General features: G+C 38.9%; 5 protein-coding genes across 6 annotated transcripts; 3 read left to right on the plus strand and 2 right to left on the minus strand.

The window, feature by feature from the left end:
• The first annotated feature begins 9,904 nt into the window (after positions 1 to 9,904).
• On the plus strand, positions 9,905 to 22,112 carry LOC147862115 (uncharacterized). Its single transcript, XM_087322238.1, has 10 exons — positions 9,905 to 9,989; positions 11,753 to 12,039; positions 12,201 to 12,389; positions 13,132 to 13,224; positions 13,296 to 13,478; positions 13,572 to 13,674; positions 13,759 to 13,938; positions 14,018 to 15,027; positions 15,132 to 15,715; positions 21,733 to 22,112. The coding sequence occupies exons 2-10, from the start codon at positions 11,761 to 11,763 to the stop codon at positions 21,845 to 21,847; spliced, it is 2,736 nt and encodes a 911-aa protein (XP_087178364.1). The 5' UTR covers positions 9,905 to 9,989; positions 11,753 to 11,760; the 3' UTR covers positions 21,848 to 22,112.
• A 6,378-nt stretch (positions 22,113 to 28,490) lies between these two features.
• LOC147862116 (vacuolar protein sorting-associated protein 26A-like) lies at positions 28,491 to 36,440 on the plus strand. 2 transcript variants are annotated; one of them, XM_087322877.1, is made up of 12 exons: positions 28,491 to 28,608; positions 29,774 to 29,839; positions 30,235 to 30,309; positions 30,437 to 30,511; positions 30,599 to 30,658; positions 31,118 to 31,159; positions 32,778 to 32,889; positions 33,241 to 33,307; positions 33,396 to 33,440; positions 35,624 to 35,679; positions 35,761 to 35,936; positions 36,023 to 36,440. In XM_087322877.1, exons 4-12 carry the CDS (start codon positions 30,472 to 30,474, stop codon positions 36,193 to 36,195), a joined length of 771 nt encoding a protein of 256 aa, XP_087179003.1. In that variant the 5' UTR covers positions 28,491 to 28,608; positions 29,774 to 29,839; positions 30,235 to 30,309; positions 30,437 to 30,471; the 3' UTR covers positions 36,196 to 36,440. The 2 variants fall into 2 exon arrangements, with proteins under 2 accessions (XP_087179003.1, XP_087179002.1); XM_087322876.1 differs by having other exon boundaries at positions 28,492 to 28,608; positions 30,589 to 30,658.
• Positions 36,441 to 38,370: 1,930 nt separating this feature from the next.
• Positions 38,371 to 42,835, plus strand: LOC147862117 (uncharacterized). Its single transcript, XM_087322911.1, has 4 exons — positions 38,371 to 38,494; positions 39,411 to 39,524; positions 40,094 to 41,783; positions 41,933 to 42,835. The coding sequence occupies exons 1-4, from the start codon at positions 38,414 to 38,416 to the stop codon at positions 42,424 to 42,426; spliced, it is 2,379 nt and encodes a 792-aa protein (XP_087179037.1). The 5' UTR covers positions 38,371 to 38,413; the 3' UTR covers positions 42,427 to 42,835.
• Positions 42,836 to 43,573: 738 nt separating this feature from the next.
• LOC147862118 (pentatricopeptide repeat-containing protein At4g33990-like) lies at positions 43,574 to 46,123 on the minus strand. Its single transcript, XM_087322887.1, has one exon. It carries the CDS (start codon positions 46,119 to 46,121, stop codon positions 44,301 to 44,303), a length of 1,821 nt encoding a protein of 606 aa, XP_087179013.1. The 5' UTR covers positions 46,122 to 46,123; the 3' UTR covers positions 43,574 to 44,300.
• Positions 46,124 to 52,832: 6,709 nt separating this feature from the next.
• LOC147862119 (SNF1-related protein kinase regulatory subunit beta-2-like) lies at positions 52,833 to 56,150 on the minus strand. Its single transcript, XM_087322808.1, has 4 exons — positions 55,966 to 56,150; positions 55,088 to 55,260; positions 54,510 to 54,672; positions 52,833 to 53,332 (listed from the first exon to the last, which is right to left on the minus strand). Exons 1-4 carry the CDS (start codon positions 56,125 to 56,127, stop codon positions 52,985 to 52,987), a joined length of 846 nt encoding a protein of 281 aa, XP_087178934.1. The 5' UTR covers positions 56,128 to 56,150; the 3' UTR covers positions 52,833 to 52,984.
• Positions 56,151 to 72,089: the final 15,939 nt, after the last annotated feature.

Here is a 72,089-nt window from a genome sequence, read left to right on the forward strand (position 1 = left end):
CCACTATGATGCAACCCGCTAGTGACAATTTTTTCGAGCTCCAATGTATCAACTTTTGTCAAATGGAATGGATAACGGGTGCAATCATAGTCTTCGGCGGTATGTTGAAACCAATTTGGAAACCCAAATATTTGGTGCTCGCTCCTTGATTGATCCATTTGAACGCGGGATGTGGGTGCCACGCCGGATTCTTTGTACTTTTCTCTATCATTCTTCATAAGAATGAGAAATATTTTTCAAGAAAGCTTTTTGTTTAACATTAAAGAGTTGCCTTATCTAGGCATGATGAATGATTCCAAAACTATATTTAAATATCTATTTTAATGTGATAATAGATTATTGAAAGCAAGTGATCCTATTGAAAGGCTAGGATATTTTGAGCCATTGAAATAATTACAAACAAATGTGGACAAGAGTACCCATGGTTCCATACTATGTATATGATCCCCATCTTTTGTAGTAAGGAGATAACCAATGATTCCATGAGTAATGCGACTATTCCACATGGTTTGGGGAGCACAACTACAATCACTTCTAACATCATTCAATGTGATATAACATCGAAGAAAGCAATCCAACTAAGCTAATAAGAAGAAGTTGCCTATTATTTGGTTTTTATGTTCGAAAATACATCACAAAAGATTGTCCCACCATATCACAAACTAGTTTTACATCATAACAAATTGATGCTTGATTCTATTACCCCCCTTTTCCTCTCATGTCATATGTGCAAAGTATCGATCATATATTGATAGAGTGCTATTGTCTGCTATCATACTTTCTTCTACATAATGATGCCATGAGAAATGTCAAATATATGAACAATGACATCAACATTTATGAATGAGTGTGACACAAAGAAAGACATGAGGCTTTGTTGCAATTTGTAGAATGCACAATCATATGTGATCCACGCATGTTCAAACAAATAATGCACAACCCTAAATATGATTAAGATATCTAAACGACAATAAAAATAAGGGAAAAGTACCAGGATACCCCTGGAAGTTCGTCTATTTACCAGAATGCCCCTAGAAGTTCCAAATTTACCAAACTACCCCTATGTCCAAAAAATTACACTTTATAAAGTAATTATACACTCAAATCTTTGGTAAATAGGGCTAGTTTGGGTCTATTTCTTCCATCTTTGGTCAACAGGGCTTGTAGATTTGAGTGTATAAATACTTTATAAAGTGCAATTTTTTGGACATAGGGGTAGTTTGGTAAATTTGGAACTTCCAAGGGCATTCTAGTAAATAGACGAACTTCCAGGGGTATCCTGGTACTTTTCCCTAAAAATAAATAGAAAGCATTGTAAACTATGGTTATTCCAATTAGTATGCATCAAAACTTTTCTCCCCTAACAAATCACCTTTGAAAGTAGGTAGATTGAATGGCAACTACTATCCCCTTTTATCACGTACAACCCACCTTCCTCGTTTATGAAATGTTGATATAAACATTGTTTTCTTTGAAAAAGTTGTATGTACATGTATTTAGCATCGTTACGTCTTTATATATAATAACAATAAACGTGATTCGATAAGTTCATATCATGTGATGTTCTTTATCTTCTGTCATAAGTAGTTGATATATGTGGATAATATCGCCAATTAAATATTTGTTAGACGCTTTGGAGTCGTGTTATGGCATATGTGTGTATACACATAAATGCCTATTTATGAAGGAAATTAGTGGACTATCCTTCAATGTATTCAAAGCTTAACAAGTATGTTATGATATCATAGATTTTAGGGAAAAGTACCAAGATACCCCTGGAAGTTCGTCTATTTGCTAGAATGCCCCTAGAAGTTCCAAATTTACCAAACTACCCCTATGTCCAAAAAAATACACTTTATAAAGTAAGTACAAAGGACCCAAAGAATCTCTTAAGTAAAGAAATTTGTGTTTGAAGGGTATTCTGGTAAATAGGGCTTGTAGATTTGAGTGTATAATTACTTTATAAAGTGTATTTTTTTGGACATAAGGGGTAGTTTGGTAAATTTGGAACTTCCAGGGGCATTCTGGTACATAGACGAACTTCCAGGGGTATCCTGGTACTTTTCCCTAGATTTTATATGGTTGAATCTTCATGAGAGTTGAGACTTCCAATAACATGAATCTTAAGATTGATAAATAAGTAAGGAAAACCAGAAGCACGGGATACATTCAGACTATACTTGAACTTAATTAATTTATCAATTGGTCAAAGGTGTTAATTAGAAAATGAAGTCGTTCCACCTCGACACCCTCATACCTCACAAATTTATGTGGTGATAGAAATTAATATCTTGGTATCCTCGCCTGTAAATAAATGCAAGTTATAATTAAGGGCTTAATCTAGATTTTCATGCAATTTAAACCTATGTTCCAAGCTTCTATTGCACTTCGTGTATGGTGTATGTATATAGACATACATATTTATGTGATGGTGCGCTCGCATACAATTTTTATTTATTACAGTAACCACTTGATGTTTTTGTGATCTCACATGCATTGGCGACTTTATATTCCCATGTTCATGAATACACTTTTGTGTTCCCATGTTCAATAAATGCTTTTGGATGGGATGAGGAGGATGAAAATGAAATGCAAAGATGGCTAATAGAAAATAAACATGCCACTTGCTTTAACAAATGGCTTTATGGTTTTAATTGTTTAGGACCTTTTTATGGATTGTGATGGAGACCATTTGATTCATTGCATGGCTAATATATATTATAAAGAATGATGTGATTCCTTAGGGGTAATGTTAAGAATATACCCCATTATAGCATGTGTTAGTATCATCAATACATTTTGTATTTTGGAAACCATCAATACCACCCTTAGCAATAAAATAAAGTGGAGTTATTCTTGTTTACATTAAGAACATATTCTAATTTCTAACTTAACACTACATGGCTGATACTATGCTCGTGTGCAGTGTTATCTCTTGACCTTAATATTATGTCACTAATATTTTGCTTGTATCAAACCCGATACGCATTAATGCCAATATTTTAATGATTAAGTCGGCTAATCACAAAGATAATAAATTGCCTACAATAAACTACACAATTCCGTTAATCTACCGAGTTTCATAATATTTTATCAAGCAATCCAATTCACTAATCAAACTTATCTAAATTAAGACCCGTCCATTCAAATAATCAGAGCAATTTGATAAGAATCAATTGTCTCACCTAAGCATCAACGAAATATCCAATCAATAACCAAGTCCTCATGATTGAACCAAGCAATACATATCAATCTAATAAAGCTATCTAATTGCTAAACATATATATATATATATATATATATATATATTAGCAATTGGATGTGGCACAAAATATTCATAACGTAGAGTAGAGGTAGAGAAGAAACATTAGGGAAATACAAGGTTTGCATAGCTACTTTGTTGACCAATAACAATGTGAATATATCTCAAGGAACCTACGTTTGAGGTATTTTACATGGTTTATTAGCAATAGAACTTGAGTTCCATATACTAGCATGTAACCTTTAACGCACAAGCACATGGACAATATCAATTGTAAGAGTATCAATACGTGTATTTGAGTGCCCCCGAGACAACGCATTGAAACTTTTGCAATGCAAGAGTCATACAAACAATACGTAAGGTGAATGTAACATATAATAAACTTATGAAGAATGACAAAAGCTTTGACACTCAAGACTACTACCTTCGACCCAATATATTCATGTGGTTATTAAGTCCTGAACACACTAATATGTTGGATCGTCATTGGCTTCCACCAATAACATTAAATATATATCAACACAACACAGACGATGCACAATCCCAAGTTGAATCATCATTTTAGCAATGGAATATAGCCAAATAAATGGTTTGTGCTCCATGTTAATAATTTGTGTATTTATGTCTGTGTATTCCAGTCGATGCACGAAATACACCGACTTTTCTTTTTGTGTAGTGTAAACATGTATCTTGCAAGTTTGTGCATGCTTGCCACTCTAAGGACATCCATTGACACACACACATGCATGCATGCACACAAACACACACAACTTTTGTGTGTGAAGATAGATATTAACAATATATTGCCAGACGCCCCCTTTCAATGTTTGAATGCGTTCTTAAATGGAGGGATTTTAAGACCTCGATTGCCCACTCCAAATGCAAAGCGATCATCACTATTGGCCTCTACCTCTTGGTTATTACGTTTGTAGCATGTGTTGATGGCATGGGATGTTATTTGTTAGAGTTGGGGTCATCCTAGTATGTTCTAGGCTCACTTGTGGCAATAATTGAGTTTACCTTTTCACCCTATGCATGCAATTTAGAGCAACAAAGACAAGTGATATTAAAAACAACATAACATAAACACAAAACATGAAGTTCAATTTCTTCCAATATTCTGTACAGTTAGGAAGACATGTGCTTTCAGATACACGAGATGTGGTACCGGTTGCATTTCAATATTGGAATCAACAAGGTATTACTCCCCAATTCCTTGCAAACTTCTGGGTTATATTATGGGCAAGAAAACAACCACGTAAATATATTGCATGTACAATGGTTACTTGTACACCGAGCCTTGCCGGTTGGCACATGGTTGCATAGGATGGGAGTAGCTTCCACTTGTGCACGATGCCATGTACAAATGGAAACTCAAAGACATTGCTTATGGGAATGCACTGAGTCTCAACTTATATGGCAACATCTCCTTAGAATTTTTGCTAACTATTCCCCCCCCATTGGTTTTCACTTGGCACAAAGGTGGTTTGGACATCTCTTGTCCGTGATGGCATTTCATTATGACACCGAATCTATGGACCAAGGATTTTACACTAAATCCGGAAGTGTTCATTCATTACCAGTGTTGTCATTACAGTTTGTAGGAATACGAAAGGAAGTCCAACTAGTATGGGAGATACTGAGTAGTACCATTGTATATCACATTTGGAAGGCTTAGTGATCTCTCATTTTCCATCAGCTTAAAACACCATCGGCTGAATTGGTTTTGAATATTTGGTTAGACATAGTTCATACTTTGAAGGGACAATGGGATGGTATAGTTGGAGATTCTGATGCTAAAATTGCTCAACAACATGAGTTTATCACCATATGGAAAGCTACTCCATTCATGACATCCAATTATGGTACTCCTTATTGGCATTTTCAGCCTCCAAAATGGTTGTTTCCCCCACCAATCACATAGAGTTTAAAATCTTGTAAAAATGTTTACACTATTGACAAGATATCTTATTTAAATAAATAAAAAACATGAATGCATGTCAACATTTGTGATTTGATGTCTAGAGGGCGTCATGTGGTTCCATGCACAATATCCATTTGACACGAGGTACATAATACCTATGTCAATCACATGCATGCGCTTGTGTGACAATAATAGCTAATGTGAAGAGCAAAAGAAGATTGAGAACATGTCCACACAGACCATCTTCATTGTTTACATGGTATAACGATGTGTGTGATAGAGTATAATAGTGTAATGCAAATATAAGATTTGTGCATGAAGCCAACTCATATGGTGCCTTTGTGCAAGCATGCAAATATACGATATTTGTATTGAACATGCACTTTTTGCGGGCATTGTGACAAAACAATTGGACAAGAGTCTTACTATAGTCTCTAGGGCAAGACATGTTGGAATATAAGTTATAACTTGTGCACACACCTAGTTGTGCATCGAACCATCATGACAAAGTCTATTAGAGGCCTATCGTATAGTCTCTAGCTCATCCTTGCAAAATCCTATTGGTCGGGGCACATAGCACAGTAACGCACATACAATTGGTCGCGTATGAAAACAAAACCACTATGTGGGGGAGGCCTTTGTCTTAAATGGGGGAAATATCACTATTATGCCAGGCACAACTTTCTCTGATCATGCTCCTGTTATATTGAGAACCTTTGGGCAATCGAAAAGGGAGTCCATACGATTTAGGATACCCGAAAAAGTAATGTTACATGATAGATGGTATAATCAAGTGACAGATATTTGGCAGAACAAAGATAATATGGATGCTCCCATTACAATCAAAGTGGCTTGTGCTTTGACGGAGATATCACAATATTTTGCGTTAAAATCAAGATCTGAATATATGGAATATCTGGAGAAGGAAAGAAGGATGAGGGCAAGATTGATATCTTTGCAAAGATTGCAACAGGGTCGACCAGAGTGTGCGTGGATAGCTTCACATCTTGAAGAAGCCCGAAAACAAGTTCAACATATGGAAGAATGTCGTAGTCAATTTAGGTATCACAACTCTGCTTCAAGATGGACGCAAATTGGGGATAGATGTACAAAACAATTTTTTAATATTAAAGGCCCCAAAAGAGTCTCTAATGTAACCTGTTGTTTGCGGAATGAAAATGGCGAACTTGAAATGGATCCAAATGTTGTGCGGGTAATTGCCACGAAATTCTACGCTACCCTTTTGTCAGAAGAGCCTATCTCTGAGGAGATAAGCCAGAATAGAATGAAGGTCTGGGCGGAAATTCAACCCAAGGTTACTCAAGCAATGCAAGATTCATTGTTGTCACCTATTACAGAATTGGAGTTGGAACAAGCGCTACACTCTTTATCGGACAATAGTTGTCCTGGAGTGGATGGACTTACACCTAAATTCTACAAGAAATATTGGGGGATACTGAAGAAAGACTTAAAAGATGCTTACCAACATATGTTTGAAAGTGGAGAGATGCCCATGTCGTTATCTGAGGGGCTTATTTATCTTATACCTAAAACAGAAGGAGTTTCAGAAGATATTCGTAAGTGGAGGCCAATCACCCTCTTGAATACTAGTTATAAGCTATTTGCAAAGTTGCTTAGTTCTCGGTTACAAGAGGTATTACCAAAGATAATTCATGTATCGCAAACTGGTTTTATGAGGGAAAGGAGTATTATGGATAATGTTTTTACATTTTGGGAGGCTACTGCAGTAGCGGTAAAAAACAAACAAAATCTAGCCGTGTTGCTTTTAGATTTTGAGAAAGCGTATGATAGGGTTGACTGGAATTTTTTGGAAGGTACTATGCATCACTTGGGCTTCAACACGGCATGGATTAAAGGTGTTTCTTGTCTTTATAGAAATGCACACAGTCAGGTGTTGTTGGCAGGTGGAGTAGGACCTCGTTTTAACATTACTCGATCAGTTCGCCAAGGATGTCCACTTGCACCATTTTTGTTCCTTCTGTTTGCGGAAGCAATGCATGCATTTATATCATCACAATCTATAGGCTTGCGTGGTTTGGCAATGCCAATGCATGGACAAGATATATTGGACTCGGAATTTGCAGATGACACTGCATTATATGTGGATGGGACTCTAACGAATTTGCAACAAGTACAAGGGGCTTTGTCACAGTTTTGTATAGCGTCTGGAGCTAAGTTAAATTGGGAGAAAACTGTTGCATTTTGGGTAAGCAAGGAGCCGCCGCCTTGTTGGGCACCGCATCATACTTTCCAATGGACTCAAAAGAGGAGTTGCGGTTCGATATCTTGGAGTGCAGGTTGGGATTGATTTGGTTCCAGAATTACATGCTGCACCATTACTATTAACTTTGAGGAAAAAATTATTCTTGTGGAGTCATGCTAAACTATCTTTGGCCGGTAGAGTGATAGTTGCCAACCATGTGCTACTATCTACGGTGTGGTATATAGCCTCATCTTGGATCTTTTCAAAATCGTGCATTGGACAAATTCGAAGGCTGGTTAGGAATTTTATATGGGCTGGGGAAGATAAGAGTCATGTAAGAGCGAAGGTGGCTTGGAGTACATTGATAACCCCAAAACAATACGGTGGTTTGGGGATTATAGATCCATTAGACCAATGCATGGCCTTGTTAGCAAAACTAATAATTCGTGGCCTTTTACCAGGACATGCTCCTTGGAAGCAATTACTTATGCAAAGATTGTATAGTTGTGCTCCGTCGATGGGTGGATTATGGGCTGATAGCATAAGGTGGATTTTTATACCAGACAAGAAACATGTTATGTCTAGGAATTGGGAAGACAAATTTTTTAATGGTCTTCTACGAGCATGGGAGCATGTACATAAAGGGTTGGAACATGGTGTACCAACATGTGAGGAGGAATACTTGAGACAAAACTTAGTGTGGAATCCGAATGTGCGTTTGCCATCAGGGCACATGTTGGGGTCCCGAACGCGATTGGATTGGGCCAAGCTCGATGTAGGGCCAGGAGCGTCCGTTGATGCATGGAAATCATTTCATACTCTGAATATAAAAGACAGATCAGAATTCTTGTCTTCCTTGAGAGGGGGGCTGATTATGTGGGACCAAGTGCAGTCAGTTTTGGGGCACTCTGACGTTACGATATGGTCCTTTAACCCTCCCAAGTGGGAAGGAGCATTTACGAGGCTTCAAGTGCTAGTGGGGGTAAGGGGACATTTGTCTTGCGGACGATGTCAAGACTATGAGGTGGAGGAAGATGGCAGTATAAGTAGTGCAACGATACAAACAGAGATCTTGCAATATGCTACATTTTCTAAAATAAGGGTCCTTGCTTATGACGGATCAAAGTGGCTCATCGACCCACAAGTTGAGGCGGTCAAGGAGCATTGGAAACTGAGAGTTTTTGAAAAGAAACCTTTGATAAGGTTGCAATGGGATCCGGGAGAATTTTGGTGGAAAGATCCGTTTGATCGTATGGGAAAAAGGTATGGTTTTTTTCAGTATTCAGTTAAGATGGGACGACACATTTTGGCAGCTCAACGTAGGACTACACCACGAGCTAGTCAATTTTGGAACCACCAAGGGATCACATCGGAATTCCTAACAAAGTTTTGGGGAACATTATGGAAAATGAAGCAAGATATGAAAATAAATGTCTTCCAATGGTTAGTAATACATAGAGCATTGCCAATTGGCCAATGGTTGCAACAATCAGCTGCACCGACCGCATGCATCTATTGTTGTTGTCAGATGGAGACATTGAAACATTGCTTGTGGGAATGTCATGCTGCACAGCAAGTTTGGAGGCGAGTGTTCCGAGTTCTTGCCTTTATGTTTAGGGATTGCAGTTTTTCGTGGGGTATGGTAGTATGGGCCACAGTGGCACAAGTGGTGTGGCCATATGATGCATGCCCAAATGACACGATTATTAGAATTCAAAGAGGAAGGATAATGGCGGTGCAACAAAGTCAAATGGAGGCTCCTTACATGTTCAAGACAATGCAAGAGGTATGGGAGCTACTATGCACCACCACAATGTGGTTTATTTGGACTGCTAGGTGTTCTAAGGTGTTTGGTAATACTACTATTCATCCAGTGGAAAGTACACGGAATGTCTGGATGGAGATGGTACATACCTTGAAAGGACAGTATGAGGATATTAAAGGTGAGACAGATGTTGCAGTGTTGCAACGTCTCGAATTTATTGTCTATTGGAAGAAGACCCCTTTTCTCACAATACAAAATTCAAGACCTAAATGGTGCTTAGCGCCACCAGTCTGGTTGTTCCCACCACCAATCACATAACTTGGTTAAGGAGTGGTGGAGTGTTGAGGGATGGGACCTAAGGAAGAATGCACCAGATCAATGGTAGCTTGATGGTAGGTCAATTTTTTGTAATGTTGTTCATAACTAATGAAAGGATATTTTTCCGGAAAAAAAAAAAAACCACCAATGCAGTAGGAGGTTGATACACACATGCCCACATACATATCCACATCACATCACATGCCCACATGCCCACATGCTTGCATACATACATACATACATACATACATACATACATACATACATACATACATACAATCCATCCATCCATCCATCCATCCATCCATCTATCCATCCATCCATAGCTCTCACAAAAACAGATATAACAGCAGCTGTCTCCTTTCTCTAACATATATATGTTGTGTACAAATTCTCTTTCTCTCTCTCTCTCTCTCTCTCTCTACCCTCTGTTTAGCTGCGTGGCCGGACTTCTCTGCAAATATCAGAGACAACCAGAAGAAACATAAAATCATCGGTAAATCTTTCTTTCTTCTTCTTCTTCTGCCCCCCTCTCTCTGTACACTATATAACAACAATGGGGTTGAATTTTTTGTCATTTTTTCTTTGGCCTGTGTTTTGCAAAAATAATTTTCTTCTCTCTTGAAAATACTCTACAATGGGGTTGAATTTATGATGCAACTTTTAGTATTCTCGTGTTTTGTAAAATAAAAAGTTTTCTTCTCTCCAGACAATACTCTACAATGGGTAAAATTCCTCATCATATTTATTTATTTATTGTACGTGTTTGTGAAGAATCTCTTTTTCTCTGTTGAAAATAATCTATAAAGGATGATGTTTATGACATTTTTTTATGTGTGATTGTGTTTGTAAAAATCTCTTCCTCTCTGTTGCAAATAATCTATAATGGGTTGAATTTAAGATCATTTTTTTGGGTTTGTTTTGCAAAAATCTCTTCTTCTCCCCCTACAATATTCTGTAATGGATGGAATCTCCGATCATTTTTAAGCCAAAACTGGGCCAGAAGTTTGACATGAAGGACATGGAAGAGATGAAACACATCCTATTTTCCTCTCCTTAGAAAATAATTAACGATGGGTGAATTGTTTGATAATTTCTGCGTGCTTGTCAGTTTATATATGTTATGTCAATGCAGTGAATCTAGTCTGAATATGTACATTTTGTCATGCTGCTTCTTTTGTTGAATCTCTTCTGTTTTTCCACCTAGGGAATCTTACATTTCTTTTGGTTCTTTATTATTCCTGAAACTAGTTGGGAAAGACAAGAAAATCATGTCTAAGTTCTTTTTTCTCCTTAAGGGCAATCTACAATGCGTGAAATAGATGATATATATTTTTTGATTTTTTGTGTTAAAGTGCGATGAAATTTGGTGTGAGTCTGAACTTTTAATTTGCTTTCTCTTATTCTCCTTCTTTCTCTCTATGTCATCCTTGCTTTTGTTTTGTTTTCTTTCCATGCCATACTACCTCACGAAAATTGCTTTGGTCTTCTATTTTTCTTTGCGAGAGAACAACGTAGAAGAATGTGATCTTCTGAAAGCCTTCCATTTTATCTTCAGAAATCAATGACTGAATTTTGTCCATTAATGTCTGTCCTTGTGTTAATGTCATGAAATGGGAGTAAAATCTATGTTGTCTTGCTTGCTTGCCCTTTCAATGAGATACTTTTGTTCTATTTTTTCTGGACAAATTTTGTCCATGTAGCGATAACTGCTTCCTCTTTCTAAAATTGTCTTTCTTTCCAAACTATAGGACAAGTATAAGAACATCATATTCTGAATGAATTCCGTTCCATGTTTAGAAATGTATGAGTGAAAATTTTATCACTTATTTAAAGCTCTTGCTAATGGAGTGAAATTAGTGAGAGTTTGTGCAATGGTTTTTTTTTTTAATCACATGGAATAAACATTAGGCATGGAGGCTTTTTTATGTATGTCATCCTGCTTTTTTGTGTTGTTTCTAGCTCTTTTTCTCATGCTTAAACAATCCCAACCTTATGATGCATTGCTTATTGTTTCTTTATCTCTGTTACTTGTGGAGAGAACAATGTTGATGAATGGGTTTAGGGTCTTCTGAATCGCTTCCGTTTGATATTTGCTTTTAGCTTTCTTTCTAGGCTAAACCTCAAAAAAGCTGATTCTTGGTTTTTTATGTGTAGATATCTAAACCAATAGAATGTACTCTTAGTATCACCCCCCTGGAAAGTATTTTTTGCAGAGGTGATCTTCTTGAATGTATCCATTTTATTTGATAATTTTAGTGTGGGTTATGCACCAGATAGTTAGATACTGCTGCAATTTACGATCACAATCAGGTTTTCGAAAAGAGTCTTGCATGGGCGAATATGTGTTTAATGGTCTCTCACCCGAGGCCACCCAGGCTATTTCATCTTTCATTTCCTCAAAGTATGATGAATTATGGATGGAGGTTGAGGACAAAACTGACAAAATTTTAAGCCAAATTCAGCCTTCAAGAGCATCCGAGGAATGTAGAAAGGTCGTGATCGATTATGTGGAAGGGCTTATTGAAAGAGAGTTTGACTGCAAGGTAACATCCCCCCATTCTATACGATTTATAGGCACAAATGTTACTGCTATTTGACTCCATTATTGAACATGACTAATATCCAATTGATTTTTTTGTAATATATTTTGCTCAATTTTATGGCGCTAGTTTTTTATGGTATCGTTATAAACCATATGTTTTAGGTCTTCCCCTTTGGTTCTGTGCCGCTGAAAACTTACCTTCCTGACGGTGACATAGACCTTACAGCTATAACTGGGTTTCGCCTGCTCAACAACACTTGGGCTACTGATGTTTCTGCGGTGTTAGAACGTGAAGAGCGAAATGGAAACTCAGAATTTCATGTCAAAGAAGTGAAATGCATCTATGCCGAGGTATTTATCTTTATAATACTCGAGCAAGACCTACAAGTTTTTTACGTAAGATTTACATTTATATTCATTTGATATTTTCATCCAATTGGGTATTGATTGTATATCGTACACTCAAGTTTGTTGTTAAAATTTCTATACATATATAGCTGACGCTCGAACCATTGCTGTGTTAGGTCTGTGCCATGTTTTAAGGGGTTTATGATGGATGAGGGTGTTCAGCCCTTTTTTTGTGTACAAACATTGCATTACCCATAATTCCGTAGCTTTTGCATATACGGAAATCAATAAAAAACAAGAATATCCACAAATGATCATACTAGCAAGAGTTGTGCTTAGGCATCTTTCTATGTAAATACGTCGAGAGTTAAATATGTTCCTGCAATTCACGGTCATCTGTAAGGTATTTAATTGGAAACCTCATGGTAACAATAAAGAACAATTCTTTCCTGTGTGCATTCAGTCTTGTTTTAGATTGTCTCATAACTACATTGCACCATTCACTCAGGTGCTTGCTCCAAATGTGGGCCTTGTGCTAAGATGGTGACACTGTAAAGTGCATTGACCCTTCTCAGAGATTAACATAGGCTCCCCTTTCTTCTTGATTTTTTCAAATTGGTTTATGTTGGATGCTTTGAATCCATCTTTTCTGTATGTCATTTCATTGATTTCATTTTGTGTATCACTGAATCTATGGCAGGATATTCATGTGACCCTTGATTTCTAAAGAGAAATTGCTGCACAGGTGCCTGTTGTAAAATGCTTGGTGGAAAATATAATTGTTGACATATCTTTCAATCAGCTAGGGGGGTTGAGCACACTATGCTTCTTGGAAGAGGTAATCAGTGAGGCCCTATGTGGATGTAAGTTTTTCATGGGAAGGTGTTACAAATGCTCCATTTTCGTCAGGTCGACAGACTGATAGGTAGAGATCACCTGTTCAAAAGAAGTATTATTCTTGTTAAGGGTTGGTGCTTTTATGAAAGCCGTATTCTAGGGGCACATCATGGTCTACTGTCTACCTATGCCTTGGAGGTCCTAGTTTTATATGTTTTCCATGTATTCAATCAGTCACTACGGGGTCCCCTGGAGGTGCATATGACCTATATTTATCTTATTTGAGCATTATCTATCACCCGTCAGTGAGTAACTCAATAACAGTTTGAATTTGGTTGGTACGTCTAGGTACTTTTCCGATTTCTTCAAATTTTCAGCAAGTTTGATTGGAATCAATATTGCCTTAGCCTCTGGGGACCTATCCCTCTCGCTTCATTACACACCATGGCAGGTATTGCTGCATGAATTTAATTAAAAGCTATTGAAGTTACACCTTTTAATCATTTTATACAACTTTATTGTCTCTTTCTTGCAGTAGAACCCACTCAAAATCCTGACAACAAATTTTTGCTAAATGAGCACTATCTAAGTGCATGTAGGGAGAAATATAAGACACTGCAGGAAGGCACCCAAGCGAGAACATTTGGCCAAAAGTTCATGAACTTGATGGATCCATTACGACCCTTCAACAATCTTGGTCGGAGTGTTAATAAAGGCAGGTGTTAATTCATATATATATATATATATATATATTGATAGATTGATTGACTTGTCTGCAATGGTGTTACCAATAGGTAATTTTGTTAGGATACACAGTGCCTTTGCATATGGGGCTGCACAATTGGAGAAACTACTGCAAAGCCCAAGAGAGATATTCTCTGAGGTGCTAGCCAGATTTTTCCGCAACACACAAGGGCATTGCCGAGCTCATCACATTGATGCTAGCACTGTATGGTCTCCAATCAATCCTGCTTTATGTAGCTGCAAAACAGACAGTGAAGCTTCCACGAGCAGTATGGAGAAAAGAGAGGAGATAGTGCATGTGATTCCCACGCAAGAAGAGCAAGTAAATAGGCCAGGAAGAATAGATAGAACATCTAATTATGATGATGGTGGGCTTGAACAGAAAGTAGACAACATGAAACTGAGGGTCAAGGCAGCAAATGGAAGTGAGGATGATTCAACTGATGACAATATCACCTCAAAGCATGATGCACCTGCTGATTTTGCTGATATTGTGGGAACATTTCCTAATCAGGATATTGGTTTCTTGTTTGATCAACATTCTGTAAATATTATTCTAAAAGATAGAATTCAATTACCGGAGAATAGAAGTAGTAGCCCCTTGAATGATATGGCCACACGGCTGTCTGAAGTTGGTGCATGCAAACTGGAAGAGTGTAATCATCAACAGAATCAGGAAGTTGCCCAATATGACGCAATCCAGATTGATAATTTGAGCTGTAGTAATATAATTCAATCACAAAAGTCTGAGATTCAAGACAGTGATGCAGACATATTGGAAGGGGATTATGGAATTCATTTGTGTAATCTAGAAACTGGACACTTCTATCAGAACATGCACATGCATAGGAACCTTCCGTATGTATACAGTATTTATCATCAAAGAGGTTTGATGTGGGAAGCTCATGGAAGACATCCTGCAATGAGCCTGGACCACTTTTCCCAGAATAACAGTGGCAGAAATGGGATTCCTCAAGATAGATATATTATGTTAAATAATATGTTTCTAGATGGGGTTCCAAAGAATAAACGAGGAATAGGAACTTTCTTTCCCATTCTGGTGAGTCTATAAACTATTGTACTTTAATTTAGTTGGATACATTGCATTGAGCTTAGTTGAACACATCGCTTTAAACTTAGTCGTATGTCTTGAATGTCATTTAGAAGCCAAAGCTTGAAAGGGACAAATATTTATCAGAAAATGGTAATAGAGCTCTGCAAGGGTCAATTGATGGTATAGAATCCATCACTGCAGCTAATCAGAATGGATCTTTGGCTTTTAGATCAAAGGCTCATTTGACAAAAAAACAATATGGGCTAAATAAGACTAGAACTAAAACAAGCACAGGCCCCATAATTAGAGAGGTGTGGGAGTCATCAGCTGATGACTCTGTGCTTGGAGGTGTATCATCTATTCCAATTACATTTCAGAAGCAAATAGACCTCAGTGATTCAAATAGCGGAACTGATGGTAGGTCCCTTGATCTACCATTAGAGAAGCTGGAATTTGGATCATTTGGGCCAGGATTCTTGACTCAGGGTTTATACGACGTGAATATCAACAAAGATGCCATGTCTACATCCCAATCTCATGTAAATCGTTCCTTGCATGGTGATACTTCAGAAGCTACAACAACTATTGCTATCTCAAACTTCCAAGGTCAGGGTCACTCGATCAATCATAACAAATCAGGCCCTGATGACTGCGAGGATATCTTGAAAGGACATCATGATGATCAAAATAAAAGGTAAACGATACTTGTCATTTTATTCGATTATATCGAAGTTGATTTGTATTTCCTTGCAAAATGATATACGCAACTTTGTAATCAAAACGGAAAATAAACTTGTTAATACCATATCCAGTCATTTCTTTCTTTTTCATGATTTGTGCATTTCATATGCTTAAACAATTATAAAATTTTCCATCCAGCAAGATCCAGGCATTTAGAATAACCTTTAGCAGATACTAGTGTGCCTCCCCTGCTTTCTTGGCATCAAGAGTGATGAGGCACTAAAGGGGTACTTTCATTCTCAACATTAAGCTGGATCTTTCTGATGGTTCCAAGATGATAGGGGATTCCTTATTCTTATTTCCAGGGTTCTATTTCTCTTTAGGCTGGCTCAAAGCTCTACCACGAATCAAGTGACAATGTCATTAGGGTGGTGGATCTTTGGTGGCTGATATACTCTTGTCTCAATGTTTCTTTCCAGTCATTATAATTTAGTGCACTGTGTTCTAAATCATTCGTGCATGGAAATGGTACTGCTATTTCTGTCCATTCCCCACTAGACGCAACATGGTTACTCAAAAAAACAGTAATAATTTATTTCAAAGAAACATTAACTTGTGTTCAATATTTTATGAAACTTCATTTTTCATCTTTTCTTTCTTGTAAACTCTTCCTCTATATTGCCTCTCTTGTCTTGCAAATTTTCATACCCTTGTTTTCATGAAGCTTCACCCCCCATCATACTAATTTCTTCATCCTTCGTTTCCTCCACTGTTGCCTCTCTTTCATTACAGATGTGAGCGTTTTCTTTGAATCCTGAATTTTTGTGCTCTTTTTACCCCATTTCTGAAAATAACTGAAGCTTCCATTCTTTCATCTCATCTAAAGACGCCTATTTGTCAATCCCCAATGAAGCTCAAAATTTTGAACAAACTCAGGTGGGTTGGACTTACAATAACGTATTTTTAGGGTTGGATTTTACATGTTTTATATATATTCTACATTGACCCCACTATTTTGCTATAGATTTTGTTGCTTCTTGTATTCACAAGATCATCTTCTTGGTTTATTCTTATGAAGGGTATACTATATGTATATGCTCATCATCTTTTTTGGTTGGTTGTTCTAGGCCATTTGCTTTACGCTTTTGTTTTCTGTTAGTTTTTCACTTACAATTTTCAGCTTCATTCCTCCATTATTTTGCTTCCTGAGGATGACGGTAATGCATTATTGTCTTGCATGGTCATGCAGTTTCTCAGACCCCATCAAGAATGCATGGGCTTCTGTCTTACCAGAAAAAAGGCAAATAGCTCTCATATATTAAAGATCAAACACTTTTGTTTCTCAAGCAGCTTGGTTTTCTAAGTCTATCGATTATTATTTTGGTCTTATCAATGTCTATCATTGTAAATTATATTTTGGCGTTCATTTAAAGTAGTGTGGATCTGTACAAATATTACATAGTTGTCAAATAATCTTGCCATGAAGCTCTACACATGGTGGGATTTGTGGACAAAATTTAAGGAAGACTGGAATACATAAGCTAAAGTGCAGGTTGAACAAAATTATGGGAGAATTTTAGAAGGTAAATCAGTTGTATGGAAAATTGTCATGACTTAGCAGGTGGCATTTTGGTTGAAAGATTGATTAATTGTATGGGTTTATAGATGACCTTTTGTACTAGACATTCCAAAAGTTCACATGATTGGCTTGGATCTGCGAGGTATGTTAAAGACTTTCAGATCTGCAATGTGCTATTAGTCTTTAAGAAGAGATTGAAATTTCCTCTAAATTGCACCAAACACTTCATGAGTGATAATTATATTGAGAATTAAACTTTTCTTTGCATATATCTCAAGTATAATGAATGAAATACAGGTTTGGGTTCTCTCGCTCTTCTTGCATTTGGTCCACAATCACAAACATGTATAGTGTTGGGAATAAAGGGCCATCGTGCCTTTTATTAGTGCACGAGTGTGAACACACTCATAGCACATTTTTGACTTGTATATACATAATATCTAAAAACCAAAAAAGAGGTACACTGATTGTACCCAAGACAACGTGCATCTCTCTCTCTCTCTCCCTTTGTCTCTCACTCAGACTCTCTCCCTCTCGGTTTTTGACCTAAACCCTAATCCTTGTGCCGCCTTCAAACTGATATTAGAGCAGAGTTTAGGGTTTTCTGAAGAGCAGAGTTTAGGGTTTTTTGCAGAGCAGAGTTTAGGGTTTTCTACAGAGCAGAGTTTAGGGTTTTCTGCAGAGCAGAGATTAGGGTTTTCTGTAGAGCAAAGTTAGGGTTTTCTGTAGAGCAGGTCACGTTTTCAGCAGAGCAGGTTTGGTCTTTCATTTGGGCTAAGAAATCATGACTAACAGCAGTGATAGTAGTCACCTTATGCACATCAAGAAGCTTGAGGGTGCACATAACTTTGCGGTTTGGAAAAAGCAGTGTTACAACATCAGATATGGACCAAGATAATTGGCAAGAGTTGAACGAGCTTGCACGCTCGATTATTGAGTTGTCCATATAGAATAGGCACAGTCCAAACCTTCAATAATCGACAACTCAATAGTCGAGCGTGCAAGCTCATTCAACTCTTGCCAATCATCTTGGTTCATATCTGTAGGCTTTACCCCTTTGACTTTAATAGTCTTTGCATGCTGCTTTTGCAACAGGATGTTGTAGCACTGCTTTTTCCAAACCGCAAAGTTATGTGCACCCTCAAGCTTCTTGATGTGCATAAGGTGGCTACTGTCATTGCTGTTAGTCATGATTTCTTAGCCCAAACGAAGGACCAAACCTGCTCTACTGAAAACGTGACCTGCTCTACAGAAAACCCTAAACTCTGCTTTGTAGAAAACCCTAAACTCTGCTTTGCAAAAAACCCTAAACTTTGCTTTGCAGATAACCCTAAACTCTGCTCTGCAAATAACCCTAGACTCTGTTCTACAGAAAACCCTAGACTCTGCTCTGCAGAAAACCCTAGACTTTGCTCTGCAGAAAACCCTAAACTTTGCTCTGATATCAGTTTGAAAGCAGCATGAGGATTAGGGTTTAGGTCAAAAATAGAGAGGGAGAGAGTCTAAGTGAGAGACAAAGGGAGAGAGAGAGATGGACAATGTCTTGGGTACAACGAGTGTACCTCTTTTTTGGTTTTTAGATATTATGTATATAGAAGTCAAAACTGTGCTACGAACACGTTCACGCTTGTGCACTAATAAAAGGCACGACGGCCCTTTATTCCCAACACCAAAGTCCTGCAAATGTATTTTCCTAGGATACGGTGACGAGGGTGAAATGGGGTATAGATTGTGGGATCCCGAGGAAAGAAAAATAGTAGGCAGCAATGATGTTATCTTCCGGGAAAATCGCATGCATAAACAACCCGAAAAGACCGAGGAAGTACGGAGGGTTGTATTCTGAGAAGAAATACCTTTTAGACAGAAGAATGTGCCCGCTGTACAGCAGGAAACACCTGCTGTAAACTTTCCCGCAAATGCAAAAAATGAGGCTGGAAATGATCAGCCAGCCTTTGCCAATAATGATCAGCCACCAAATGTGCAGGAACGGCTAGAACAGCAAGCTGTTAATGCTGATTTGCAGGCTGAAATGCCTGGACAGCAAGTTGAAAATGATGATTTGCATACTCAACAGCTACCAAACAATGAGCATTGGGTTAGGAGATCGTCTAGAGTTACTAGACAGCCTAACAGATTTCTTCCTGATGCAAATAGTGTGGCTGATTATGTCTTGGTAACTGATTGTGGCGAACCGACTTGCTTCACGGAAGCAATGGACAGACAGAACAATAAGAAATGGTATAAAGCCATGTTGTTAGAGATGGAATCTCTTGAGAAAAATGACACTTGGGATTTGGTGCAGTTGCCTAAAGGGCAGAAAACACTTCCATGCAAATGGGTTTATAAAAGGAAGGTCATTTCTGATTTCCTCGCCAAAGTACAAAGCAAGATTGGTTTGCAAAAGGATACAAGCAGGAATATGGAGTTGATTTTGATGAGATCTTCTCGCATGTAGTCAAGATGACTACATTAAGAATAATTTTGGGCTTAGTTGCAGCTGAAGATATGGAGCTCATACAGATGGATGTGAAGACCGCCTTTTTACATGGCAATTTGCATGAAGACATATATATGCAGCAACATGAAGGTTTTGTGGCTAAAGACAAAGAGAAGATGGTTTGTAAGCTCAAAAGGAGTTTGTATGGGTTGAAACAAGCACCAAGAGAACGGTATCATAAATTTGATGCATTTATGCAGTCTCAAGGTTTTCGTAGAAGTCAAGTGGACCACTGCTTGTACACCAAGAAGGCAGGAGATGGCAGCCTGATTGTCTTGGTTTTGTATGTTGATGATATGTTGATTGCTGGCAAGGATATTCATGTGTTGGATTCATTGAAGCAAAGCCTTCATGGCAGCTTTGATACCAAGGATCTTGGTGATGCAAATCACATCCTTGGCATGTGAATACTCCGAAACCGGTCGAAAGGGGTACTCTTTCTATCTCAGCAGGAGTATATCTCTAAGGTTTTGCAGCGTTTCAATATGGAGGGGGGGAAAACAATTGGGGTTCAATTGCCTCCATATTTGAAACTCAGTGCAGAAGACTGTCCTACATCTGATGATGAGAAGGCTGAAATGGCTAAGGTTCCGTTCCATATGCTTCAGCCATTGGCAGTTTGATATATGCGATGGTTGCTACACGACCTGATATTGCCTTTGCAGTGGGAGTGGTTAGTAGGTACATGGCAAATCCAGGCAAAAAGCATTGGGAAGCGGTGAAAGGTATTATGAGATACCTCAAAGGCACAAAGGACTTGGGCATTTGCTTTGGAAAGCAAAAGGCATCTGTCGTTGGTTTTACGGATGCGGACTATGCTGGTCATGCAGACTGGAGGAAGTCTACTGCTGGGTATGTGTTTACTTTCACAAGAGGAGCGGTCTCTTGGATCTCCAGACTACAGAAGTGTGTTGCATTGTCTACTACAGAGGCACAATATGTTGCTGCCACTGAGGCATGCAAAGAGGCTTTATGGCTTTCATATCTAGTGAGAGATCTTGGCATTACAGAGTCACCTATTCTTCATTGTGACAGCCAGAGTGCTATCATGCTAGCTCGGAATCCCGTCTTTCATGCAAAGACGAAGCACATAGAGGTGAAGTATCACTTCATCAGAGATGTACTTGACAGCAAGAACATTGAGCTTGTCAAAGTACATACAAATAATAATCCTGCAGATCTTCTCACGAAGGGTCTTTCAGCTGAGCGATTTGCTCATTGCCGGCAGATGATGGGAGTTGGATAGATGTATGTAGTTCAGCTTTGTACATACTTGGATTTAGCTGACTTTTTTTTTTTCTTCTCACTGCACATTGCCTTTAGGTGGGAGGTTGTTGGGAATAAAGGGCCATCGTGCCTTTTATTAGTGCACGAGTGTAAATGCACTCGTAGCACATTTTTGACTTGTATATACATAATATCTAAAAACCAAAAAAGAGGTACACTCTTTTTACCCAAGACAGCGTGCATCTCGCTTTCTCTCCCTTTGTCTCTCACTCAGACTCTGCAAGGTATGATAAAGACTTTCAGATCTGCAATGTGCTATTAGTCTTTAAGAAGAGATTGAAATTTCCTCTTAATTGCACCAGACACTTCATGAGTGATAATTATATTGAGAATTAAACTTTTCTTTGCATATATCTCAAGTATAATGAATGAAATACAGGTTTGGGTTCTTTAGCTCTTCTTGCATTTTGTCCACAATCACAAACATGTATAGCCTTCATCTTTCTATTCAAGGGAAAGCTTTGTTCTCTTGATCTCCAAAGACTTCTGGTAAATGAACTGGTGCATTTTATAACATTGGTTTTTGTGAATATGGATATATTTCCTGGTTATTCTCTTAACTCATCTATATAAATGTTTTGTAATATATGCTCTGTTTATATGGGATTTTGTGAACATGGATATATGTCCTTGTTATGGATATACAACATGTCTACTGTTTTTGCAGTGAGCAATGTCCTTATGAGCTAAGAGAAGAAGACTTTCCTCCCCTTACTTTCTTTGGTCAGAGAGAATCTTCACGTATGTTTGAAGCTCAAAAAAGTTCTAAACTGGCTAGCTGAAGATCGTGTCATGAGGCTTGTCTAATTGAGAACTCTTCTTAGGCACACTACTAAAATAAGAATATTGAGGAATCTGCATACAATCTCTCGTGACGTGGTACGACTTCCAGTGTCCCATGCTCAACACGAGAACTCTTACCATAACATCTATATAGCTAGTTCCCTTATGAGAGATGCAGAGAATTATTATATCTTCAAATGATGTCTTTGTATAAAACCATTTTACATATTACGGTTTTGGCCAATGTTACCCTTCAATAGAGCTAAAAGCTTGCGGAAAGGGTATTTCAACAAGCATTCCTTTACATTATGGAAAGCTTTGTTGATACGTGGTAGAATGCAATATATATACACATGTGTTTTCAAGAACTGTTTTCGCTTTAGATGAAACAGTTAATGTATTATGACCTTGAATTCTTGAGTATACGGTTTAGACATACAACTTGCTACAGTTTGTTTGGCTTTCGGATGATGCTTTAGGGATGTTAAAATGTGGTATATTGCAACTTTCATTAGTATATCAAAGTTAGTGGTACTGCCATCATCCATGCTTGAGGTTTTACCTTGTTAATTTTATGTGCGTTTATTTATGAAACCACAAAAAATTCTATGAGTTGAGGGTTACTTGCTCTCTCATTTCTCTTTTTGTCTGCCCACGTTCTATTTGAAAACCAAGAGTACACCTTAGAGGACTTGCATAGTAAATCACTTAGGTGCATTGTTTGCCCTAATAAGTAGTTATAGGCAATGGTTCAATTGGAGTGTAAGCTGAGAGGTTTAACTATTTTAAACCATCTTAATGGCTTGGAGGCTCAGCTTGGCTTGGTTCAAGCTGGGGTTCCTTTTAGTAGTTATATCTCAGCTCCCTTAAACTACAGATTCTTGTATAAAACCTCAAATTATGATGAAGCATTAATTCTTTAACTCATAGTTTCAATCCTAATTATGTACCGACGTGTTCCAAAGAAAATCATAGGATAGTTTGTGCTGAAAATGATTCTCTTTTCTTATTTTAAACCTTTGTTCTATTTCTTACTAACTTGTAAGGGAGGCTCTATAATCTCAACACAACACTTTGCATGTTTTTTAATTAGATGTATTCTTACATGTGATTATACTGTCAGAATCCAAAATACTACTGTAAAGTTGTATCCTGATTCAGCTAATAGAGTTTATCGAATGTGGAACTAATAGAAAATCGTGAGAAGCTATTTCAAAATCATTACATTTCTGCATTTGTTCATAGTAGTAGAAATTTTGAATAAGAAAATTGTTTATAGCAGTAGACATTTCTGTATTTTGTTGGGGTATGTAAAAAAAAATCTAAGAATTAAATCTAAACTATGTATACCCATGGGAGATACATAGTCACGAGTCACATAAATTAATCTTGTTCTCGTTCTTGTTCTTCTCCTTGTCTCCCCATCTTATATCTCACATATTTTTGGAGGCATAATTAGTCTTTCATCAGTTTTTTTGGCCTATATATATCCATCCTAGTTTGTCGGGGTTACATTTGTGGCCTTCCACAATATATCCATCCCATTGTTTATCGGGATTACATTTTTGGGCTTTCACACTATGTATCAATCTTCCACTATTAAAGGCCAAAAATTGGTGAAAACTAATTGGAAGATTGTATGAGACTAATGCAACCAATAGCTATGAATTCTTGAATGAAAATGGTATCGCACCCCAATGTGCTTGATAATACACTAGATTGTTACCCAATTCAATGGCAGTGTGACTATCGCAAACAATATGGGTACAAATTGAGGTATGCCCATGTCAAACCCATGCGAATCTGGAAAGCCATACAACTTCCTTACATGCCTTAGTAGCTGCAACATACTCTGCTTCTGTAGTAGACGAAGTCGTACATTCTTGGAGGCAAGATCTCCAAGATATGGCACCTCCCATAAACTGAAAGATGTACCCTAAAGTAGACTTTTTGTTGTCAAAACAACCAACATAATCAAGAGTTCGTATATCCAATAATAGATACATTTCTGGCACCCAAACATAAACACTTATCCCTAATGCCACTCACATATCTCAAACTTTAGTATCATCTTAACTACTTCTCAATGTTTCTTAGCAGGATTTGATAAAAATATGTTCACAGTTCCCACTGAAATGTAATCTCTAGCCTAGCTTCTATCATAGGATACATGAGGCGACCGATATTAAATCGATACGGAATTTTACTCATGAAATCCTTTTCATCATTAGATTTGGTACATTCATTTTTGCTAGATTTTACATGCAAAGATAATGGCATGTTCAAATGTTTTGCACTCTCCATATTAAACGTCTTGAGTATTTTGGATATATACTCAAATTGAGACAAATAAGTAAGTTGTTACTCATTTCACAAGTAATAGACATGCTAAGAAAATGTTTTGCATTTCCCGTTTTTTCATGTCAAATGTTTGACTTCATTTTTTCTTTATCTTGGACAACTCATCCTTCTTTTTGCGGATGATGAGCATGTCATCGACATAGAGTATTAAAATCACATATGTGCCATCTAGACGTTTCTTTGTATATAGACATGAGTCTTCATTGCTCCTATTATAATATTGGGACCCCATAAAAGCATAGAAGTTTTTATACCACTTCGGAGGAGATTGTGTAAGACCATACAAACTTTTTCTTAAGCTTTCATAGCAAATACATTTTTCCATGAACCTCATAACCCTTCGGTTGTACCATATAGATCTCATCGAGATCTCCATGCTGAAAAACAGTCTTTGCATCCAAATGAAATAAGTCAAAATATATTCTAGTAACCAATGTGCGAGCATCATTCATAGAATAGTCATCTTAACAATTGGAGAGAAGATTTCATCGAAATGCTTAAATCCTTTTGTTGTAATACAAGCTTTATACCTAGGAAGAGCACTATCAACTATGTACTTGTATTTATACACCCATTTATATGATAATGCTTTCTTACCTTTTGGCATGTCAAAGGCACTAAATCCCAAGTTTCATTCTTATGAATGCTATCCAATTCACTATGCATTGCATGCTTCCACTTAGCATGATCATGGATGGATATGGCTTCATGATAACATGAACATTCACTGAAATCGGCTAGCATTACAAAATTAGTAAATCTACCAAGTGGTTTGGAAACAAGTGATTCTTGAGATTGAATATGTTTAGGTTGTGCATGGGAAACATCGTGCTAAGAATCATCATTTTGGGCATCGTCGTGTTGGTTAGCAACATTTTTACATGGTTGAGCACACATAGAAGGATCTAGATTAGTGGAAATATGCTATTTTATGTTAATGGAAGGTATAACATGCTTAAATACCACTTTTCTAACTTTCACCTCCTTTATGGGTTGTCTATGCATCCTACTTTCATTGAAAACAATATCGCTCTTCTGACTCTAGTACATGTGTCAAGATCCCTAAAGCAATATCCAAATTGCCCGTCGATTCCATAACCAAGACAAAACACATTGTCTACATTTATAATCTAGTTTTTACCTTAGTTGTTTCTAAACAATGCACACATGCTTCACAAAGATTGTGTTCAATCACAGATTAATTATGTGGACTACTATTAAAACAACTTCTGCCCAAAAACCTTGTGAGAGGTTTGCATGATCTTACATAGAAATAACCCTATCCTGGATGATTCTAGTTATGCTCTCTACTACAATGTTTTGGACAGGGTGTAAGGAGCCATAAACTCTCTCAGAATACCTCTAGACTTACAAAAATCACTAAATTCGTGAGAGGTATACTCACTTCCATTGTCTGAACAAAAAGCCTTAAGCTTGTATTCCCTTTTACAATAATCATCTTTCGCCATTGCCATCAAGTTGACCAACAAACATCATGCTACGTGTTAGTTGGGGAACATGGTGTACAATTTTCATGATAAGATGAACTGTACTAAAATATCTCCAATACTAATCACATCACATTTATGTGAGTCTCAAAGGCTAACTTTGCCATGTGACTTGGCTTCATAACAATCTCCATTGCTAAACTGTACTAAAATATCTCCAATACTAATCACATCACATTTATGTGAGTCTCAAAGGCTAACTTTGCCATGTGACTTGGCTTCATAATATGTGAACCACTCTCTATTTGGACTCACAAGAAATGATGCACCAAAATCTAACAATTGTGCAAGGAAGGGAGAAAAAACCATATGCACCCCAACATGTGTAATAACATCATCTAAGACCAAAATGTGTTTCTCATTGCATGTTGCATTTATTTCCTTAAATTATCTCCATCGAGGGTGAGGGACCATTAGATTGTCTTGTATGCCCATCACCTTTGGATTTAATATTATCCTTTTCTTTATTCTTCAAGGCATAACAATCCTTCTCAAAGTGTCTATTCTTATGGCAAAAATGAGATTCAATGCTTTCTTTCCTAGATATGCTTCTACGCCTATCGTTTCCACTATTATTCTTAGTTTGGCTCCTACAAAAATTTTGGTTCTTGCAAGAACCAACATCATACACAATATGTGCATCTCCACTATGTGACACAATCATAGATTTCCTACAAAATGTTTCGCTTAGTAAAGCTCCACATATGTCATTAAAATCCCATTCGGTGCACTATTCCTAACAATAGTGCAAAGTGTATCCCAAGATGTTGGCAAAGTGCATAAGACAAAGACACTTTTTAACTCATAATCCATAGTCATTTTTTGCGTCTGCTATTGAGATCATATGCATCAAAATCATTCAAATGGGAGGTGAAACTGTAAGCTTCCTCATTTAAGATAGACTTTATTTGATGTGGTCTCCTTCTCATAGGTACTAGATAATTTTGTCCATAGTTTTTTAGGTGGGTCAAAATCCAAGATCACGAATTTGTATACATTGTTGGCTAGGTGCAATCTTACAGTAGACATTGTCAAGAGATTGAGTTCTTCCCAATCATCATTGATCATGCCTTCAGGTCTCTTGGCTTCACCACTCAATGGTCTTAATCATCTACTTTGAATTATTCCATCTCTCGTGGGTTTCTTCCGTAAGGCAAAATTAGATCCCTCGAACTTGTGGATCTTGGAGGGATGGGATTGTAGATTTACAAACAAGATGTGCTGAAAATGCACAAACAAATACAAAATACACAAAGACACACTGAGTTTTACGTGGAAATCCTAAACAGTGAAAAACCACAGGAGAACATAACTTCCACTATACACAGAGAATACACATAACGGTTACAACTCAAAGGATAACCACTTAGGGTTCCTGGCAAGTTCATTGAACTCTGCCGCCGTTCTCTCTCACACATCTCTATGTTTGCTACTCACAGCTCTTCGTTATGTTCTACTCTCACTGTACATCTAAAGCTTTGCCCTAAGTGTATTTTTACTTATACACCTTATGGGCTCTTTACAAATGTAGTCCCTACTACTCTCACTTCTATTATTATACTAATAGTAATAATAATAGTTGATCAACCGATTGATCGACTAGTCGATTCGACCAGCTGACTCCAGTGTTGACTGTCCAGTCGGCCCGACTAATCAGCCTTCTCATCGACACTCCGGTAGGCTCGACTAGTCAGCCTTCTTGTCGACACTCCGGTCGGCCCGACTAGTCGATCTCGTCTTCGACTTGGATCGTCTGCAGTCGACTATCTGTGACGTCGACTATCAGCCCTCGGTCTAATCAATCAGCTCCTCCTTGTCTTCGACTGTCAGCTCTCTATGTCTGACCAGTCGGCTCCTCTCATAGGAGGGACATATTCCTAACAAACTCCCCCTTCACTCCTATGGGTAGAGTTAGTTAGTCCTGTCCTCTATCGACGGACTGTGTGTCTATCCATTAGTAGGTTCTTTGTCAGCATGTTGGATCTGTTGTTGTCAGTATGTATCTTTACAAGGGTAAACTCTCCTTCCTCCATTTCCTCCCGCAACTAGTGATACCTTCTCTGTATGTGCTTGGTCTGGGAGTGGTACACAACGTTCTTGGCTCGATGTATGGCGCTCTGGCTATCGCAATGAAGCAAGAACTCCCTTTGCTTCATTCCCAGCTCCCTGAGAAAATTTCTCATCCAAAATCAGATCTTTCCTAGCCTCTACCGCTGCCATATACTTTGCCTTTGTGGTCGACAAAGCTACAAACTTTTGTAATCGTGATTGCCACATCATTGCCCCCCCTGAATAGGTCATCACATACCTTGATGTGGATGGACTTGAGTCTGTATCCTCGACATGTCTGAGTCGGTAACCCTTTGAGCATGGGAAAAGAGATTTGAACCTTACACCTATTAATCGTAAGGAATAACTCTAAGCTTGGGCGACCTCTGACAGGTTGTTTTTTTTTCGCGCTTTCTTTCTTATCCAAATCAGACGGTGTATATCGCACGCGCCTTCCTTCTGAGCGACCTGCACCGTCCGTGGCCGCGATTCCCTGCCCAACCCTATTTATGATTTGGTATAATAATAGACACGAGCTGTATACATGTATCAATATGTATATGTATGTATGTGTATGTATATGCATGCATACATACATGCATATACATGTATGTATGGTATGTATATGCATTCATACATACATACATACATACATACATACATACATACAATGCCGATATCTCTTTCCCTTTTCTGATGAACTTTGACTTGGGCTCTCGAGAGGAAGGTCGTCGCACAGGGTTGATTTCGCAAAATTCTGAAAGAGAAAGCAGGATATAATAGAGAACACACTCCATTCCTCCAAGTGGGTTCCTCATTTTTCAAGCTGATTGTTTTACTAGGTGAGTGTGTTTAATTTTCTTCTTCTTCTCTTCCTCTCGATTCTGTTGCAAATTTGCATATACATAGGTTTATTCTCCTCTGTCAATCCGGCTCCATTTAGCCAGACACGATCTTTATGGGTTTTACAAATCTAGATCACAATTCCATTTTTGCATTTTTATGTATTTTCACATCCTTTGTGTGGAGATTTTTCACTTCATTGTGAAAATAATCAATCTAGATTTGCCGCTACAAAATGTTCAGAAAAACAATATTGGCGCACTAATGGCAATTAGTTCAATGCTTGCTTATGATGAAGATGAAGATGGTGATAATGATGATGAGCTAGGGCTAATTATTTAACTTATGATGATTATTTAGCTCACCAGTACAGCAACATACATAGATGGTACAGTTTTCATCTTATATTTTAAGGTTTTATCACCACCACGTGTCATGTTGATTGATATCTAGCTAGAATCTATAAGTACGACTATGCATTTTTAGATTAAACTATCTAGCCAGAAATCATATCTCTTCATATCTAGATTAAAGCAACAAATTTAGCACAAATATCTTCAAGATGCTATTTTTTTCTTTTCTTTTAATTACTAACTCATGTTGATTGATGTATGTTTGCACATGATTAATTCTCGTAATATATGTAGACAAGTCAATGGATTTAATACAGCGATGTTCCAGATGTAACTTTCTTTTCTTATCATCGTTATATCATGTTGATCAATGCGTTTATCTCCTATGAATTCTCATTTTGTAGCTGTAAACATATCTAGACTAATTGATGGATTTAGTGAAAGTATATTGCAGATGTTTTTGTTTTCTTTTTGTCATCATCATGTCAAGTTGATGAGCTTTTATTTATATATATGTATATCCCTTGAATCAATTGATGCATTTAATATAAAGATATTTGACATGAGACATTTTTCTTTTAATCTTCATGTCATATAGATCGATGTGTTGTTTATGTATCTTAGAAACATATCTTCATATTTAGATTAATTTTTGGATTTAGAATAAAGATCTCTGGCATGAGTTTTTTCTCTTTTCTTCTAATCATGATGTTGTGTTGATTAATGTGCTGTTTATGTAACATATCTACGTTAATTGATAGATCTAGTATGTAAATATTTTTGACATCATGGGTTCTTTCTTGTAATGCAGCTTGTTGTATTGGGTGTCCGAAGAACCCTCATCTAAGAAGTGGTCTTCTTTATTGCCTTAGACATGGTAAGATTTTGTAATCATATGTAGATATTTGCATGTTTGCTCATCAATTTATATAAAATCTACACTTTCTTCACACCCACATTTATGTTGGGTAAACTTAAGTTGTCAATGATGTGGGATAACCTAGTGCTCAAGGTGGGTTCAACCGTTGAAAACAGGCCAATGATGACCTAAAATTCTGCATGCGTAGTCATGTTTGTGTTGATATGAAAAAGGAAGAAGGATTTTAAAAACTCTGAAATCAGTTTTTCTTTATTTCCCCAAATATCCTTGGTCGACCCTCCAAGAACAAATATATGTGCAATTTGAGCAATTATATGGTCAATTCATCCCCTTTTTCTCAATTATAATGCTATTTGAGCAATAATTACTTATTAGAGAACATATACGTACAGAATCTTTTGGCTGGAGCTTTGAAGCAGCCTTGTAAAATCTCCATTAAGTTTGCAAATGCTGAGACTCTAACAAAGGTGTGCCAACTTAATGCTATGTTTGATAGTTCAATGCAAAAGAAATCAATGTGACTTACACAGAATGGTTGTATATATGTGTGATATAATGACTATACTCAATCACAAATCAGTATGTTTTTTCCAGGGTAGTGCTAAAAATGATGCTAGAGAATCGGTGACATGTCCAGTCTTTCAGAGCAAAGATACTATATCAGGAGAGGTAGAACATCGTTATTTGTAAGAAGAGATGAGTAACTAGGCCTAGTTTTGTGGCTGTGATTGACTCATAACGTACAGGTTTGGATAGATCCAATCTTTGGAAAGGTGGAACATCTTGGTGTGAAAATTGAACTCATTGGGCAAATAGGTAAAGTCAATTGAAATACATTTAAGAACATTAGACAATGCTGCAAGGTGGTTGTTGATTTTGACAATTCTTCTCTGTCTAAACTTTTTTTCATTATCATCTTTACTAAAGATTTTGGCTCTACGGAGGATAGACCATAGAGTCATTGAGAAGATTACTAGCACACTAATTGTGCAATTTACAACAATATAACTAAGCAAGATGTAAATATCTATCGATCTATCTATCTATCATAGATTAACATGGAACTACTATAGACGAGACATTACCCAAAAGTATGGATGATTTATTAACCTTTACAAAAACATATGCAGGTGTTATTAAACATTAGAAAAAAGTTTGTATGTTTGTGTATATACAATTAAAATATTTAATTGTATCTAATATTTCTCGTGATATGAATTTGAAGATTTTTAACTTGGTTGGAATTATTTGATTGAAATATCTGCATGTGTGCAGAATTTCCTCCTGCCAAATCGCATTATGATTTCACATCTCTCGGTAAGTAGTTACAGTAGATGTGTTAATTGACTGTGGATGAACTGTTTAAAAATATGGATGCATTTGAGGTAGAAAGTTGAATAATCTGTCATTGAACTCTCACAAATGAATCACACTTCCAATCACATTATATCATGAAGATTATTTGAAACTATCACACACGAGGATATATCATGACATGAGAAGAAAAAAATATATTTATCACGTCTTCAACAAAGAAGTTTGATGAAAGACTTTAAGTCACTCCAAAAGTTTATAAATATTGGTACAAAAACACAACCGAGTGAGCTCATCACAGTCTATATGCCAAAAGCTTATTACCCATAGGTTTCTAGATTTGCAGTGGTGACATAAAAATGTATCATGGTTGATTACCTCTTGAGCTATCACTTGTGTATATTCTTCATAATGAAGTTGCACTACTGCTGGTGGGCGAAACTCAATTGCATATTACTTCAAAAAATTCAACCCAAGGCCAAAGGCCTCAAAACATCACATGTAACCATCCCTTTGTGGTTCACAAGATGCATAAAAAAGGATGAAACCTTGTCCCCCACAACCCACATGACTCCATTGTCAGCGCATCATCCTTTATCTTTTCATCCCATTCTCACCATTCAAGACCATGCAAGAGCTTCATGTTGATGTACACTATGGCATCAAAGCCAAAGTTAATAGAAGAACTGGAAACATTATTAGACAAAACCAGGATGGTGAAACCCTTCCCTATTCTATTACTAGGTAGTTATAACTCATGATGCAATAAAATGGAAAACCTGACTATCAACTTTCATGGAGCTAAGACAAATTTGTAGATGACATATAATAGAGTCCGAAGTTAGACCTTCCAATTTTACCACATGCGTCACCAAATAAATGGAATAATGTGACCTCATCTCATGTTATGTCATGATAGGCAGTTTATACATGTTAATACAAAATATAAGAAAACTTTAATTGCTTTGCCGAAAGAGGATGTTTGAGTTGCCTGCCAGTCCTGAATTGATACTTATTCATGTTTCACCTTAACACAATCATATATCATACTTGTGCTTACATTTTCTTACAGAGTAGATAAGTATGTGCAACTTGCATATTTTCTTAGACAAGGAGAATCGTTCAGGCCATGACCCTAACTACTGTAGCATTCTTGACAAGAACTAGCAATAACTGGGCCTGGTTTGCACACATCTTGTTGATGGAGTCCTGGTTCCATAAACTTATAATCAACGAACATTTATGAATAACTTACCTCACCATTAATCAAGCTTTCAATTGTAGTTTTAATGAACTTAGTTATTAATAGAGTAGAATCAGTGGGTCAACCTCTGGGATAATTATTTTTCCCAATAGAAGAGCCAAGAAGAAACAAAGAAAATAACCTTCATTGGAGAGTGTGAATTAGATTTAGGTTTTGAGATGCACAGCATTATGGTTTACCCAAACAATAAACTGAATGACAGAGAGTTACATGCTAGTTTGAAAATTTTATTTAGATGACCCCTGCTTTCAAGCTGCATCTTAATTCTTTATTTCGAACTTTCAATTAATAGTGTGGGTATGCCTGAGATCTATCATTTCTTTTATACATTTTGAAATTTTTTCCCTTCGGCTGTAGTTAGAGAACTGGATGTTCCTGGAACGATAGTCGATAATAGAGTTTACCCTTTTGAATTCCAAGCTGTTGAAATGTCGCATGATTCCTACTATGGGGTTCATGTTCAGCTGAGGTACGAATATTGGTTCTGTAATTCATGCTTTATTTATTTTATTTTGATTTTTTGTTCTCAAGGACGAGACAATACTTAAGATGTAATATCTTGTTTGGTCTTATAGGCCATTTTGGCCTCTTAAAAGACGTTAATAATATATTTCTATCTCTTCTTGACATAAGTATATTGGTAATTCAAATTTATCTTTATTGCGTAAATGAAGATCACTTTCCTACACTAATGGTGGGGCTCATAGATACACCCTAGTAATCTGGATAAATAAATGAGCCAAAATTAGATTGGCGTACAAAATATATGTTGCATTTTATTTGGAACATGTAAGTTTGATGATAATTTGAGTTCTCATAGGTATGTGTTGAGGGTAACAGTGGGTCGGAGTTTTCCATTCAACCTTACAAGGATCAATGAATTTTCGGTGAGTCATTCACATTTTATGCATTTTCCTCACTCTGGATATCATGTTCCAGTGATAAGCTGATATTTCTTATTGTTTCATGACCTAGGTGCGCAACATCTCACCAATCCCAGAATCAATGAATAACATTAAGGCAAGCAATACAGTTTACATGTGATATAATGTTGCCTTTTGACTTTCTAGACGCTATTGATTGTTCCTACTATCTAAAAACCATTATCTAAGATATCATAAACTAACCAGAAATAAGGGCGGTATGAAGAGAAGAATGATACAAACATCATACAAATACTGAATAGAAACAATGAGACATCATAGTCACCCTTAAGAAAGAAACTAAAGAGAAATGAGAGGGAATTGAGGTCTCAAAGAACAAAAAATCCCTGTAAGTAGAAGATATTGCATTTTGAAGGAAGTATCATTCGTATATTTTGTCATTTGAGTGTCCTGGACATCAAATGGCTAGACACAAGTGAAACTTCAGGTATGATGAAGGTTAAGGTCCTTCTGAAAATGAGCAGACAAGGTAACTTATGGTCAGGATTTAGTACATCAAGTTACCAGGCACATTTGGTGTGCACATCAATGTAGGGGGAATGGTATTGAAATCTAAAAATTTTGTATAAAGTTTGATTTTATGATGTGAATCATCAACCTAAGAAAAAGCAAAAATGGAAATAAAAGATAGGAAAAGGAAAGAAAGTTATTTTTACATCCACAAATACCTTGGAAGGCATATGGGGTCAAAAAGTGATACATCAAATCAAAGAACCAACTTAATGAAACAAAAAAAGGTTTTAGCATCCAAGTAACTACTGTTTCTACAGAATGTATCTGACATTCAACTAGAGTTGTCCTTTTCTCATTCCTCAAATTTTCTGCATTGTGGAGACTTGGTCACCGTATCTCTTTGTGGGATATCATATAGTACCTTTGCATATTCATGCCACACCTGAGGTGAGGTCACTTGTGTGTTAGGTTGCCTCTCATTATTTTACTTTCTTGTCCTGGAAACAAGTGATACAAATGATCTTCAAATTTAGCTAAATAGTATCTCTACTTCTTCCTTACAAGGAATTGAAAGGTTGCTCTTGTTTGTTTGTGTGTATAAATACCTTGAGTTACTTCACGCTGCAAACAGTTCCTTGTATCATAACATTCCTCATCATACCAACTATTTTGTATGACTCGAACAAGTTTGGGGGCATTGGCCATTGTGTGGGGAAATGCATTTTTGGCTGCTTTGTGCAATGACTTTGACAATCCTTGCGTAATGTCATCTAGGGGTGCGAGAGGATCCAAATGTAGCATGCCATTATTTACTCCACAACTATACACATCAATTGTCTCTCGAATAAATTGGTACTTAGCCAGCCCACTCTGCTTAGCATACACATCCCTTGTGCATCCATCCTTCACCTCAAAGTGTAGATATGCATGATCTGCTAGACTGCTACCAGATATAGTAAGCTCAATTATTTCAGGTATACGAGATGGAGAGGTAATCAACTGTGCTTGCACCTCCTTTTGGGTTCCAACATGTCAAAGCATCTTATCCAGGCTATTGTGACCGTCCAGCATATATCACAAATCCATGTGCACTTCCCAAGGCTAGAAAGTGTTTTCCATATATACTTACTCATATCTTGAACTTATCGCTTTAGACCAACCTCTTCCGCCATAACTTCTCCATAAGCATTAATCTTGAGAGAGAAATTTACATTAACGTCTTTTAAGAGGCCAAAATGGCCTATAAGACCGAATGAGATATTGTCTTAAAATGTTGTCCCATCTCTGAGAAGAACAAACCAAAATAAATATAACCAGATTAGCAAAATTACCTGAAGCACTAGATATTCATGTTAGCCAAACACGCATAATAGCTGTTAACTCAGATTGGACTGAACCATCTGTCTTTGAAAGATCTCCAATTGGGACTGATCCAAGAGAATTAATTTTATCACTGTTGCCTACAAGTGTGAGTTATACTCCCTCCAAAGTCAGATATAACAGCCTCTTTGTCATTTCATCGATATCATTTTGCTGTGGGTACTGTTTTTCACCTCCTATTTGAGGTGCTTCACCACTAATATAATGTATCACAAAAAGAATTGAGTGTACTCGTTCTAGGTAACTGGAAAAGGATGAACACAAATCACGAAAAATGTTCATATATATAAGAGGACACTATCACTTGGTACCTACGCTATATGTGGTAGTCTTTTATATTGTACAATACAATAACATTGAGAAAAAAAAATATAAAAAGTAAAAGAAAAAGGAAAAAATAGAAATGGAGAGAGAGCTTATTGACAGGTGGAAGTTGGCATTGAGGATTGCCTTCAGATTGAGTTTGAGTATAATAAGAACAAGTAAGCCTTACCGTTAATTTGTAGTTCGATGTTATCTACTCCTCCCTTATACACTGTTTCACTCTTATTTTCTTTGTCTAGATACCATCTCAAAGATGTGATCATTGGTAAGATCTATTTCCTTCTAGTTCGTATTAAGATTAAGCACATGGAACTTGAGATTAGACGCCGTGAATCCACGGGTTCCGGTTCGAATACATATGTCGACACGGAGACAATTGCAAAATATGAGCTTATGGACGGTGCACCGGCTCGTGGTGAGAATATCTTTTTTCTATTTGATACTTTTTATCTCAAAATATTTTTCGGGTTTTCACAATATTAAAAGTCTTCATGTAAATAGGGGAATCGATACCTGTCCGACTTTTCTTGAGTCAATTTGAGAATCTTACACCGACATATCATAATGTCCACAACAAGTTCAGTGTAAAGTATTTTTTGAATCTCGTGTTGGTTGATGAAGAAGACCGGAGATACTTCAAGCAACAGGAGGTTACATTGTACCGATTAGAGTAAAATCTTACTATAAAAACACAGCATAGGCTAATGGCATCATATGCTAACACAAAATAATGTGCTGATCTTTATTCTTTAGCTAATTTATGAGCTTGAGAGTTTTTTCTCTCACTCACTCTCTCTCTCTCTCTCACATCAAGAGTCACTACTGAACTCTACACATTATGTGAAAATGTTCCAATATTGATCCCACAGGTCATATTTGAGCTGCAACGAAGATAATAAATCTCTTTCTAGATCCTTTATTTTGTTTCAGAATGAATGACATGAATTTTACCCATATTTAGTGCATATTTGTCATATTTAGTTTGTCTCTCTCTCATATTTGTCATCACATACATGGTATGGATGACTTGAATTTACCCATATTTAGTGTACTTATCCATATTTAGTCTCTCTCTCTCTCTCTCTCTCTCTCTCTCATATTTGTTACCACATACATAGTATGGATGACATGAATTTACCCATATTAAGTGTATGTTAATCTCTGTCTCTGTCTCTCTCTTTCTCTCTCTCTCATTTTTGTCATCAAATACACTAAATTGGAGGAAAACCCAAATGTTTGGTTCCGTCTAACTCTTGCAAAGTTGTAGAATAGATAGTATAAGAATTAGTGTAAACCTCATAGTATTGTGGTAAAAGGTTTAAAGTTAATAGCTACAGATCTGTTTTGTGGTTGCAATGTTGGTTCTCTCATTAGCTAATATAAACATTTTCTTTCACGTTGTGCCCAATTTTAATTCCTAAAGGGATTCTTGATTGAGGCATCCAATGATTCACGAGAGCAAAAATGTCACTCAAATGCTCGTTGACAGAGCTTGCAAATTCCTTGGTTTGGTTTCCTTCAAGATATGTTTAGAAGGAAAGCCAATCTTTGCAATTACTATGGGCAGTGGTTGCCTATCCACATTTGAGCTTTGTACACAAAATCATCCAATATTGTGAATGTTTTTCTAATCGGGAAAATTGCCAATTTGGGTGAATCTTGTCGGTGTTCTCTCACTTGCATGTTTAGTGTTTGTCCATATCAATCAAAGGAGCATAATGCATAACACCTCTCCCCCCATCGGAATGAGTTTGTAAAATGAGTCTTCACCTAGATAATGTCAGTTGAGTAAAATATGGGTGTTTTACTAAATCTTATCCAAGGGAGGTGACTCTTTTGATGAATATGGTAAAACATGCATATGAAAACATTCGTTTCTTGGGCATTGTTCATTTCGATGTAGAACAAGAAACAAAGTTGGGTGACTATATCAAGAGTGGATGGCGTAGAGAAAGTCCACAATGAGGGCCATTTCATGAGTTGAGTTCCTATACTACTTGGCAATAGCATGAAGCAATCATTGACAAATTTTCTATGGGGGGGGGGGGGGGGGGGAACAAGGCTAAGAAGGAGACAATGTCCGAGGAAACAGCTTCATTTTAACCTTTGGAATTGTTTATGTATAACTATTTAGTAGCTAGATTTCACCACATTTTAACCGTTCATTTCATTCGACATTCTTTGTAACGCTAATATGCATTTTTTCATCCTTTCTTAATATAATTGACAATCCACACTCACTACCAAGTAGTAAATTTTTTTGTCCACTATTGTGTTGTTAGTAAGGTGAGAGACATGGTGTTTTGTTTCAAATTTTAATATCTTGATGGGCCTCCTCATGGGCTCTCTGAAAAATGCTAAAAACATGTTTCCTTCTCTTTTAGATTGACCTACCAGTTCCATAGGATGCACCATACGTGCATTCGCATTCTCGAATGTTTCAATCATTCGCATAAAGAAGAAAAACACCCTCAAAGAATGATAAAATACCATACTTTTTGGATTAAATATTTATTATGAGGTAAATAAGCCTAAAAAATGGGGGAAAAAAAAACGAAAAAAAAACGGGGGAAAAAACAAAACAAAAAAAACACAAGAATGTTTGAATAACATTCGCATTCGTTTTTGAGGTGAAAAAAAGAGCCTCTGTTTTTTTGAGGTGGGAAAAAAACCCTCTGTTTTTTCTTTTTTTTTCAAAGCTTTTTAACGGCTCTCTTCTCTCGCTCTCTCTCTCTCTCTTCTCTCCTTCTCTCTCTGTTTCATCTCTGTTTCTCTCTGTGATTGTTGTGCCTTCCTGTGTTTTTGTTTTCCATAGCTCTTTCACAGATTTTCATTCTTTCCTAATAACCCTCCCATCTCTCTCTCTGCCCTAACTAAGTGGCCTGCCCATATATGGACCTGCATAATACCCATCACGACTCTCTTTTCTCTCTGTATAAGGCTCATACTGCTCTCGCCCAGATGATGTCTCAGGTAAAAAAATCTCTCTCTCTCACCGGTCTCTTTTTTTCTTTTTAAAAAAAAATCTGTTTCCACCATTTTTTTTCCCTTTCATTTGACCTCTAATGGCTCCATTTCTGTGCCAATTTCCATGTATTGGGGTTTTTCTCTTTCTTTTTCTCTTTGATTTCCTCTGTTTCCACCATTTTTTCCCTTTCTTTGACCCCTAATGGGTCCATTTTCTGTGCCAATTTCCCTGTATTGGGTTTTTCTCTTTCTTCTTCTATTTGATTTTTCTCTGTTTCCACCATTTTTTCCCTTTCATTTGACCTCTAATGGCTCCATTTCTGTGCCAATTTCCCTATATTGGGGTTTTTCTCTTTCTTCTTCTCTTTGTTTTTTTCTCTGTTTCCACCATTTTTTCCCCTTTCTTTGAGCTCTAATGGCTCCATTCCTGTGCCAATTTCCCTGTATTGAGGTTTTCTCTTTCTTTCTTCTTCTCAAGAAACTGCACCTCTGCAAATTTAGGATTCGCATCCCCGTCAGAGCTTACTCCACATCCCTCTATCAGAGTTAGGGGGTACCGCTCTCCCTTCCATCAAATTACGCTTTCTACACTCCCCTTCCATCAGATTAGGGTTTCCACTCTCCCTTCAATCAAAGTCTGGCTTTACTCCCCCCCCCCCCCCCCCGCCAAATTGCAGTCTTCAGAAATTTAGGGTTTACATTGCTCTCTAGATAGTTAGGCTTTTGTCTCTCCCTTTCATTAGACTCAGGGAGTTTTTAGACAATTGCTTTCATCAGAAATAAGATTTATACCCCGGAAAGAAGAAACCAAAATCCACGCATGATAATTAGGTGTCACAGTCCTATCTGGATAATTATGGTTTTACATTCCTATCGTCATAAACAGGGATTTTAAGCTCCCTTTCTAACTTGTCTTTTTCAGGTAGATGATATGGTATTGAAGGCTCACAAGATAAGTACTGGTGGACGACAAATCCATGGCCTCGATGTGGTTGGTTTCTCAGAGTTTCTTTCAGATATGGCATCATCATTACAGGTTTCATCCCTTCATTTTTATTATCATTAGGGAAAAGACCTGGAACCACCCCTATGTTTTTCTTTCTCTCCCAAAATGCCCCTGTTTTTTCATTATTTCCCCAAACCTCCCCCCAAAAAAGAGAAAGTATACGTGCTCTTTTGATCTCCTTTTTCTCTATTTCAGGGGGTTTGATCAATTGCGTTTGTGAAATAATGAAAACTTGGGGGCATTCTAATAGAGAATCCTTTGTTTTTTTCACTTAGGCTTCATATGGGAAAAAACATGAAACTAAGAAAAAGAAAGGTCCTAGTTTGATTTTTGTACGCCATCATATTTACAGTTCTTATCTGATAGACAGATTGCTTATAACTATAGCTATCTGATTACTCTCTGTTAATGTCTCTTTCTCTCTATGCAATTTTATTGCATTTTGTTTCCCTCCCTATGTCTTGTTTTTATTGCATTGTTAATTGGTAAGCCTCATTAAGAGTATCTAAAACTCGATTCTTTTGTTGCAGTTTTTATACATTTTCGTGAGTTTTATTTTTCACATTTCTTTTCTCTAAAGAGGCTATGGCATAATGCAGGAATGGGTTCCTCAGTTGGAGAAGGCTATGTTGAGAACAGAGGAACATGTTAAGAAGAATAAGGATTTGATGTCACCATCATTGAAAGATAAGGGAGGTGGGCAGAAACTCACAGAGAATGTGGAGAAAAATCTCAACAATATGAAGACATTCAATGCAGAAACTGATGCATGTATAGTTGAAGAAGAAAAAGAAGAAGATGAAGACAATGAGCAAGAACAAGGAGATTGGACTCTCAGTAACTCACCATTAGTACCGTATCTTGATAGGATGCAGTTTTTCATGCTTACACCAATGGCGAAGTATAAGAAAGCATTGTCAGAACCTTCACGAAAAGTCTCGGCCAAGGCCATGGGAACCATCCCTTATGTCACTGCCAAATTATCACAGAAGAAATGTGAAGAGAGCGTGGAAATCATGCCACCTATATTTACCTCTATTAAGGAAAACATCTCAAACGATTTAGAATCATCATCTATACATGACGTGAAGAAGGATCTCCCACGAAGCTCAGTTAAATGTAATTCCAATTTCTTGGAAGATGATGGTCTTTGTTCAGATCTTTCATCCATGCTCCTCCTAACTCCCCAAATCAGAGCTCCATTGTATAGGCAATTGAGTGCAGATAGTACGATATCAGATTCACCGATACATTTATGCGAAGAATTTCATGAACAGGAGGGTTCAATAGAAATGCGACCCATTACTTCAGAAAATGCAAAGCATCAGGCGTGTGTTGTGGAGAATGTTAACACTTCTTTACCCCCACAGAGCCTAGTAAAAAGGTATTCACAGGGCAATGATATTGTAGACTCATCATACAAGCAAGTATCATCAGATAGTACCGGAACCATAATGTCCTCCAGCATGCCAGATTCAGCATTAAGTTTATGCAAGAGTTTTGAAGAGAGTGTCGTAGAAACCCTAGCTATGGCAGCCTTCGCAACACCCACAAATGCTAACCAACGTAACTATCGAGTAAAAAATGGAACTCCTTTCCCTCATCGAAGTCTAATGAAAAGATATTCAAACTTGATAGGATATGGAGGGAAAACTGCTGATTCAATAGGTGGGGAAACACCTACCCCTATTGAAGATACAGTCTCGTCTCCAATACCAGATTCTATATTACATTTGGACAAAGCTTTGGAGAATAAGTCCTCAGAGGTTCCCGTTGCTGCTACTCCAATACATGTGAAGCATCAAGAAAGTATGTCAGATAATGCCACTCCCTTGCCTCCACAAAGCTTAGTAAAAAGGTACTCAAATTTCTTTGGATCCAATGACACGTTAGAAGATTCATCACCCAATTTTCTATGCTCTTCTATTGTAAATGAAAATGAAGACTCAGTGCACCAATCCGTTGTTCTCAAGGATGAGAAAGAGAATGAAGAGGAAGAGACATATACAGTGCTCAGTCCAGTAGAACAATGTCTTCAGCTTCGTACTTCCGATACTATGGATGTGGCCACACCATTGCCTCCTCAAAGCTTGATGAAACGTTATTCTCGATTTCTATGCGAGGATGAAGATTCAAGTGATTCAGAATTACCCCTCACTCCTATGCTCGCCATTTCTCCACCCAAGACTTGTGTACTCATGAGGCCTAATCAAATCAATGCCATGCTGAATCCGAAACAAAGGCTTAGCAATGATAACTCAGTTTTGATGACACCAGGTGAGTTTACAGGTACTACCTGTCTGTGACAATATTACAACATCTATAATATTAAATTCCCAAATCATGAAAGGCTGGAGATAGGATTTACTAAGGCATAACATTATATTTGGTCATGCAACCTCACCCTGAGCTTGCCTTTGGATGTTCTAATTTTACAGCACCTGTGGGGGAAAAGGCATTGGACGATGCATCCTATGAAGACATGGACCTAACAAACTTGAAGAAACCCAATCAGCACCTCCAAAGGCACCTTGAAGCTACGAGAGGAGTCACTCCATCATCAGACATGCAGGTCTTAACTATAACCAAACCTCATCCTATCAAAAGGAGCCCCTTAGTAGAACTACAGTTCTCCACAATGAAGAAAGCAGGGGTTCCTCTACCAGGTGAGCAAACATTAAAGAGAGAGTTGTGGAGCAGGATGGAGGCAGAGTTTTGTAATATGGAAAATGTATGCAAATCATTATTTACAGACACACTACCACCACCACCACCACCCCCACCACAGGATGCCACTATAGGCCGTTCCAATGTTGAAAATAGGAATCCAAACTCCAAGGTAAACACAATAGCCATGAAGCCAACCGAGGGAAGACGTTTTCTTGCAAGATGTCCCCAAAGAAGACAAGTATCAATCAACAAACGGGTATGATTACTTGACAAGTACTTCTTTGTATACTCATTGCAACTCCATATGTTGTGTTTGGGTATCATGATTGTGGTAGAAGAGAAGAGGATTCCAAAAAGGAAGATCATCACACACTTTGTGATCGAAGAGGATTTCTAAATAAATACTGCATCATAAATATCCATATTTGTAAATGCTATCTAACTTCACCCTCCTACTAGTGATATTTGAGTCGCTGCGTATTCATGTTGTATTTGTAGCTTGATCTTGTAACATTTTGGTGCACTATGGGTTTCAAAGATGACAATCAAAAGCTTTGTGGTTGGTGAGGATTTATTTGACCGTACTCTGCTGGAAATCCTGTTGTACAGTATTTTATGTTCTCTAACTTTGCTCTCGAACTAGTGATGCGTTTACTTCCAATTGACGAGGATTGACAAGGATGTCACTGTACTCTGCTGCGATTAATGTAAATATTGATCTTTGGGATGCCCATCTAACTTTACTCGTACAAGTAAATGCTAACTGCTTGATTTTCATGATTGTTTCCTAATGATTTAGTGAAGGCATTTCCCTTTCATGCATTAGGAAGCTCTGAAGTACTACTATATATTTATTATTCAGTCAGAAATGTTGCCACTAGCACTTTTGTTTAGCACTAGATAGCCATCTGTCATTCAAATAAAATCTACACTGTTTATATTATAATATAAAATTGATTCTTAGCAGGCACTGAAATGAACTAATGTTGAGTGATTAAATCAGTTAACAAGGTATTGATAAGTTTATTAGTGTATTCAGTTTCATAATGTGGTCATATTGCCATTATTTGCCATATAATGACTTAAAAAAACTTCATGAATAATCCAGTAAAAAATATAGCATTCCAATATGTGCAAATCAGTTTGGTGTTTCAGCCCATTGGAATTGGTGTATTGCAGTTTAATAACGTGGAGATGAAGCCATCATTTAGCAGATAATAAGTAAAACAATCCATGTATAATCCAGTAAAAAATAGTTCATTCCAAGATGTGCAAACTATTTTGGTAAGGTGGTTGGTTTGTACGACTCCACAATGCACAACTCATATTGACATCTATGAAAAAATCAAGACATATTAGGCACCACTAATAAGTTGATTATTCAATGCATCGTAAGCTTGGACAATCAACGGCATATACTGCAAAAGAGGTGAATGTTCATTTTATAGAATTTGTTTGTTGTGGCATGGTCATTCTGTCTATGGCCTCCTTGCCATGAGTTCCATTAGGAAAGTCGGTCAAGAGATTTGAACTGCTGTATAATATATGTTATGTGCTACATCTTTCGCAATATGTCATCATACTTATTCTGATGAGGTCTGGTCTGATGAGCGCCTCCCCACAACCAAAATCAGATACAGTTGTCTCATTCAAATGCAATGTATTTTCACCAAAATCACATTGCAAGTGTTCTAATAAGTTATATGTACTATCTACAGAGGATTTACAGCATCACCATCTTCTGGAAAGGAATGACTGCATTTTACATGTTTTAAGAAGTTTCTCCACATTTGGCTGCATCATATGAACATGTACTGAGAACTTCATTGAATTGTTTCATGGCATTGATGAAAAAAACCTTTGTTAATTGACAGTACACACATTTTCCTTTGTGAATGATTAACAGATGATGCTATTTCCACAACCGAAAACATTTTCATACAGCTTTCCCATTGAATCATTTGAACATGTACGGAGTACTTTTCCAAATTCTTTTTTCCTTTCTATTGATGAAACAAACCTTCCTTACCAACAGGTTTTGTTGTCAATCAAATAGACTTTGTTTTATCCTTTGTTTGGCAATATAACCGAATATATCTAACCCTCCTGAGCCAAACAGTACTAAAGAGAAGCAATTCAATCTGTGGCTAACAATGGATGACCAATACCTGACTTACACCAAGCTTCTTTTTGTATTCTCAATGCCTCCACCTTCTCAGCATTCTCTTGCAGACCAGCATCGGCATATATGTTATACATACATATGTAAGCGGAGTCATCTGTTTCATCCAACTTCACAGCATGTTGAAAGGCTTGTTCACTAATTTCTACATTACCCAGCATTCTACAAGCACCCAATAACGTATGCCACAATCTAAGGTCTGGATTAAGGGGCATTTTCTCAATCATTTCTACTGCCTCCTCTAATTGGCCAGCTCTGCCAAGAAGATCAACCATACAATTATAGTGTTCAATGGTAGGGATAATACCATAATCTCTACACATCAACTTAAAACATGCTTGACCTTTCCTTACAAGACCTCTATGACTACAAGCACTTAACAGAATGAGGAATGTAACAAGGTTTGGAAATACTCCCAACTCTATCATTTCCTTCAAAATGATGCAGACATCTGAGGCTTCTCCAATTTGGGCATAACCTGCAATCAATGATGTCCATGTGATTATGTTACGATCTGGTATCTTATTGAACACTTTTTGAGCTTCAGAAAGTAAACCACACTTTGCATACATATCAACCAAAGCATTCCCAACTCGTATGTTCTTGCTAAGCAACTTTTGTTTACTAACTTCCAAATGTATTTGTTGGCCTTTGCTAGTGCTACCAATGGCTCCACAAGCTTTTAAACTACATACGAATGTGGCAGCATTAGGCAATATTCCAGTGTATTTCATTTCTTCAAGGCAGTTCAATGCTTCCTCGCCATAGCCATGATCTGCATAGCCTCCAATGAGAGAAGTCCATGAAACTACATCTTTAACCGGAAGCATTTCAAACACGTCTTGTGCTTTGTCTAAGAAACCCATTTTTGCATATACATCCAGAAGTGTGCTCCCAAGCTGAACATTTGTCCTCAATAACCCTTGCCTAGAAATCTCAGCATGAATTTCTTCACACTGTTCTATGTCCCTTACGATGCCACATGCTTTCAAAGCAGAAAGAAATGAGACGGGATTTGGGAAAACGCCCTCATCTTTATGCTTCATTTCTTTAAAATACATCAAAGCTTCTTTTCCATGGCCATGGCTAACATAACCTGCAATGAGTGTATTCCAAGATACAACATTTCGTATCTGTAGATCATCAAACACTTGATGAGCTCTTGCAAGAGATCCGCATTTTGCATACATACTAATCAATGCATTTCCAACAAATAGGTGGTTTTCATTTTCAAGCAAACCCTTTTGTGCAATATCGACATGTAGCTCATAACCTGTCTCGATGTCTTTCATCTCGCCGCATGCTTTAAGGAGACATGAAAACACGCAAGGAAGTAAAAGCAAATTATTGTTTACTGATTCTGATTCTGTTTGTATTGACGATTGGCGGTAGAGATGGAGAGCTTTCTTGGGTTGCCCATGGTTAATATAAGATGTGAGGAGGGCATTCCAAGGGGCGTTATTATTATCGATTGGCTGAGGAAGCAATCGATCAAAAACTTGCTGAGCAAGAGAAGGGGAACCAAGCCGAGAGAAGGTTAGAACAAGTTGGTTTGCAAAGAGGGGTTGAAGATCAAGGCCATTGTTGCACATGTAAAGATGTAGATGTGAAGCAGAGGCGCGGTCTCCGGTGGTTTTGCAGGCATGGAGGAGGTTTCCAAGGTCATCATGAGAGGGTAAAAGGAGAGGTTTCTGAGATTCTGCAACAGAAGAAGAAGAAGAAGAAGAAGAAGAAGAAGAAGAAGAAGAGAGGGTCTTCTCTAAGAGAAGCAGCATGAGGATATAACATCATAAGAAAGGATCAGAGAAAGGAGAACCAAATTGGGTGAAGAAGAAAGGCTTTTAGGGGTATTCTTCATAAATACCCAAAACAGGGTAGGGGGCAAATCTGCAATTAAATTATAAATATACACAAGAAGAAGAAGAAGAAGAAGAAGAAGAAGAAGAAGGGATCATTTGGTGAACATACAGGAGAAAGGTAGAGGTGGGTTAGTGGTGGGTGGAATGTGGAAGCCTAAGAAGAGTTTTAAACGAGTAATCGGGTAGCTGCTCCACGTGATCCTTTCCATCTGCCTGTTTTGCCTTAATGACTATTCTATTAGTTTTTTTCTTCTGTGACATACTCTCTTTCGCCTTGCTCTATCTCTGTCTTGTCTATGTGTGTGTGTGTGTGTGTGTGTAGCCTCTACATGAAGGTGGAGATGTAAATAATATGAACAATTATCAAACCATCGTGGGGTTGCCTCACTCATAGCAATTTACTATTTGGCTGTATAGTAGAATCAAAGAAAAGTTGGTGCATGGCCTGGGAAAAAAATGGTGTGAAAGCTCATGGACAAGTCGGCTTTCGAAAACACCACAACGTCAATATTGATCACCTCATCACGCTTCAAGTATCAAAGGAAGAACATCACACGAGAGGTCGGGGTTTATATTGTTGCTTAGTACACTTCAAGAAAGACTTTTATATGGTACCTTGAGAACATCTATGGAGGCACATGGAAACACTCGGGTGCCGAGTGAATGATTTCTTGAATCTATGAGTAGGTTATATATGTTGTGTGTGTGTGTGTGTGTGGACAATGAATTTCAGGTTTTTCCAAATATGACTATTGGTGTTAAACAATGATGCCCATCCTCACTAACTCTGTTTGGTTTATGCATTAATGAATTAGAGAAAATGGTTACTAAGTTTTTAAAGTAATAAAACATTGAAGAATTTGTCATTGGGAATGTGGTGGTCATCATGCTTTTGTTGTATGCAAATGATATAGTGCTTTTTGCAAATGCTTTAGGAGATGCGCAAAAGCTTATGAGGGCATTGGAAGAGATTCACATGCATATTACTAAGTTGAATGTCAATAGCTCTAAAACAAATATCATGTTTGTGAATAGCTAATATCAAGCTAAACCATGCATTATGTTCAATAACGAGCCACTTGAAATTGTGGAAAGTTTTACATACTTTGGCCTTGAAGTTCCTTCAAATCACCGATAAAATGAATGTGCAAGGAAATGGAGCATATTATGCAGTTGAGAAGACATGCAACCATGGAAAAATTAAGTGTTGGGTCCTCAAGAAATATATTTTCAACAATTTGGTGACACAAGTGCTTTTCTATGGGCTGAAGTATGGGGCACTGACATCCATAAGTCCACTTGGGAAGAGTTTGAAAATGTCCAAAAACATTTTCTCACGAACTTTCTCCAAGTCAAGAAATAAGCATGGTTACCTCCATGTTTCTTGATATTTGCATGATTAGTCCTTTGCTTTTGTATCATCTTGTTGGAGCTAGAAACACTCAAATCATAGCCCCTTGTCTCTAATGATACATTTGGCTTCCTCTTCCCAATAATTTCTTGACTAATAAGTATCACAACATCGGAAAATGCTATTGAGGTTATGTTTCGCTTACTTTAGGCCACGAAAAGGGGCCAATTGGGCCCCTCAAACAAGATGGATTCTAAACATGGATCTCAAACCTAGTTTCTCATGCCAATTGGAGGATAGATTTAGTGCATCCATGTGGAGGCTCAAGTGCGACCAACCTAATTCCGAACCTGCCTGGCTTAGTCAAAGCATCCAATGGAACCCATGTATCAAAGATGAATCTAATCAACTAATTGGCTCAAGTAAGGGATTGTCATGGGGATACATTGTAGAAGGTCCAAGAAAGAGTGTAGAATGTTGGAGATGGTTTATGTCATTGCCAATACAAGATCAAGCCAACATACTCCATGGAATCATGGACGGGTGGTATAGATCCCAATCTGATCAAAGTACAACCAGAATGGCACATGTGTACTCATGAGAAGACATGGTTACGTAAGGTCAGTTGGGACACTTTGCAATGGATGTGGCAAGATCCTTGTGCAGGTCAAGGAAGCAAAACCATCCCTTTCTTCCAATTCACAACTAGATATGTCTCCTTAAAGGGCTAGCTTTTATGTGGTCACATACTTGTTTTTTATTTGGGGTATTTGTAAATCTAGTTAACATAATCTATGTGTTGAGAATCAAACTCAACCTAAGTCTAGTGTGTGAACACACCTTTCTTAAGAATGTATGAACACTCAAAGGTCAAAGGTCACCACTATTTTCTTACATTAACTATGTGTCATAAGAATCATATTCTATGACACATAACTAATGAGTTTCCACATTCCCCATGACACATAAGCTTCTATCGTTGCTAGAGAGTGAGTAAGTGGTTTAGTGAGAGGGTGACCTTATATAAAGCACCCTCCTCCTACTTTGTACCGTCGGTTAATCTTCCATGTAATGTTATTATCCTTGTACTTGCTATTCTCTGTTCCATGTCAATATACATCTTGGAGTATTCTATTTTGCTATCTATCTTGTGTCTCCCCTCTCTCCTCTTTCACACACACATAACACACATCTCTAATCTATTCCATGGCATAGAATCACTCTCAATTCTTTACACTATAAAATGTGAATCGTTAAATAGTTGCATAAGTGATATTTTTGTTACAATTAATAGAAAATAGGGAAAAGTACCAGGATACCCCTGGAAGTTTGTCTATTTACCAAAATGCCCCTGAAAGTTCCAAATTTACCAAACTACCCCTATGTCCAAAAAATTACACTTTATAAAGTAATTATACACACTCAAATCTACAAGCCCTATTTACCAAAGATGAAAGAAATGGAGCCAAACTAGCCCTATTTACCAAATGTTTGAGTGTATAATTACTTTATAAAGTGTAATTTTTTGGACATAGGGGTAGTTTGGTAAATTTGGAACTTCCATGGGCATTATGGTAAATAGATGAACTTCCAGGGGTATCCTGGTACTTTTCCCTAGAAAAAATAGATTTTGAAATACAACAATGCAAAATTTAGTGGGATCTCTGATTCTCTGGGTAACTGCTATGATGGATAAGAACTTCATGTAGAGATTCGATACTGATAGTTTGAAACAAAAGGTCTCATTAAAGGTCACCACTTATACGGTGATGTTTCTACATGGATTTCATCATATGACTTGTTTGGATCTAATAAATCGACTTAAGTTCATCTACATAATGTGAAGAATTATATTCTCACAAAACTAATCATTCGTTTATGATAATAAATCAACCAAATAATATAATTTGTTATGCACAAATTTGGAATCCAAAATAGCTTCCACCTTGTATTCTAGACCCTCAACAAACTCAAGAGAATGTGGAGATAAAAAACAATTTGAATTAGAGCTCGAAGAATAAGGTTGCAAAAGGGATACATGGAACAATGGATGAAGATGCATATGAGGAGGGAGAACGAGAAGAAATGTGACTTCATTGATCTAGTCAAAGATTCTATATGGAGCAAGATGTTGTTATCCAACTTGTTGCAAGATTTGGAGGTACTTACATTGCTTCACAAGGACCATGACAACCTCCAACTTGAAATTTAGGTCCTCCTACCAATGTACCACAATCTTCAATAACCTCTGGCAACTTTGACTCGTTTCCACCCATCTATAGCCTTCCATTGGGTTCTGAAAAGTGTGGTTTTGTAACAAAGTAACTTCCCTAACTTTCCACAATGTACCACAATGTTCTACTACCTTAGCGTTGTATAAAATTCCAACCTTTCACAGTCTTCCATAATTTTTCATAGATTCGTAAAAAGTGTATTTGTGACAAAGATTGGGGATTGAAAGCAAGGCTAAAATAAAACATGGCATACGATTGCATCATAATTAATGAATTCATCTTATTTAATGAGATTCCATGACAATATCATTAGGGTTGCATAAGAATCAATTAGTTTCTAATTAAGTTGTATCATAACAAACTTGTTTGATCTAATTTGGTTGCATCGTAATGAGTAAGGTTAATCTAACTAGGTTGTATCATACTTAATTTAGCTTGCTTGCTTGTTGTGGCTCGCAATTGCAAAAAATGACGATTTTGCATGATAATTTAATTAGGCTACTCTAATTAGGTTCCATGATTATTTGATTACATTGACTCAAAACAATGTCACTTAATAACTAACATGTTATGCCATTAATGTTTCTTGTGCATTAAGATCTAGGTCTAAAGAACTAGTTGTGTAGCCTTTCTATGTTTTGACTAAGGGTATCGTTGACATTATATAAGATATTGAGTGTATAATTGATATTACCAAGGTGGTTATGATATGATAAAAAAATATCGCGAACTTATAATTTGGATTAGACTATATATCCATAGAAAAATGTTTATGAAGACATGTAGTCCACAGATAGATTTTGAATGTCATTGAATATATAAGTTGGAGCATGTAAAAATCTCTCTTATTGTGTAGAATGAACGCGTCGGGAATATTGTTGAACACTTCCATTTTTATAACCCCTATCACCATTTCTACATTAACTAAAATAAACATTGAAATTGAAGGGTTTTTGGGAAGTTAGCTTTATATGCGAAATTTGCTTGGGACTATGGATGGTTGGTTGTGTTGCTTCCAATATTTACCAGGGTTGCACATCTAATCACAATCACACTTGGAAATTCCCAACATATGCATGTCTTTCCTTTTTTTACATGTTTGTTTATTGCCAATGATCCAACAACAAAGTTTCCCTGAAAAAACGGAAATAATTCGTAACTCTGTGTCAATTCTTATACATTTTATCTTTTTCTTTTCTTTTTTGGAACAATGATCCAACAGTAGAGCTTCATCAGAAGAAGATAAAAAATGTTTTTGTTCCCGAAATCACTCATAATTTAAAGCCTCAATTCTCTCAGTTTCAATGCAGAATTTTGGTTGCTTCTGTCTAGTCCTTGCTTTATTTCGAGTCACTTATCAACTGTGTTTCAGTTACCTTAATACATTCATTTCGGGAGTGTTAAGATTTTTTTGCCATCCCTTTTTCTTTTCTTCCTGTTCCCATCGAGAAATTGTAACATCACACGTTGTACTCCTACATCCATCATGTCCTTCATCTAACAACAAAAACTTACCATCGAGATCTTATCCTTATCCTCTCACCCATAACCACTACAATGTTCCCCTCGACCTCCACAACCTATCATCATCAAGAGCACAATCATCACTCTAACATTATACAGACATAACCCCTCCATTTCATGACTCCTTTTTCTCTATGATGGCATTATTCATGGTGCCGTAAGGGAATGTTATTTGTTTTCCGCCTTTTGGTTAAAGGAAATTCATTTGAAACGCACATATTTAGAAGCAAAGCATCAGGGAGGGTGGATGTGTGTGTGATATATATATTAATATATATATTTATTTATTTATATATATATATATAGAGAGAGAGAGAGATAAATAGATAGATGTAAAATAAATTTATAGAAACAGGGACATCAAATTCGTAACAAAAGACTTGAACAAATACACTTCACATTATTCACGAGAATTAAAATCTAAACAATCCGTTATCCTTCTCGTTCACCCTTTGCTCTCTATGCCTCCATATGAACTCAATCCATTAATGTATAGAAATTTCAGCCACCAATCCTTTTACAGAAAATTCAACACTTATACTCATAGAAAATTCAACACTTATACTCATGAATAAAAATAACAGCTTTATTCACACGTGGCGTGGGAGAAGGAATGACTTCATTGATGAGGGCGCTAGGACGCACCAATGCTGCGAATACACTGCTTCTTCTTTTTTGCATTCAAAATGCTGCAAAAAGAGGCTTCTAATGTGGTCGAGCAAATCCATAAAGTTTGCATCTTAAAATGCTGCGAAAAGAGGCTTCTAATGTGGTCAAGCAAATCCATAAAGTTTGCATCTTAAAATGCTGCAAAAAGAGGCTTCTAATATGGTCAAAGCAAATTCATAAAGTTTGCATCTGAAAACGTTGCGAAAAGCGAGGCTTCTAATGTGGTTGAGCAAATTCATAAATTTTCACCTTCTTTTGCCATTTGATCAAGCACTTTCACTACTAGCAACAGCTTTATCATTAATTGCATAGTTCAAAGAAATCCCACTCTAATCAACAAAGAAGTAATGAAGCAAAACAAAGGCGTGATATGAAGACCATGGCATAGCACAAACCTTGCTATTTTGATTGGTTAGCACAAACCTCTCTTGATGAAGAGCAAAATATTTGAAGCCAAGTGTAATAAAAAGAAATTTTGGGAAAAATACTGTAATCATGATTAGATTTATTACGCCTTAATCCACAAGGTATGGCAAAATTTGAACAGATTCATAAAATAGTGCTCACAAAATGCCTTCTTTAATATTAATTATCACAAAAACCACTGGACACAACAGTTTAGATCAAGAGAATCAGCACATCTAGCATCTAGCAAATAAACAAATTCGTTATTTGGAGACCAACCCATGAATTTCCAATTCGAAGAGCTTGCTCACTTCACTATTTGCAGACCAATCCATGCATTTCCAACTTGACAGTAATTACATGCAATTGGAACATTAAAATCCTTGCTTAAATGCTAGGCAACAATACACAGCTTATAACAATAAAATCTTATGGAGGCAAAAGCAAGTGAAATTTCCCTTCTTTGTTTTGTAAAAAATGGAATTGAATGAACAATATAGAATCGTGCAAGAAGCCATTGTTGAGATGTTATAGCAATTGTACAAGTTCTTAATCGTTCTTTAACTACGGCGTTCTTGATGACAAAGGATGACTTACTAATGTAATCTCTGAAGAGGCTTGTGTAGAATCACCGTCACATATTTAGTCCGGAAACGTTGCGTAAAACCGAGCGCAAGGACTGGGGTATTGGATGTGGATTTTCTGGTCTCAACGAAAAGATGATTCATTATCACATGTTGTGGTCTGGTAGGGGTTTCTTTGAAACCGGTATATGAACTGAAATGTGGAGTTTCCAGCTGCGCATTGAAATGTAGTTGAGGGGGAAGAAATGGCGGATCCTTAGTGAAGTCTTCAGGGCCAGGGAAAACGCTATCGTAGCTCGATTCAGGTGAGTTTGGAGGCTCAAAGTCTGCCATACCATCTAGATTCTCTGGAACATAATCCTGTAAGAAGATTAAACTTTTTGAAGATTAGTCAATTCATTATCTCTAATGGTGGTGATGGGTTTAAAGGTTGATGTCGTTTAAGACATCTAAAGAACAAATGCTATCTCACAAACTTTCTTAAAACCTTACCATACAGTTTATGAACTACTTCAAGCTTGACGTGAATTTAGGGTTTGGGGTTTAGGTTTTGCTTCTCAGAAAGATATTTTACTCGAGAATCTAATGATGATTAGATTCTTGAATCATAATGCTCACAGTTACAAGACCCGATACTCATTCTCTTTAAACCTTACCAGAATAGCTATCAATCAATTTCAAACTTACTGTGAGTAATTCTGCCAAGTTGTAACTTGAACGGAAATTTCATCCAAAATCCAACTATGGTTTGACGACTATTGAATCATGATTCTTAACAGTTGAAAGACCACAAACAAACTCTCAAAACTATACAGTCAAGCTATCGACCTAGTTCAAGCTTGAAAGAGAATGATAGTGACAAATAACATTTTGAAAGCAAACTCTGTTCAAAACCTATACCCATGGCTCTTTCCAGATGTTATCAGTCATGCTATCAACTCTTTTCAAGCTTACTAGTGAAAGGACAAAACTACCTAATTTCTTGAAAGGAAAAATCATTTGAAACCTGAAAATGGTCTGAAGGTTTTCTTTTAACCATAACTCTCACAGGCAAAAGATCAAATACTAGGCCACAAACTGTTCTTAACACAAACTCCTGCCAACCTTACTATCAAGTCATTCCATACTTGTGATGACATATCACAGCTTGACGCAGATATTGTTCAAAATCTGAGCACTTTTGATTGCTTTCCTGGACGTCTAAAGAGACCAAATGCTAAAGTCACAAACTCCCATCAAACCCTAGTATCAACTCATTCCATTCCTTTATAATGCATGATAGTGTCAAAAACACAACTTGACACAGATTTTGATCAAAATATGAACATGATGTGATGGCTTTCCAGAGACCAAAAGACTAGCTCTCTTACAATAACCTCCACTGATTCCTTTTCAAACACTACATGGCAGAGGTTGTTTGCATGCACTCCGCCAAAACCAATGAGCTACTTCCCATTAGACAATTTTACATTTTTCTAACGCCAATTGTGTTATCTTATGATGTGAAATCTCGTGCTGAAAATATATGAAGACTAACCTCTACTTCAAGAATGTTGATGCCATTGCCTTTCTCATCATAGGAGAATGGAAGATCTGGTGAATGCCTCGATTCGCCATTCACCAGAAACTTGTAGTGATACACACCCACCGGGAGAAATTTCACAAGCGTGAAATCCTTACTGGCTTTGTGTAAAGGAGATCTGTTTGTATATAATAAAGTAAATTAGAAGAGGTGGAGATGATTGTTATGTAGAGCTCAATGTGCAGTGCCCCAATAACAACAAAAGTTTATAATGTCTCATAGACAACAGTTGATGTATATTTGTAATCTTTCTTCTTAACACAGCTTGATCTACAGCTTAATCTACATGCATATTATAAGAGACTACAGTTGATGTATAGTATAAAGCAAACCCTATCCCCATTTCTCTAAGTCAGTTTCCATCTCTATATTTCAACACAACACAATCTGACGACAGATGCATTTATATAAAGGCTAGTAATTCTCGATGGGAAACAACAAAAAGAAGGAAAGCAGGTATAGAGTTATCGATTTCCCCGCAGGAGTTCATTATTTTCACACGAGACTGAAGTGGTCTGAAAGAAAATGTGTACCTGGTGCTCCAGTTGTCCCAAGATCCTTCCACAGAGACACTTGTTCCACCATGTTTCCACTCAATCAGAGCCGCAATAACAGTCTCCGGAACCTTCTCTTCGGAGTTACTGTTCAACTGGCGGCTCCATTGCCTACCAATCTCATCTCCATTGAAAAGAGGGATCTGTGGTACCTATTTAAAACAGAGAAAAGAGCGTATTTTCAAAAAAGGGAAGAAGAAGAGATATGGTAGCACATGTGAAATGGTACCATACAAGGCTACAGGAGAATCAAGGACGGAAACAAGGACGAAATATCAGCAAGAAAGGAGGATTGAGTGGAAACAGAACTAGCATACCAATGAAATAAGGCCGCCACAGAAAAAAGAAAACGAATTAGAGGAAAGATGGACTCCATAGAAACGAGAAATGGAGGAACGGAAAGCCACCATAGAAATATCAAGAAGGGAGAAATGGAAGGATAGGAAACCAAATCTGTCAGAGAAGTTAAGGAAACGTGGCTATCAGAGAATGAAACAAGAAAAACCAGAAAAAAAGGGAAGAAAATGGAAGGAAACAAAGGCTACACACAGAGAAATGGAAGAGAAAGGCGAAAAGGAGAAAGGAGAGGGGAGTTTAAGAAAGTAATGGTAGCAGAGAAACAAGAAAAGTAAGGAAATGGAATGTTTAGGAAATGAAAAACAGGAAATGGAAAGCTACTGAAATGGAAGCAAGGAAACAAATCGACACAGAGAAAGGAGAGAATAGAGGAGATACGATCAGAGAGAGAGAGAGAGAGAGAGCATAGCAAGAACAGGCGAAACAGAAGGGAAAACAGAAGAAATCGAAGTCGATCTGAGACCACGAGTTTTTCTAGACAGACAGAGAAGAGTTCTTACCTGAGGAGTGATGATGGAAGGAGAAGCATCAGGAGGAGTGAAGGCCATGGGAGAATCAGAAGGATTTTCGAGCAGATTTAGGTTACTGGAGGCTCCAGGGATCACCATCGCTGTGTCTGCATCAGATCCAGGTTCTCCTTCCTTCACATTTGCATTCCCCATCGAAGAACCTGCTTGACCTTGTCAAGCTTTTCTTCTTCTTCTTCTTTTTTGCGCACCTTTGATCAAGAGCTGCTGCTGCTGCTGCTGCTGCTGTCCGTGTCAACAACAAAATTAAAAGACAGAAAGATAAAAGGGTTTTTTTTTTTTCCTTCTGCAGAAAGGTTTTGGTTCTGCAGGTACAGGAAGGGAGAGAAAAGATCTGTGTTTGATTGAAGCCCAAGGGGCGAAAAGGGCCCTAAAAAAAAAGAGAGAGCAGCAGGAATCTTTCCCACTCCCCCCCCCCCTCTCCCTGCAGAAGATGGAGATGGAGATGGAGATGGAGATGAAGATGGAGATGAAGATGAAGATGGAGATGGGCGATGGAGATGAAGGGGGGAAGAGAGCCAGACAGAGAGAGAGAGAGAGATCTGTTAGTGGGCGATTTCTTTCTCTTCTTCTTCTTCTTCTTCTTCTTCTTCTTCCTTCTGTTACTGGGTTTGCTGCAGGAGAAATGGCGGTGTGCTGCACTGCACTGCACGTGCACTAATGCTCTCTCTCTCTCTCTCTCTCTCTCTCTCTCTCTCTCTCTCTCTCTCTCTCTCTCTCGAGTCTCATCTCCAAAAAAGCAAAAAAAAAGCAAAGAAGGAAAGGAGGGCCATGGCCATGGCCATGGCCATCATCATCATCATTCATGGCCATAGCCATGCCCATGGCCATCATCATCATCATTCATGGCCATAGCTATGCCCATGGCCATCATCATCATCATCATCATCATGGACATAGCCATGGCCATGGGGCCACCACAGAGCAGAGCACAATCGCATCAGAAAGCAAGGCACTCAATGGCCGGGCCTCGCATGAAAGGCTCGAAGATCCCGACGAGCCCAAGTTCGGAACCAGAGAGCTTAGGCTTTCGTAGGGTCCTCCTTCAAAGCATGTTCCCTCCCTACCTATTTGCATTATCACAAACCCTGCTCTTCAAGATTTGTGATCGAGCCAATTCTCAGGTATTCCTTCCATTTGTCAGCTTGACACCTTCGTGTGCCCTACACCATGGATGCCATCATGTGCTCCCTCCCACTGCTCCCTCCCTTGGTGAGTTGTTGTTTGGTTGACAACATATCTACCTTCTTTCACTTATACTTAGTTGTCATGTCCATTATCTATGTCGACAAACTATGTGGACAACTAGTCCATATCCTAGTTAAGCTCTAACATGTAAGAGCAAAGGAGGACTACCATTGTGAGCTACTCTCATAGAAAGATTGTATTGACACACATATATTTATGTGACTATAACTCTATAGCCTATATTGTCAAGTTTCAATAGTTCCAAGATGGTATTAGACTTGAGAGATTGATCTAGATTAAGACTATATGAGTAATTGTTGTCTAGCACCATAGAGAGAGAGAGAGAGAGAGAGAGAGAGAGAGAGAGAGAGAGAGAGAGAGAGAGAGAGAGAGAGAGGGAAAGACTATCCATGGCCTTGTCCATGAATGTTGCAATTGCTCCTCTACGCATTCACCTCCCTACATTTTCTATGGAAACCTAGATGGCACCAAGTACACTCTATGGAAATTCAAAACTTTCACCATTTTGAATCCCCATGAGTTGTTAGAGACAATTTGGGACCCACAAGAGGAGACCTTGCATCCATGGTGACATTCGACCCTGCACACACTACCACATCAATCCCTCCCAATGCTGACCTACTTTGAGCCTAGATGAGAAGGAATGTGTATGCATTGTGTACCATAGTTATTGGTGTATGTGACTCTATACTAACATTAGTATAACATACAACCAAGGCACATGAAGTGTGAATGTTAACGTGCAGAAGCGTTTAGACAAAACCAGCTCAGTCAGATAGCAACAGAGAATAAGATGAAGGTTTAATGGAGAAGCTTAATACACAGAGATTATACATGGGAGAGACAGAGAGAGCAGAACATAAACGTAGATTCAAAAATGATAAAAACAATTTGTAACTTTGTACATAGAATGTGCTCAACAACACTATTTATACAAGTCCTCAAAAGGACTGACAGAAGTACTATGTACTTCAATGCTCATACGAGCAGCTGACAATAACTACAAGACAATGATTACCTAGTAGTCTAGGCTAATACTAGGCTTCCGGTTCCTGCTCGAATCCGGCTCTCCGATCCGACCAGTTGAGCTTGCTCGCTCAACACTCCCCCTCAAGCTCAACTTGAGGTCGGATTGTGGTGTTAGTGTCTGTGGCAACCGGTCCTTCCACCCGACTCCTTCTGGCGTCATTCTGCCTTGCTCGTGCTCCTCGTCTGGTCCGCTTTCGCTTCCCACAACCCGTCTGGTACTGCGTACCTCGACCTCCTTGGTCGGCTTGTCTGCTCAACAGGCCCATGTCAGCTCCTTCGTTGTTATGACTCCAGCGCTTGTCGATCCATCGATCCATCGATCCATCTATTCCTCTGTGTCGGTGTCAACTTCTACTGCCTTCTCATCCGGTTGCCCTTTAGTTGATCAAGCTTCTCCGAATCTTGAACCGAATCGGCTTTCTCCGATTCGTTCCAGCTCTTGTCCGAGTTGGTAGTTTCCAACTCGTCCTCCGTTTTTAGGCCCTTCATCACATCGGACCACGTCCAGGTCTTGGCCTTCTTCCGGTCGGCTTTATCCTTCTTGACTCTGTTGTCGCTGTCGCTTGCATCGACTTGTTCGGATGTACCGATTCCTTCAGTCGACCCGGCTTCCTTTTTCTGCTCATCTCCTCCCTTGGTTCTTTCTTCCTCTTCGGCTCCTTGTTCGGTGCCATCACCAGTGCCTTTGCCCGTTCTTGTTCTCCCCCTCAAGTGTGGCACGTTGAGATGTTGTACACCAAGTATTTCAGTGAAGTGTTGCAACTTGTCTGATCCGAGCGGTTTGGTGAAGATGTCGACAACTTGCCGATCCGTCTGAACATACCGAAGCTCAGGACCCGCTCACGCACAAAGTGATAGTGGACTTCTATGTGCTTCGTCCGAGCATGGAATACAGGGTTCTTGACGAGCTGAATGTTGCTCATGTTGTCACAGTAGATTAGGATCGGGGTCAGTACCTCAATCCGCAGGTCTTGCAGCAGTCGCCGAAGCCAGATGGCTTCACATGTGGCAATGGTAGCGCCCTGGTATTCTGCCTCAATGCTCGACAAAGCCATTGTTGGTTGCTTTTTACTGCTCCACGCAACAGTTACGCTACCAAGAGAAAACATGTAACCGGAGGTGGATCACCGATCTGATGCATCACCAGCCCAATCAGCATCTATGTATCCGACTAGCTCTTCAGTTATACCATGCTGGTATAACAGTCCCCGGTCCTTCGTGCCGCTCACATACCGCAATATTCGATGCGCGCACTGAAGGTGCTCCACGGTTGGTTTCTACATGAATTGGTTGATCACATTGATCGGATAACTAATGTCGGGTCGGGTGATTGTCAAGTATATCAAGTTTCTGACTATTTGTCGGAACCATTTCTCATCACAGGCTGGTCCGGAGTTGGGACAGAGCTGTTGGTTCCAATCCAAGGGTGTGGAGACAGGTCAGTAGTCCGTCATGCCGAACTTGTACAGCATATTCAACACATAGTGTCGTTGTGAGAGCAATATGTCGTTGGGGGTTCGGATCACCTCGATCCCAAGGAAATAATGAAGGTCCCCTAGGTCCTTTATCTCAAATGCGTCCGACAACTGGACCTTGACACGGCGGATTTCATTGAGTCCGGGTCCGGTGATGACTACATCTACATAAAGTAAGATGCCAAACCGTCCGAACCTTGTCGAATGAACAACGATGAGTCAGATTTAGAGGTTACAAACCCCATCTTATGCAACCGGTGCATGATCTTCGCATTCCAAGCTTGGGGGGCTTGTTTCAGACCGTAAAGCGACTTCTTAAGCCGGCACACCACCAACTTGTTCATCTCCGACCGAAAACCGGGAGGTTGGATCATATAGACCCATTCTTCAAGGTCACCTTGAAGAAACACATTCTTCGTGTCCATCTGCTGAAGATGCCACCCCCTTGCTGCAGCAACCGCAAGTACCACACGAACTATCGTCATCTTCGCTACCGGAGCGAAGGTCTCGTCGTAGTCAACTCCGTGGGTCTGTGCGTATCCCTTCGCCACTAATCGGGCCTTGTACCAGTTAACCGAACCATCGACATTGTACTTTACCTTGTACACCCATTTGCAACCGATTGGTTTACAGTGTCGGGGAGGGTCAACAAGGTCCCATGTGTTGTTGGCATCAAGTGCCGCCCACATTTCTTCTTCCATAGTGGCACGCCAATTTGCGTCCTTTGCCGCTTCTGAGTAGCTCTCCGGCTCACGCACTTCCGCCACTTTGGTCATGTACGCATAGTGATGCGCCATGTACTCATTGTACTCGTACCACGTAACGGGGTTCTTCTGGCGGGAAGATTGGCGTAACTTGTCGCCACCCGGTTTGCGGCCCTTCTTGGCCGGTTCAGACTTCGTTCCCAAGTTCCACCTTCATCCTTTCTGGAGTCAGATTCACGTCGATCTGACCCTTCAATGCCAGTATCGATTCCGGCATCTTCTTCTTCCCTTTCTCTTTGCGCGTGAACCGTCTCCTCGGTTCCTTGCGTGGGGAGAGCACAACAGAGTCTCCACTACTCGCTGGTTCCTCATCCAACTAATCACTTTGACCCAGTCGCTCATTCGGTCCGCTCAACTGAAATGATTCCGGACTCTCTTCTAGAGTCTCAAGCTCGTCATCTTCTATCTGGACCAGTTCAGGCTCACTGGCCTCATCCTCTGGGATTGGGTCAAAGTCGGTAGAGAGTACCACGATGCCGTCTCGTCGAACTCAACATCTCGGCTTACTCAGACCTGCTTCGTTCGGGGGTTATAGCACTTATACCCCTTTTGCTCATGCGAGTAACCGACCAGGATGCAGTTTTCCAACTTCAGATCAAGCTTCCTTCGCTTCTCATCCGGTACATGCACATATGCTATGCTATCGAGTATCCGAAGGTGTCTCAAATTCGGCTTGCGCCCGAAATACAACTCATGTGCTGACAGCTTGTCACCGATCCTGTTTTAGATGTAGACGGTCGTCTGGACTGCCTCAACCCCGTAGAATTGGGGCATGCTCTTCTCCTCCAGCATTGCCCTTGCCGCGTCGACAATCGTCCGGTTGTTCCTCTCAGCCACACCATTTTGTTCCGGTGTGTATCGGTAGTTGAATTCTCTCCGAATTCGGTTATGCTACAGATAACTGTTGAATTGGCCGGAAAAGTATTATTTTCCGCCCGACCGCAGGTATTTGATTTTCCTCTCTGTTTCCCGTTCAACCAAGCTTTGAAGGTTCTGAAAACACTCGAAGACTTCGCTCTTCCTCTCAATGAGGTAGATCCACGTGTGCTGGTTGTAGTCGTCGATGAAGGAGACGAAGTACCGACTCCTGCCAAGACTAACGTTTGTGTCGGTTCCCATACATCTGAATGGATTAAGTCAAGCTTGTTACTGCTCTAGTTTCGTTCAGTGGGGAATGGAAGCCGGTGTTGCTCCCGAGTTGGCAAGCTTCACAAATTTCAGCTTTCCGGCCCCTAAATTTCGGCAAACCGAAAACAACTTGTTTCAATTGCAAGTCCTGAAAACCCAGGTAATTGACGTGGCCAATCCGCTTATGCCAAAGATCGATGTCTGATTCAATCTTCTGTCCTTTGGCAAACATGGCGGTGCCGACGTCATTAGTGTTGAGGATGAACATCCTCCCTTCTCTGCGCCCTTGCGCAATTATCCGGACTTCTTCCTCGATGAAGCACCCGAGGTGCGTAAACCGCACCTGCATTCCCTAGTTGACGATTTGTCCGACCGACACCAGGTTCTTTGTGATTGTCGAAACGTGTAATACCTTCATCAACTTCCCCCTCTGTCCAACATGGCTCAAAGGGACTTCTCCGACATGCACAATCGGGTCAGGAGTGTTGTCTCCGGTTTTGAAAACTCCCGGTTGATCCGGTTTCTCTAGAAAAGAGAACCACTTTTCGTGGGTCATCATGTGGTTCGACATACCGGAATCAACGTACCATACTTCCTCCGATTTGGAAGTAGCTTCATCGAGTTAGCCTTGTGCTTCATCACAAAGGCTGGCCCTTTACCGGTCTTCCCGGTTCTGGATCCTTCCAATCCTTCTGCATAGTGCACACTTTGCTGGTTTTCCCGACCAGTTTTGCTGGATCCGGATTTGTCCAAATTGGCGCGCTTCTTCCAACACTCGCTTTCCCTGTGGCCCTTTTTGCCACAATACCAACATTCCATGTTGGCTTTTCCTTGCCGGGTTCCGGCGCCGCTTTACCTCCCCCTACTTGTGGAGGGTCTGGAACTGCTGTCGGCACTACCTCTGTGCCTTCGGTCCTGCTCTTGCCGGCCGCCTCCATTGCGTGCCGACCCACCTCGTCCACCACATCCATGAGGCCGATCTGTCTCCGTGTACAACATCTGGCCTTCCGATTGAGTGGTCCTGGACCCACTCGCATGTTTTCTTTGACCATCAACATCGATTGCAAGTCGAAGAAAGTCGGTGGCTTCTCCCGGGTGCAGATTGTTGTCCGGATTGGCCCGTACCTTTGCGCTAGACCACCGAGGCAGATTTATAACATCTCCTCTTCTTCCACCGTCACGTTGATGGACCCAAGTGCGTCACAAATCTCCTTTATCTTGGTGGTGTAATCCATAACCGACATGTCTCTTTGCCGGATGTTGTTCAGCTCTTGTCGGAGCTGCAACTTACGGGCTATGGTACTCGCGGCGAAAATCTTCCTCAAATTTCCTCAGGCCTCCTTCGACATTTTTGCATCCTTTATGTACCCAAGCATCTGGTCATGCACACAGGACGCGAGGCAGTACAATACTTGGCTCGCTCCTTGCTCCCATACCGTGAAGTCCTCGTGTGTCGGCTCTGGCGCTACCTCGTTCGTTCCTTCCACGAAGCTCCAATATCCATGCCCCCGCAGGTACTGGTGCATCTTGTATGACCAAGAGCGTAGTTGCTCCGGTCAAGCTTCTTTGTTGGAAGTGAACTTGTCATTCCTTTGTCCATATCTCCTCTCTGTCTATTGTTACCAGGTTCTAGGGTTTGTCTACGAAAGCAAGTGTCAGTTGCAGAGGTTCTCAACCCTCGCGCTCTGAAACCATGTGAATGTTAACGTGCAGAAGCGTTTAACAGAACCGGCTCAACCGGATAGCAATAGAGAATAAGATGAAGGTTTAATGGAGAAGCTTAATACACAGAGATTATACGGGGGAGAGACAAAGAGAGCATAACGTAAACGTAGATTCAAAAATGATAAAAACACTCTGTAACTCTGTACATAGAATGTGCTCAACAACACTATTTATACAAGTCCTCAAAAGGACTGACAGAAGTACTATGTACTTCAATGCTCATACGGGCGATTGACACTAACTACGAGACAATGATTACCTAGTAGTTTAGGCTACTACTAGGCTTCTGGTTCCTACTCAAATCCAGCTCTCCGGTCCGTCTCACTAATCCGGCCCATTGTATCCGGACACCATCCGGATACCAATCCGGCTCTGGCTTATTCAGCCGATGCGGATCCGGTTGAGCTTGCTCGCTCAACATGAAGCTTGGAGCATTATTGGCTAGCCAATACGAGATCAAGAACAATAACCTCGAAAATCAGGTAATTGCATAGAGGGAGGGAGGGAGGGCCATGGCCATGGTCATCATCATCATGACCATAGCCATGGCACCGGAGCATAGCGCAATCGCATCAGAAAGCAAGCACTCAATGGCCAAGCTCCCGAACTTCCTCTTTGCAAATGGGTTTTGCTTGTTCGTGATGCATATAACAACAAAAATTTTAAGGAGCATATATACGTATATAAGTTTCAGATTAAAATATATATGTTTGAGCAAGTGCGCATGTGTGCACTCACACGAATACGTGGGTGTTATATTATGTGTATGTGGAGACTGATCTCTCCTAGGGAACAAGTATGGACAATATTCGCCTTTAATCATCCCAATGTCTTTAAGGTCTTGATTGTTAGGATGCTTCGAAAACATAGCTTCTTCGACCGATGAAGTAACTGATTGTCCAGGAAAGGAGGTTGAATTATTGGATGATGATGACTCATCAGTCCATCCTATTGCAATGCCACCGACAAAGAAAACACCTAGTGGACCCATCATAATCATCAACTTGAGATTTCCGATACTCTTACCAACGGATTATTGCACGTATCATGGTGTTTTCTAGTCTAGAACTACTTGGACATTCATTGGATCCATAGAGACACTTTCCAATGAAACTATATCGTGGGAATTCCACTTGATTGCAACTAAAGCTACAAATCTTGAGTTTAACATAAAGTTCATATTCTCAAAATCATTATAGACTTGGTGAACATGCACACCCTCCTCTTTAGTTAAAGAAACCCAACTATTTTTTTATATATATAAATTTTTACAACAAAGTATAGATTTCTTCTTTTCTTCATCCACATCGTGGAGCACTAGTCTTGTATCAGGAACATAGCCATTCAGAGTGTCTAGTTTTGCATATATAGCCTTGCAATCGGGATGCCACTACTGACGAGGAAAGAATCTATGAATTTCATCATTCACCTCGATCATTTTGCATCCTAGTTGTTTCTTTACTCCTCGTTGGACCATCGTTTCTCTTAGCATTTTTACATCATTCCACCTCCCATTTGGCATAAATATTTGAGAGCAAGATATACGGAGCTCCATTATTGGGTTCCAATAGAGAGATGTAATTTAAGGCCATTTCCCCTCGTTGGATCTCGCCTAAATTCCTACATGCACCAAGAAGAGTCATCCTATAAGAGTTGAGGCATGAACTGGCATACTATAAATAAGGTCTTCGGCCACATCGAGATCGCCACTTTTTCCAAATAAGTCTACCATAATAACCCACCACAGGTGAAATGTGGTGTTCCTCAATCATTGATTTGAAGAATTTTGATCCTTCCTCAATGAGCCCAACATGGTTGCATGCACTTAACACAATAAGAAGGTCACTTCATCTGGCTTGGCTTCGTGCCCTCATCTTGCATTTGTTCAAAGAGTTCAATGGATCTCTTCCCATGACCAATCTAAGAAAAGCAAGAGAGCATCGCATTCCAAGAGACCTCATCCTGCCTAATGTCATTGAAGAATGAGAATGCTTCCATCGAATCCCCACACTTGCTATACATGTTTATGATCAAAGGAACCCGGCTTGCTTCTTAATAAAGAAGATCGGTACACCAATGAGAGATCGTGAATGTCAAATGAATCTAATTGTTGAATTCTCATTAATATGTTTTCGGCAAACATTAAGCTTTCATCATGGTAGGTTGTAAGTTGATTACCACATTGGGTCTTTCCCTCGTAAATTGAATATCTATATACGGAGAATTGTAAGGTTGATGTTTGAGGACTGTATCAACCTTCTCTTTATTGAAGACATCTATAAATTCTTGACATTTGATTGGACGTAATATTTTTGGCTTCTTTAGACTTGTGGATGACATTGTTACCACCACCAATTCAAACAATTTTTCTTTTTATCTCACTTTGTGTAATATTTGCAAGGATTAAATTTGATGATACATTGGACTTTGATTCAAAACAATAGGGTTGTTAGTTATATGTTTTTTGGGGGTTCCATGATTCTGCATTTTCCCCGATCAATATTTAGATTGCGAAGCTCGAACCAAGGTAGACCGAGGACAACTAGATGCTCATGAACATGGATTATATTCAATGAAATCACACAAACTAGGTCATCAAGAAGTATAGGACTTGGCGTACTTTCTTTAATTATGTCTCTAGAAGCAATAGGGTGACCATTCATGACAATGATAGATGCTAAACAAGGTAGTTTTTCAAGACGATTTTCTATGTCAAGGAAAATTCTCAATCCATGAAGAGTTGGTGTCACGGACACCAAGTGCGGACTAAGACAGAGCACGGATGATGAGGCTACGACAGAGCGATGATGGAATGACACAAGAGCATAAAGATAGCGATGAAGATTAAGGAGAGAAGATGGGCGAAACGAGAATACTAGATTGATATGTCCATGACTGGCGTTGTTCAACTTGAATTCCTTCAAGGTGAACTCAACTATTTATACTAAGTGGCATGCATACCTGTTGCACGCATGTGATACAATAGAGCATGTAGGCAGTAGGTACGCATGCATGCGCCAAGTGTTAATAATACAAGGGAGAAATTATGCACATGATGCTAGGTAAAACCTACAATGAGGAAGTATATACATGATTATATGCTAGATGTGTGGTTAACACATAACACTCAATTATAACATGGTTATGTCAAGAGTTCGAATCTTGACATTATCCCCCCTCCAACGATGCCTTCCCAAATCGTTTGTCGGCTTAAGGGGATATTGTTGATGAAAATCTTAGATCACCTCCAAAGTATTTTGTAAATCCTAGACAAGGAGTAACCCTTCCACAAGACGAGGTATTTAACACCAACGGGCATGAGCGACCATGTGTGGTCCTCGCCTAGAACGGGAACTGGAACGATCCTCGTTGAGAGTTGGAACACGAACACCAACAGGCGTGAGCAACCATGTTGTCCTCACCGAGAAATGGAACACGAACGAGTGAGCGACCATGTGGCCCTCACCAGGAACACGAACACGAACGAGAGTAATCGACTATGTGTGGTCCTCACCAGGAACTGGAACATGAAGAACAACGGGCATGAGCGACCATGTCGGTCCTCACCGAGATCTGGAACACGAACAATAGTTGGAGTGAGCGGCCATATGCGGTCCTCACCGGAGACTGGAACACGAACGGGAGTGAGCGACCATGCGGCCCTCACCGGGAACAGGAACACGAACGGGAGTGAGCGGCCATGTGCGGCCCTCACCGGGAACAGGAACACGAACGGGAGTGAGCGGCCATGTGCGGCCTCATCGGGAACTCGAACATGAACGGGCGTGAGCGACCATGCGGCCCTCACCGGGAACTTGAACACGAACGGGCGTGAGCGACCATGCGGCCCTCACCAGGAACTCGAACACGAACGTGTGTGAGCGACCATGCGGCCCTCACCGTTAACTCGAACACGAACGGGTGTGAGCGACCATGCGGCCCTCACCGGGAACTAGAACACGAACACCAACGGGAGTGAGCGTCCTTGTGCGGACCTCACCGGGAACTGGAACACGAACACTAACGGGAGTGAGCGGCCTTGTGCGGCCCTCATCGGGAACTGGAACACGAACACCAACAGGAGTGAGTGGCCTTGTGCGGCCCTCACCGGGAACTAGAACACAAACAATAGTTGGAGTGAGTGACCATGTGTGGTCCGGTGATGGTCCTCACCGGAGATTGGAACACAAACACCAACAGGCATGAGAGACCATGTTGGTCCTCGCCGAGAGTTGGAACACGAACACCAATGGGCGTGAGCGACCATGTGTGGTCCTCACCGAGAACTGGAACATGAGCCACAATGGGCATGAGCGACCATGTCGGTCCTCGTTGGGATGTGGAACATGAAAAATAACTGGAGTGAGCGACCATGTGCGGTCCTCACCGGAGACTGGAACACGAACGGGAGTGAGCGACCATGCGGCCCTCACCGGGCACAAGAACATGAATGGGTGTGAGCGACCAAGCGGCCCTCACCAGGAACTGGAACACGAACGGGCGTGAGCGACCATGCAGCCCTCACCGGGCACAAGAACACGAATGGGTGTGAGAGACCATGCGGCCCTCACCGGGAACTCGAACACAAACGTGCGTGAGCGACCATGCGGCCCTCACCGGGAACTGGAACATGAACGGGCGTGAGCGACCATGCGGCCCTCACTGGGAACTGGAACACGAACACCAACGGGAGTGAGCGGTCTTGTGTGGCCCTCACCGAGAACTAGAACACAAACACGAACCGGAAAGAAACTAAAAAATAGAGACAATGATGAGGAGAACTAAAAGCCAATGAAAATTATGAGAAGAAACTAGGAGATAGAAACGGTGAGGAAGATAGGAAATGAAGCGATGTTGATGATGGTACGATGACGATGGTAACTCTAGAAGCAAAGGCGATGACGGAGATGGGTGATGCTTCTAGTTGGAAGGTGAACAAACTGTCACGGACACACCAAGTGCGGACTAAGACGGAGCATGGATGATGAGGCTACGACGGAGCGATGACAGAATGACACAAGAGCATAAAGATAGAGATGAAGATTAAGGAGAGAAGATGGGCGAAACGAGAATGCTAGATTGATATGTCCATGACTGGCGTTGTTCACCTTGAATTCCTTCAAGGTGAACTCAACTATTTATACTAAGTGGCATGCGTACCTGTTGCACGCATGTGATACAATAGAGCATGTAGGCAGTAGGTACGCATGCATGTGCCAAGTGTTAATAATACAAGGGAGAAATTATGCACATGATGCTAGCTAAAACCTACAATGAGGAAGTATATACATGATTATATGCTAGATGTGTAGTTAACACATAACACTCGATTACAACATGGTTATTTCAAGAGTTCGAATCTTGACAGTTGGCTCCTAAATCTAAGAGAGAAGAGGCAATGACTCGATGACATCTAGAAATACTACATTCAAGTTGTGTTTCAAAATCATTACTAACGTGATTCGATGAAATGGAACCATTGCTCTAGATTAACTATACAAATTGTGCAGGGCTACATATTGGAACAAGGATATGGGTTTGCATAGTTGATGCTCGGAAAGTTTCCTGAATAGTAGTTGTCACATCAAATGACTCAACTGATTGCATGTATAAGTGATTTAGGATACTCATGAAGTGTGAGCATTAGTCCTTTACATCATTACAATTACCTTGTTGATATCAATTCATTATGTCTCTTAGACCCAGGGGAGGTCACATGTAAGAAGGGAGAAATCAGTTGTATAAGGCAAGGCTCGATCATCTCCTTGTTATAACTTTCGAATGTTTTTTACAGCAATTGTCATGCAATCTATACCTTCAAAGTAAATTTAACATTCCGTAATAAACTAATCAAATTTCTCTAGTAATGGTGTTAACCAAATTATCGTCGTATTAGCTAATAAAGACCAATCAATCCTAATCATGCCACATCATCAAGCAATATTAATTTGAAATATTATTTGCATCTAATTAAGGAATGTTCGAAATTGTGATAGAGTACCATCAAACTTAGATGGGAGACTTATCTTTGGTTCTTATTCTTGTAAAGTTACTATGCTACTTCAAGTTAATGAATCCATTGAGTTAATTCTTCATGTTTTCAAGCTTTCTCAACATTCCCTTGTTGTAAAAAGTCTTTGATTCTCTTGTTCCAGGGCCATGTTTTCTGATAAAAAGTCGTTATGGACAAAGGTAGCGTATTTGCATGTTACGGGCATAACCATAATTTATCCCGTGGTAAGTTGTACCGTAGTATTTTACACACGAGGATAAAGTGTGAGGGTTAATCAAGAGTGTGAAGAAGGGAGGATTACTTTTAATCCTAGGAATTGAGACAACTCATAAATATGTCTGGGGGCCTTATGTCTAGCTATAAATATGAGGCCTAGCTGCGCTCATTAGACACATCATTCGACTATGTCGAAACTGTGATCTTGTGGTGAAAAAACTCTTGTAACAAGTGTGCCAATACTAGGTACAACTCGATGACATGGCAGTGGTATGGGATGCCGATCAAGGCTCAAGTCTGTTTTGATCCCTTTGCTTGGAGGTGGTATGTTGGATTGGCACCCTTCTCTCTCTCTCTCTCTCTCTCTCTCTCTTATCTACTTATCATTTGTTTCATTACATGTTTGGCTTTGTTAGCTAAAATGTCACAATCTTGAAATAGTGCAACTAAGAAAGCATTGATATCCCTTACATCGCCACCGAGGAACAAAAAGAGATATGTGTTGGAGTAAGTTAGTGGAGTTGCACACGTACAATTTTAGCTAATGATCTTCAACGCATTATATAAGGATTGAAGAGTAATTTTTGTGGGTTGTGTGAGGCTCATGTTGAGGGGAGTCTGTCGAGTAATTATGTGTTGAGGTTTTGTTGCTTCATTTATACATTATGTTTTCTTGTAGCCATTGCAAAGTGGCTTGTAACATATGAGTTGTATATTATCTTATGTATGGAAGTAGATTTTTTTTTGAAAAAAAAAAAAGAGAGTAGTTTTTGTGGAATGCAAAAATTGAGGAAAATCCAATAAATATGTGTGCACAAAGTAGTAGAAAGAGAAGAAAACATTAATACAATGTAGCATATATTATATAATGTTTGCGTGTACTACTTGAGCACGACCATTGGGCACCTGGACCAGGGAAGATGCGATGCCGACTACAAAATGCTTGGAATGGTGTCATTTGCTTGAGTAGCTAGCTAGACAAGATATACTTGTATGCCTTCATATGGTATGTTTCCTTTGTGTGGTCTATGGCCTTTCTCATGCTTTCTTTAAAAGGAGTTCTCCTTCTCTAAACTCCCACAAACCCTAACAATCCCTGAATAGAATAACGAGGGAAGATTATGACAAAACCCGAAGCCTCTAAGAAATAGGAGAGGAATAATAATAATAATAATCATAAGTTATGTCACCGAACCCTAAAACCCAAGACAATCAACTCTCTTTTTCATCTTCTCTCCAATAATCCACACTCCTCTCCTCTTAAAAAACAAAAACTTCAACATTGCCTCTCCTTCCTCTTTTATAGTGAAAAGGAAGACGATAAAGCACATGCTCCATACTCCTCTCCCCCCAAAAACACAAAAACCTCACCATTCCCTCTCATTCCCCTTTTGCTCGTGCACCCACTAAGACTCACACTCCTCATGTTTTCAAGCCAAATAATTCCCTTCAACTATTTAAGTTATACACATTTATTAGTTTGATCTCATTTTTATATTCTCATAATATAACCATATATTCTTATAATATATACAATCCCTAAACCCACCACTCATAGAATTATGCAAATGCATGTGGGGTGGGGTGTTTTGCACCATGTGCCATTGTCATCACAACAACAGCAAAATACATAATGAAGTAACAAAGGTTCAATATAGTTCTTCTTGTATTACAATATCCCTCTCCTCATTTCAAAACTTGTGAGACTCTCTTTATGGACTGCTACCCTTGCACTTTTATACTCAAGGTTGAAAGGTTCACATTAGGTTAGTTTACCCAACTAAGATTTCCATGCAACCTGCATGTTTATGAAAATGTCATAATAGAGGCCGATAAAGTGAGAGAAAGCTAAATAGTTTTGCCTATTTGCAGATAAGATTCACATGCATTTCTAATTTAAGTCCAATAATGTGGATATTCCCTATCTCCCACTTGAGATTACAAACTGTGTTTGTGACACAAACTAGTTTGCATAAGTGGTAGTAATGGATCAAAGATGTAAATAGGACACAATAGGAAAAATGCCATTATTCTTCGATAATTGAAAGGGTTGAGGATGAACTTGGATTTGAAGATGCAAGTGGTCATGTCTATGTGCACATTGTCGAGATTATGGGACATTTTGCATAACACTTGATGTCATATTCAGTTGAAAGATATGCTAGAGGTTGGTCGCAGGTGCACAAGATGATGAAGCCTACATTGTGTTGGAACCATGAGTGAAAGGTTCAATGCACATGGAAGAGAACGTAAGAGAGGAATTCCAACCAAAGAAATTGCTAATCGAGAATATCACACCCCTCAACATATCTAGGAACCGTAATAATGATCATGTGATGTGGTTCTCAATCACATACTTGATGATAATAGAAGAAGTGTACATTTTATTGGAGATGATGGAGAGTATGTAGGAGTGAGAACTCCCTTGCACAATAGTGGGAGACATTTTCCTAGAGAAGAATGTATTGAACACATGGTTGTTGAACTTGATCAAATAATTTATCATGAAGCCACACAAAAGGTGGTTCGCAACATGAG

Source organism: Azolla caroliniana, unplaced genomic scaffold, assembly GCF_043228905.1.
Source record: "Azolla caroliniana isolate FFs.n. ecotype wild unplaced genomic scaffold, voAzoCaro1.0.p SCAF_7, whole genome shotgun sequence".
NCBI classification, from domain to species: Eukaryota; Viridiplantae; Streptophyta; class Polypodiopsida; order Salviniales; family Salviniaceae; genus Azolla; species Azolla caroliniana.

Excerpts from the sequence above, each read along its gene's own strand:
- LOC147862116 (XM_087322876.1), top strand. Across the intron at positions 31,160-32,777 it reads TTATGATTTCACATCTCTCG|TTAGAGAACTGGATGTTCCT; the intron begins GTAAGTAGTTAC and ends CTTCGGCTGTAG. Across the intron at positions 33,441-35,623 it reads AATCAATGAATAACATTAAG|GTGGAAGTTGGCATTGAGGA; the intron begins GCAAGCAATACA and ends GCTTATTGACAG.
- LOC147862117 (XM_087322911.1), top strand. The coding sequence starts at position 38,414 with ATGGACCTGCATAATACCCATCACGACTCTCTTTTCTCTCTGTATAAG. Across the intron at positions 38,495-39,410 it reads TCGCCCAGATGATGTCTCAG|GTAGATGATATGGTATTGAA; the intron begins GTAAAAAAATCT and ends TGTCTTTTTCAG. Across the intron at positions 41,784-41,932 it reads GACACCAGGTGAGTTTACAG|CACCTGTGGGGGAAAAGGCA; the intron begins GTACTACCTGTC and ends CTAATTTTACAG.
- LOC147862118 (XM_087322887.1), bottom strand. The coding sequence starts at position 46,121 with ATGCTGCTTCTCTTAGAGAAGACCCTCTCTTCTTCTTCTTCTTCTTCT.
- LOC147862119 (XM_087322808.1), bottom strand. The coding sequence starts at position 56,127 with ATGGGGAATGCAAATGTGAAGGAAGGAGAACCTGGATCTGATGCAGAC. Across the intron at positions 55,261-55,965 it reads CTTCCATCATCACTCCTCAG|GTACCACAGATCCCTCTTTT; the intron begins GTAAGAACTCTT and ends TGTTTTAAATAG. Across the intron at positions 53,333-54,509 it reads TCAACATTCTTGAAGTAGAG|GATTATGTTCCAGAGAATCT; the intron begins GTTAGTCTTCAT and ends ATCTTCTTACAG.
- LOC147862115 (XM_087322238.1), top strand. The coding sequence starts at position 11,761 with ATGCACCAGATAGTTAGATACTGCTGCAATTTACGATCACAATCAGGT. Across the intron at positions 15,028-15,131 it reads GAACTTTCTTTCCCATTCTG|AAGCCAAAGCTTGAAAGGGA; the intron begins GTGAGTCTATAA and ends AATGTCATTTAG. Across the intron at positions 15,716-21,732 it reads CATGATGATCAAAATAAAAG|TGAGCAATGTCCTTATGAGC; the intron begins GTAAACGATACT and ends CTGTTTTTGCAG.